This window comes from Notolepis coatsorum (assembly GCF_963971535.1).
Source record: "Notolepis coatsorum genome assembly, chromosome: 15".
NCBI classification, from domain to species: domain Eukaryota; kingdom Metazoa; phylum Chordata; class Actinopteri; order Aulopiformes; family Paralepididae; genus Notolepis; species Notolepis coatsorum.
In genome coordinates this window covers 106444451-106516539 of record NC_140179.1, presented here as the reverse complement: position 1 = coordinate 106516539, position 72089 = coordinate 106444451, and the positions used below count along the sequence as shown (strand labels likewise).

At 43.6% G+C, this 72089-nt stretch overlaps 1 long non-coding RNA gene across 2 annotated transcripts; it reads right to left on the bottom strand.

Annotated features, from left to right (window-relative positions):
- Nucleotides 1-15793: 15793 nt before the first annotated feature.
- Nucleotides 15794-38152, bottom strand: LOC311242230. 2 transcript variants are annotated; one of them, XR_014620601.1, is made up of 5 exons: nucleotides 37992-38152; nucleotides 35556-35728; nucleotides 32263-32440; nucleotides 25111-25195; nucleotides 15794-20512 (listed from the first exon to the last, which is right to left on the bottom strand). It is a non-coding gene; the product is annotated as an uncharacterized lncRNA (long non-coding RNA). The 2 variants fall into 2 exon arrangements; XR_014620602.1 differs by having other exon boundaries at nucleotides 32263-32435.
- Nucleotides 38153-72089: the final 33937 nt, after the last annotated feature.

The following is a 72089-nucleotide window of genomic DNA, read 5'->3' as shown; positions in this document are numbered from 1 at the left end:
ATGTAACTAGCAGTATGAAAAAGATTGGAGGAATTGTGTAATGTTGAAAGCTTACCGGAGGTTGCTGGCCGCTGGCATCTTCGAAGCATGTTTTCAGCGACACGACGGCCTATGTTGATGTTTCCTCGTCTGATGGCAGCAGACCAAGGCTCAGCTGTGCAAGATTGGCTGTCGGGCCAGCTTGTACCCAGGTAGGCCCTGTGTCTTCAGGCATGGGTATTAGTGTTAGTAATGCTGGTTTGTTACACAACCATGTTGTGTGTTGGCGCCGGGGGCAGGATGGTTTGGTGAACGTTTCACTGCAGTGAGCGGTTTCCAAACGGTCTTGGCCGTGCTGTTAAACAACTAATGCTATGCTACATGCTAACGCTAATGCTACATGCTAACACTACTGCTACATGCTAACTGCTACGCTGTTCTAATGTCTCCGCCGTGAGATGTTGTCACTTCTCCCTCCTCTTGCCCGGTTCATCAATGAAGGTCAGTCGGTAGCTGTTGTGGGGGTTTTGCTGAGTCCTATTTACCTTTTTTACGGGTAAATGGGTTGACAACAGGGTAGGCCGTGGCTAGGTAGCCTAGCCAGGTACGTTACCTTTGTGTTCCGGTGGAGTCTGTGGAATGGTGTCCCCATCTGGGGCCGATGCGTGAGCTCGGCGGTGTAGCAGTAGAGCTATACTACTGCAGGATGGGACTTAACGGCGGGTTATGGCTCAGCTGGCTAGTTCCTATCCACATTGGCGTCGGGTAGTGGGTAAGGCTGAGCCCGAACGTTCGAACGTTCGAACGTTTGTTCGTTAAGCTGACATTCGGACTTTAATTAATGGGTTCGAACGTTCGGTGAAAAAAAATAAAGCAGGCGCAACGACGGTGAGGCGATGTGAAGCGGCGCGTCCCCCGAGTGAGATCGCTCGGCTCAACCAGTATGGTCTCTGCCGGGCTGTTGCTGGATACTCAACCAGAGCTCTTGTCTCAACCAATGCAATAGAACAATTTTGATTGAATGACAGGCGATTCTGCCAATTACGTCACACCGCTTGCACCCGCCTCTGCTGTTACCACCAATCGGCAAGCGTTTATTATTTTTTTTACTTCCGGCAATGCCGCCATTGATCTGCTTGAGAGAAGCATTAACGTAGCGTTAGCTCCCCGCCGAGGAAGTAAAAGTCGTAACAACTTTCCATAGGTCAACCTGCGGAAGGATCATTAATGAATAGTATTGAATACCAGCCTTTTTCGGCCACGGAGCGCGAGCTTCATGGCGGGAGGTGGTTGCGTTGGAAACACTCTGGGCGTGTTGGGAGCCCGGCGGGACCCCCGCGCCGGTGTCTCTCTGTCTCTCTGCCGTCCCCCGTTCCAAGGTGACGGTGGAAGGAGCTGAGGCGCGCGCCTCTCTCCTTCCCGTCGACCAAGAGTGAATACCTGTTATTGAACGTGTAACACTAACTATATAACGTGAATGCCACAAAACGAATGCATTTGTTTATCTAGCCCCTTACGTGACTGCGGTGTGCAAGGGCTATTGTTTATCATAAGTAGGAACTTTATGCAGTACTCAGTAGCTTGTTTATTTTCTTCTGAGTGCTTTGTTTAATTACATGTTTACATGAACAGCCACCACTGTAAACAACATGTTTTTTCACCAATAGATTATGCAATGCCGCCCTCCGTAGGATCTATAATAATAATAAAAAAAATATATATATAAAAAAAAAAAAAAAGTAATAAATTTTTTTTTTATTAAAAAATTTACAAAAAACGAACGTTAGAACGTTCGTTCGATAACCCTGGCGAACGTTCGAACCCTAAAAACAGGGTTCGGGCTCAGCCTTAGTAGTGGGGCTATGGGTCCAGCCGACATGGTAAACATGTTGCGTGTCTGTGTGCAGGCGGTTGTTGATCTGGGTCCCACATCGCCTCACGCTAGGCTGTAGTAGTGTAGGGGGCTACTGTTTCGTTCTGTCACTCTGCTATGAGAAGGTCTGTCTTTGCTATAGCTTTCTCTCCTCTCAACCATTTATGCTGATGGTCAATCGGTGTCTACTGGGGGAGTAGTGCGGGGGGGGGCTTTGTTTACCTTTTTTGGTAAATGGGCTAAGCTAGGGCTGGTGTGCTGTTGTGAATATTTTGAATGAAGGCGGGACTAGTTCGCTCTGGTCCGCCTCCCCTTAACGTTGTGTATATGGGTTTGCTCATTCTACAGTATTTTGTGGTTTAGTTCTTTTATTCATTTAACCCTTTCATGGTGCACACCACAGTGGAGGTTGCTGTTTGCAACCACCACTGGTGCTCCGTGTTAACATCAATCCTTTGTTTTTGACATATTGAAACCATGGGTGGGTCGGCCTGGCGAGTGGCTGGTGGGCTGCTAAAGCCTGTACCGCCACGGTATGGAATTGGCAGCGATTAGAACTGTGTTCGAATTGCTGTTTTTTTCTATTAAAAAAATTGTGTCTGGTGGCGGGGCCTTGAGGGCCAGCCGACGTCGACACATCGCGCGAGGTTGTTGACGTTATTAGCTTTGACCCAGCCACAAGCTATTTTGGTGTGGTAGTAATATTACTGCAGGGCTACGGTGTGTAGGAACCCATGGGGTCCTTACACCTTGCATGTCCGGCTGCAGAACAACTCCTCAGCATGTTCTGGAGGGGTGTTCAGTGGGGGGGCTTTTTTCACCTAGGAAGCCCCCCGTATCAAACCGGCCCTTTCTGTCGGGGTCCCCCCTTGGGTGCGATTGCCTCGTGGGTGGTGTCAGGGTCAGATGTCCCGACACGGAACGCTCTGCTCGCACGGTTGCAGGGTTGGCTACACACAGCGGGGGGACCGGGCCAACTATCTACAGTTCCTGGCGGACCTGCGCCACATGGCGGCGGGTGCGTTGGGAGTGTCATCACATATGACTACGGCAGTACCATATGTCGAGGTGGATGGAGAGAACGCTGAGGCGGGGACTTGTGTTTACACAACCCCACCCGTTTTCAGGTTTGGTACAGACCCTATTGTCAGGGTCTCCAGCATTGACAGCTCTGGTCAACGAGATCCAATCTCTGTGGACGAAGCAAGCCATCGTCGTGGCGTTCTCCTCCCGGTGTTCTCTGCCTGAGAAATCGGGAGGGGGGGTGTCAGAACCAGGCTGGACCTGTCCCATGGGAAGGTTCAGCATTTTTTGGATCGTCTCCTACCTGTTGAACACTGTCAGGTGGGGGTCTGGTTCTCCTCCATAGACCTGTAGGATGCGTATGCGCATCTCCGATCTTCCATCCTAGGGCTTACCTACGCTTCCTTTGCAGGGTTAGCGTATGAGTACCAGAGGCTGCCGTTCGGTTTTCTCTGGCTCCCCACATCTTCACCAAGTGCGTGGAGGCCGCACTGGGGCCTCTGCGTCGTCAGGGGTTACGGAGTGTTCTGCCCTGACGACGTTCTGGTCCTTCGCGGTCAAGGTGGATCGTCAGGTCTCGTACCAGGCAGGTCTCTACCAGCCTGGGGTTGCTGCAGACTGGAAGTAGAGTACTCCTCTTCCCAGTCAACGGTTGGAGGGCTATGGGCATCCCTCTCAGAGCGTGTTGTCAACACGCTCGGGAGGTTCCGTCCTAGGACGGTTGCGGCGCTGTCTCACGTCACGTTTTTCACCGACGCCTCCCTCACTGGTGACGCGTCGGGCCAACGCAGTAGGGGGCAGCTGGCAAACCATGCTGCCCGGTTTGCGCTACGTTCAATGTGTTGGTGTTAAAAGCGGTCCTTCTGGTCCACAAATGGTGTTGATCAGGACTGACGATACGATGTCAGTGTCGTGTATCGACAGACGGGGAGGAGTACGCTCCCCCCGTCTGCACCAGGCGGCGGGCGGCTGGCTATGGGTGTCCTCCATCTGCGCGGCCTGAGGGCTCCCCAAATCCCCGGCAGGGTGAATGTGGGTACAGGTGTACTGTCGCGGGCGGTCCTCATCCTGATGGGTGGGGATTACGTCCGGACATAGCCAGGCAGGTCTGGGACCGATGCCGTGCCGCCTGGGATTCTTCCCCATACATCTGTTAGGTCAGTTGTTGGGACGGGTACGTTGAGGGGCGCAGGTTCTTGATCCTGATGGTGTTACCATCCGGAATGCGCATGCTCCCTCCACTGTCGCGCTTACGCGGGCAGATGACGTATGTTCCAAGTGTGGTGTAAGGCGGGGGGCTGGGACTCAGTCTCCTGCCCCCTGGATGCTGTCCTTAGTTACCTCCAGTCTCTCCTTGATAGACTGTCGGCTTCGACGATGAGGGTATATGCAGCAGCTATATCCTCCTATCATGAGGGGTTTGAGGGGATGTCTTGTTTAGCCACCCTCTTGTGAAGCGTTTCCTGCTTGGCGCTCGACGCGTTAAGCCGGTGCAACGCTCCTGGGCTCCGACTTGGGATCTTCAACTGGTCCTCGGTCGGTTGTCCTTGGCCCCGTTTGAGCCGCTCGAGCAGGCGCCGTTGGAACAGCTGTCGTTCAAGACCGCGTTCTCGCTGGCCGTCACCTCCGCTGACGCGTGGGTGTGCTTTGTGCTCTCTCGGTACGACCAGAGTGCCTGTCTTTCGTTCCGATTGCGGTGCCACTCTGCGGCCTAATCCTGCCTTCGTGCCTGTAAATATCCGGAGTTCTTCCGCTCCAGGGATATTGTGGTTCAGGCGTTTCATCCGCCTCCTCACGGTCATGTCCGGTCCGTGCTTTGGGAATTGCCTCAGCCGTACTCAGGACCTCGGGGTCACCGTTCAGCTTTTTGTCTGTCACGGTGGTTCTCATGCCGGTAAGGCACTATCGAACAACGCCTGTCCCATTGGTTGTGCGAGGGCATTGCCCTCTGCTACACGTTGGCTGGGCAGGATCCCCCTGGGGGCGTCAGGGCGTACTCCACTCGTGGGGTGGCTGCCTCTGCCGCTCTCCTGGGTGGGGCTTCGGTGGAGGACATCTGTGCTGCAGCTTCATGGTCCTCCCCGGGCCCCTTTGTAAGGTTTTACCTCATGGACATGACCGGGGGTTCTGTCTCCCAGGCGGTTCTGGGGTCTGTGGCCTTTCCTGCTTCCCGTCCTTTGGTAGGGTAGCAGGAGTGTGTGGGTATGGGCCACAGTGTGTTAAGTCACACGTGGTTCCGCCTGTGCGGTGTGTTCAAGGGGTTCTAGTTCCCTCTTGTTCGCATTCAGGTGGAGTTGACTGCGCCCCCCCTTCGTTAGGGAGGATGGGGTGACAGGGCTCCCCGCACCCCTTGATGTGGGCTTACGGGTCCTCAGGGGGTACATCTGTCGGGTCTCGCGTCCGCTCTAACCCATATCTCATTAGACTAGAGCGGGACGCGATAGCCATACGATATATAACGATAGGTTATGTATATAACCTAGTTATATTAGTATTGGCTGAGCGTCCCGCTCTAAGCGGCCCTGAGTTCCCTTTTGAGGGATCTTTTACTGGAACGGGATTTTGGCGAGGACCAGGACCATGGTCTTATAGGCTATGCCTCCATAGGGGCGGGACCCGGTCAGGTGTGGGTGTATTTAATTGTGTTCGTGGTGGTGTACAGTAGGTACTATGAGATAAGGGGTATCTCATTAGGCTAGAGCGGGACGCTCAGCCAATACTAATATAACTAGGTTATATACATAACCTATCGTTACTGTATCATCATTCCCTGTCTCTTATGTCTTACTGTACTGTCTGTTGTGTAGTCCTACTGCCATAACATATCATCTAGTCTCTTATGTCTTACTGTACTGTATGTTGTGTAGTCCTACTGCCATAACATATCATCTAGTCTCTTATGTCTTACTGTACTGTCTGTTGTGTAGTCCTACTGCCATAACGTATCGTCTAGTCTCTTATGTCTTACTGTACTGTCTGTTGTGTAGTCCTACTGCCATAACATATCAGCTAGTATCTTATGTCTCACTGTATTGTTGGCTGTATAGTATGTGTCATAACATATTGTATACTGTACTATGTCAGTGTCTTGTGGTCCTACTGTATTGACTGTCTTTTGTCATGTTGTATTGTCCTCTGTTACACTGTGTGACTGTGTCTATAGTTTTTAATTCTGTAGTTACTGTACAGCACTTTGGTCGGCTCTTTGAGCTTTTAAATGCGCTATATAAATAAATGACTCGACATTAACACATGTTAAAGAGTGTGGAAATATGATCACATCACACCCATACTCCATTCCCTACACTGGCTCCCTGTCTCCTCCAGGCTTGAATACAAGGTCTCCCTCCTCACCCATCAGTGCATCCACAGCAACGCCCCCTCCTCCTATCTAAAGGAGCTCATCGCTCCCCCGACCTCCACCTGCTCCCTCCTCTCTGGACACTCAAACACACTCCAACCCAAACACAGGACACACCTCTGCACCATGGGTGACCGGGCCTTCTGCTCAGCTGCTCCTCGGCTGTGGAATGCCCTCCCCGACCATCTGAGAGCACCACAGTCCGTTGAGGTTTTTAAAAGGGGCCTAAAAACATTTCTTTTTAACAAGGCATTTGCCTGAATTATTATTTTACTTTTATTTTTACTTCTATTCATTTTATTATTATTGTTATTTTATTTTTATGTTCTTCCATTTCATTGGTTGTTTTATTCATTTTAATTGTTTTTATTCATTTAACTTTTTACCTTTATCTCCTGTAGCACTTTGAGATTTTCACAAATATAAAGTGTGGTACAAATTTAATTTATTATTATTATTAGTATTAGTATTAGTATTAGTATTAGTATTATTATTATTATTATTATTATTATTATTATTATTATTATTATTATTATTTGACCGCTTTTCCGCCGTCCCTGCTACACTCGGGACCACTACACTAACGTTAGCCTAGCCCTCGGTGCATAACAGTCACGAAATGGGCTAACGTTAGCCTATAGCTCCGCCGTCCTGCTACAGTCGGGACCACTACACTAACGTTAGCCTATAGCTCCGACGTCCTGCTACAGTCGGGACCACTACACTAACGTTAGCCTATAGCTCCGACGTCCTGCTACAGTCGGGACCACTACACTAACGTTAGCCTATAGCTCCGACGTCCTGCTACAGTCAGGACCACTACACTAACGTTAGCCTATAGCTCCGACGTCCTGCTACAGTCGGGACCACTACACTAACGTTAGCCTATAGCTCCGACGTCCTGCTACAGTCGGGACCACTACACTAACGTTAGCCTATAGCTCCGACGTCCTGCTACCCAGATTCGGCTCAAATAAGGGACTAAACACGTTTCGCAATTATGCCACATCAATGTGGAACGCCCTACCCAAAGCTGTAAAGGAATGTGGATCACTACCCACTTTCAAAACCTCTCTCAAGAGACACCTACGGGAGACTGCAATTCAACACTGGCCCCTGTAAATATCCTAACCCAACCCCCTCCAATGTACAGTCATTTACCTAGTATGGTTTTGTCAATAGTCCAATGTACAATTTTGTTTGTTTGTACAGAGTCTCCCCCCCCTCAATGTACAGTTTTGCTTGCTTATACAGTGTGCCCCCCCCCCCCCCCCCCAACCACCTCCAATGTAAATTACCCAGTATGGTTGTCAATATCCCAGTGTACCCAACCCCCCCCACCCAACCTCCTCCAATGTACAGTTTCTACGTCAAATGTATATACTCCCTTTTCTTGACTCCTTCTGTATCACAAACAGTACTGTATTTGCAAATCTGGTATGTCATAAATGTATAGATGTAGCAGTACTGACTATCTGTATGTCATGTATGTCATATATGTCCTGATGAATTGAAAATGGGGGACCCTGGTGTAAACAAGACGAAAGTCTTTCTCTGGTCTGCATCCCCTTAACAATTGTGTGTATTGAGCTGTACTGTATTGTACCCATTCTGCAATCTGTTAATAAAGTTTTCAATCAATTCAATCAATCAAAACCACTACACTAACGTTAGCCTATAGCTCCGCCGTCCTGCTACAGTCGGGACCACTACACTAACGTTAGCCTATAGCTCCGCCGTCCTGCTACAGTCAGGACCACTACACTAACGTTAGCCTATAGCTCCGACGTCCTGCTACAGTCAGGACCACTACACTAACGTTAGCCTATAGCTCCGCCGTCCCTGCTACAGTCGGGACCACTACACTAACGTTAGCCTATAGCTCCGCCGTCCTGCTACAGTCGGGACCACTACACTAACGTTAGCCTATAGCTCCGCCGTCCTGCTACAGTCGGGACCACTACACTAACGTTAGCCTATAGCTCCGCCGTCCTGCTACAGTCAGGACCACTACACTAACGTTAGCCTATAGCTCCGCCGTCCCTGCTACAGTCGGGACCACTACACTAACGTTAGCCTATAGCTCCGCCGTCCTGCTACAGTCGGGACCACTACACTAACGTTAGCCTATAGCTCAAATATGAAGCAATACTACTAACTTTACTTTTCTTCATAGCTAAATCAGACAGTCAGCCAGTCTATCAGAGTGAGTGCTCAGTCGATTTTCCCCGCTGATCATACCTGAGTGCTCAGCTCGCGTGAGTGGCGTCATCACATGCCTTGGATAATTTAGGAGTGAAATGCGAATGCAAGGGTTGCAATCACTACTCGCAAGCCCGCCCCCAAATATTATTTACCAATCGCAACGACCAAATTAAGGGGCAATTTGCGATCATCTCGTCGCAGTGTACAGCCCTGAGACTACAGGAGAGGGGGAGAGAAGCTGGTCATAGACTACAGGAGAGGGGGAGAGAAGCTGGTCATAGACTACGGGAGAGGGGGAGAGAAGCTGGTCATAGACTACAGGAGAGGGGGAGAGAAGCTGGTCATAGACTACAGGAGAGGGGGAGAGAAGCTGGTCATAGACTACAGGAGAGGGGGAGAGAAGCTGGTCATAGACTACAGGAGAGGGGGAGAGAAGCTGGTCATAGACTACAGGAGAGGAGGAGAGAAGCTGGTCATAGACTACAGGAGAGGGGGAGAGAAGCTGGTCATAGACTACAGGAGAGGAGGAGAGAAGCTGGTCATAGACTACAGGAGAGGGGGAGAGAAGCTGGTCATAGACTACAGGAGAGGGGGAGAGAAGCTGGTCATAGACTACAGGAGAGGGGGAGAGAAGCTGGTCATAGACTACAGGAGAGGGGGAGAGAAGCTGGTCATAGACTACAGGAGAGGGGGAGAGAAGCTGGTCATAGACTACAGGAGAGGGGGAGAGAAGCTGGTCATAGACTACAGGAGAGGAGGAGAGAAGCTGGACCCCATCACCATCGACGGGGCTGCAGTGGAGAGAGTCAGCAGCTTTAAGTTCCTCTGTGTCCACATCACCAACAAACTCACCTGGGACATCCACATAATAATGTGGTAAAGAAGGCCCAATAACGCCTCTACCACCTCAGGAGGCTGAAGAAGTTCGGCATGACACCCAAGATCTTGAAGGCGTTCTACAGAGGGACAACAGAGAGCGTCCTGACGGGGTGCATCACCGCCTGGAGGGGGAACTGCACCGACCTCAACCTCAGAGCGGAGCAGAGTCATGAGGACAGCACAAAAGATCCGTGGATGTGAGCTTCCCCCCCATCCAGGAAATCTGAGAGCCAGTGCATTAAAAAAGCCCAGAAAATTATCAAGGACCTTAATCACCCCAACCATGGACTGTTCCAGCTGATGCGGTCTGCGATCCCATTTTATTTAGGATTCTTTTCGGCGACCCCACACTTAATGTATTACGTAATTTCAACGTGGAATATCAAAATAAAAGCACACCTTGTTGAACTTGATCATGCATATTTATTTGAAAATGAAATTACAGCACTGTTATCAATGAATATCAACAAAAGCAACAGAATTGTTTCTGTATACACATTTATAAAACAAGGCCTATTTAGCCAAAAAAGTTTAAAAAAAAAAGAAAAAAATACGTAATGGGAAGGGTGTGCTTGTACAGTTGAACGGTTCCAAGATACGCTGCAACAGATTTTCAAAAAATTATCATTGTTGCACATAGATGAAGCCTTTCATACAAAGTAGGTTAAAAGGTAATATTACATTTTCATACTTCTGAGTTAGTTACTCCTAAGAGATCAATTCACACCATCCCACTTATCTTGACGCTTACAATTCATCCATATTATTAAATGGTCAATGGTAAATGGTTGCATTTATATAGCGCTTTTATCCAAATCGCTTTACAATTTGTTCCTCACATTTTTACCGATTCACTCACATTCACACACCAACGGCGGAGGCAACCATGCAAGGTGCCAATTATTTACATCTAAGACCATTTATATAAAAACTCTTGGGTGCCTTTTTTTGCACAGTGTTTTCTATCCACTTTAGCCAAACACACACATATATATATATATACACACACACTACTGTGAGAAAATAATAATCACACACAACGGGATAATGGCTTATAGCAGACTTAATGATTTTAGAATATTTCAGATAATGAAATTAAATGTTTATATCATCAACTATCCAGTTAATATTTATACTGTCTGTAACGTTTGGCTACTTTAAATCATTGAATGTAGAGAGAGAGCGAGAGAGAGAGAGGGGGCGAGAACGAACGAGAGAGCCAGCCCCCCCCCCCTCGCGTTTTGATCGTCTAAGCTGCCGTAGGTGATGACGTCACACTCGAATGTAAACAGGAAGAGTCTAACACACGGAGATGGAAAGTGGATGATATACAGAAACGAATAACCAATAAATATGAAGTTATGTTTAAACTTCTGTTGCCAAGCGTTGTCAATATAACCCACCCCCTTTCCTCACAAATGGAACTAGTGTTGTGGAGTCCGCTTTGACCGCTTTTCCGCCGTCCCTGCTACACTCGGGACCACTACACTAACGTTAGCCTAGCCCTCGGTGCATAACAGTCACGAAATGGGCTAACGTTAGCCTATAGCTCCGCCGTCCTGCTACAGTCGGGACCACTACACTAACGTTAGCCTATAGCTCCGACGTCCTGCTACAGTCGGGACCACTACACTAACGTTAGCCTATAGCTCCGACGTCCTGCTACAGTCGGGACCACTACACTAACGTTAGCCTATAGCTCCGACGTCCTGCTACAGTCAGGACCACTACACTAACGTTAGCCTATAGCTCCGACGTCCTGCTACAGTCGGGACCACTACACTAACGTTAGCCTATAGCTCCGACGTCCTGCTACAGTCGGGACCACTACACTAACGTTAGCCTATAGCTCCGACGTCCTGCTACCCAGATTCGGCTCAAATAAGGGACTAAACACGTTTCGCAATTATGCCACATCAATGTGGAACGCCCTACCCAAAGCTGTAAAGGAATGTGGATCACTACCCACTTTCAAAACCTCTCTCAAGAGACACCTACGGGAGACTGCAATTCAACACTGGCCCCTGTAAATATCCTAACCCAACCCCCTCCAATGTACAGTCATTTACCTAGTATGGTTGTCAATAGTCCAATGTACAATTTTGTTTGTTTGTACAGAGTCTCCCCCCCCTCAATGTACAGTTTTGCTTGCTTATACAGTGTGCCCCCCCCCCCCCCCCAACCACCTCCAATGTAAATTACCCAGTATGGTTGTCAATATCCCAGTGTACCCAACCCCCCCCACCCAACCTCCTCCAATGTACAGTTTCTACGTCAAATGTATATACTCCCTTTTCTTGACTCCTTCTGTATCACAAACAGTACTGTATTTGCAAATCTGGTATGTCATAAATGTATAGATGTAGCAGTACTGACTATCTGTATGTCATGTATGTCATATATGTCCTGATGAATTGAAAATGGGGGACCCTGGTGTAAACAAGACGAAAGTCTTTCTCTGGTCTGCATCCCCTTAACAATTGTGTGTATTGAGCTGTACTGTATTGTACCCATTCTGCAATCTGTTAATAAAGTTTTCAATCAATTCAATCAATCAAAACCACTACACTAACGTTAGCCTATAGCTCCGCCGTCCTGCTACAGTCGGGACCACTACACTAACGTTAGCCTATAGCTCCGCCGTCCTGCTACAGTCAGGACCACTACACTAACGTTAGCCTATAGCTCCGACGTCCTGCTACAGTCAGGACCACTACACTAACGTTAGCCTATAGCTCCGCCGTCCTGCTACAGTCAGGACCAGTACACTAATGTTAGCCTATAGCTCCGACGTCCTGCTACAGTCGGGACCACTACACTAACGTTAGCCTATAGCTCCGCCGTCCTGCTACAGTCGGGACCACTACACTAACGTTAGCCTATAGCTCCGCCGTCCTGCTACAGTCGGGACCACTACACTAACGTTAGCCTATAGCTCCGCCGTCCTGCTACAGTCAGGACCACTACACTAACGTTAGCCTATAGCTCCGCCGTCCCTGCTACAGTCGGGACCAGTACACTAATGTTAGCCTATAGCTCCGCCGTCCTGCTACAGTCGGGACCACTACACTAACGTTAGCCTATAGCTCCGCCGTCCTGCTACAGTCGGGACCACTACACTAACGTTAGCCTATAGCTCAAATATGAAGCAATACTACTAACTTTACTTTTCTTCATAGCTAAATCAGACAGTCAGCCAGTCTATCAGAGTGAGTGCTCAGTCGATTTTCCCCGCTGATCATACCTGAGTGCTCAGCTCGCGTGAGTGGCGTCATCACATGCCTTGGATAATTTAGGAGTGAAATGCGAATGCAAGGGTTGCAATCACTACTCGCAAGCCCGCCCCCAAATATTATTTACCAATCGCAACGACCAAATTAAGGGGCAATTTGCGATCATCTCGTCGCAGTGTACAGCCCTGAGACTACAGGAGAGGGGGAGAGAAGCTGGTCATAGACTACAGGAGAGGGGGAGAGAAGCTGGTCATAGACTACGGGAGAGGGGGAGAGAAGCTGGTCATAGACTACAGGAGAGGGGGAGAGAAGCTGGTCATAGACTACAGGAGAGGGGGAGAGAAGCTGGTCATAGACTACAGGAGAGGGGGAGAGAAGCTGGTCATAGACTACAGGAGAGGGGGAGAGAAGCTGGTCATAGACTACAGGAGAGGAGGAGAGAAGCTGGTCATAGACTACAGGAGAGGGGGAGAGAAGCTGGTCATAGACTACAGGAGAGGAGAAGAGAAGCTGGTCATAGACTACAGGAGAGGGGGAGAGAAGCTGGTCATAGACTACAGGAGAGGGGGAGAGAAGCTGGTCATAGACTGATTGATTGATTGATTGAAAAGTTTATTAACAGATTGCAGAATGGGTACAGTACAGTACATCTCAATACATACAATTGTTAAGGGGATGCAGACCAGAGAAAGACTTTCGTCTTGTTTCCACCAGGGTCCCCCATTTTCAATTCATCATAACATATATGACATACATGACATACAGATAGACAGTACTGCTACATCTATACATTTATGACATATCAGATTTGCAAATACAGTACTGTTTGTGATACAAAAGTGTCCAGAAAAGGAGTGTATATACATTTGGCGTAGAAACTGTACATTGGAGGAGGTTGGTGGGGTGGGGTTGGGTGAGGGCTGTACATTGGAGGTGGGGGGGGGGGGGGGTTGGGTAGGGGACACACACACATTTTACACTGTACATTGGAATATTGACAAAGCCTTACTTGGTCATTTACTGTACAACTAGGTTAGGACATTTGTAGGGGCCAGTTTCGAATTGCAGTCTCACGTAGGTGTTTTTTGAGAGTGTTTTTGAAGGTGGGTAGTGATTCACATTCCTTTACAGCTTTAGGCAGGGCGTTCCACATTGATGTGGCATAATTGCGAAACGTGTTTAGTCCCTTGTTTGAGCCGAATCTGGGTTTTACATGATTTGTGGAGCTCCCTCTGGTGTTGTGATCGTGGTATTCACTGACCTTTGGGAAGTATTTTGACATGTACATGGGTACCTTGGTCGCGTAGTGTATCTTGTAGACCAGGCCCATTGCAAGTTGCTGTACTCTGTCGTCTACTCTAAGCCATCCTAGGTTGTCAAAGTGGGCAGGGGTGAGGTGGGTTCTAGGAGTCAGGTCAAGTAGTAGTCTGACTAGCTTGTTTTGAGATGTTTGTAATTTGTTTTTTAGTGCCTTTGAGGTGCTTTGGTACCATGAGGTGCAAGCATAGTCGTAGTACCCTTGAATGAGTGCTCCTGCTAGAGTCTTCAGGGTATTCTTGTTTACCAGAGAGGAGATCCGGTACAAGAATCGCGTTCGTTGGTTGACTTTTTTTATTACATTGGATGCCATTTTGTCACAGGAAAGATTAGCCTCTAGGATGGAACCCAGGTAGGTAATTTCATCTTTCCTTGTGATAATATTGTCACCCACTGTAACCGAGAAGCCGTCGGTCTTGCTGAGTTTGTTATTTGAACCGAAGAGAATGGACTCTGTTTTGCCCATGTGTAATGATAGTTTGTTGTCGGCGAGCCATATGCAGATTTTGCCTAGTTCCGAGCTGAGGGCTTTTTCAACCTGTAACTTGTTCTTGTCAGAGACCAGCAGGGCTGAGTCGTCCGCAAACAGGAACAAGTTGCAGTCACAAGCTGACGACATGTCATTTGCATAAATTAGGAATAGTAGCGGTCCTAGTATGCTTCCTTGTGGAACACCACAGCTCACTGTGAGGGGGGGGGATAGGGTACCGTTTACTTCCACCATCTGTTCCCTCCCCTCCAGGTAGGATTGTATCCAGCTCACTGATAAACTATCAAAACCAATTGCTTTTAGCTTGTCAATCAGAATGGTGTGATTGACAGTGTCGAAGGCCTTTTGTAGGTCCAGCATGACCATGCCGCAGTATTTGCCCGCGTCCACCTCTTGTTTGATGTGGTCGTTCAAGTAGAGAAGGCATGTGTCAGTGGAGTGGGATGTTCTGAAGCCAGATTGGAATTCGTAGATTCGATTTTTTTCCGCGAGGTACTTTTCGATCTGTTCGTATACTATTTTTTCCATGACTTTCGAGATGGATGTAAGGATAGAAACAGGGCGGTAGTTACCCGGGTCTAATTTGCTGCCCTTTTTGTGCAGGGGTGTTACTCTCGCAATTTTGAAGTCCTTGGGGACGTGTCCCTGTTTTATGGAGAGGTTTATTATGTGTGTGATGACTGGGGTGATGGCTGCTGCTGAGTCTCTGGAGACTACAGGAGAGGGGGAGAGAAGCTGGTCATAGACTACAGGAGAGGGGGAGAGAAGCTGGTCATAGACTACAGGAGAGGGGGAGAGAAGCTGGTCATAGACTACAGGAGAGGGGGAGAGAAGCTGGTCATAGACTACAGGAGAGGAGGAGAGAAGCTGGTCATAGACTACAGGAGAGGAGGAGAGAAGCTGGACCCCATCACCATCGACGGGGCTGCAGTGGAGAGAGTCAGCAGCTTTAAGTTCCTCTGTGTCCACATCACCAACAAACTCACCTGGGACATCCACATAATAATGTGGTAAAGAAGGCCCAATAACGCCTCTACCACCTCAGGAGGCTGAAGAAGTTCGGCATGACACCCAAGATCTTGAAGGCGTTCTACAGAGGGACAACAGAGAGCGTCCTGACGGGGTGCATCACCGCCTGGAGGGGGAACTGCACCGACCTCAACCTCAGAGCGGAGCAGAGTCATGAGGACAGCACAAAAGATCCGTGGATGTGAGCTTCCCCCCCATCCAGGAAATCTGAGAGCCAGTGCATTAAAAAAGCCCAGAAAATTATCAAGGACCTTAATCACCCCAACCATGGACTGTTCCAGCTGATGCGGTCTGCGATCCCATTTTATTTAGGATTCTTTTCGGCGACCCCACACTTAATGTATTACGTAATTTCAACGTGGAATATCAAAATAAAAGCACACCTTGTTGAACTTGATCATGCATATTTATTTGAAAATGAAATTACAGCACTGTTATCAATGAATATCAACAAAAGCAACAGAATTGTTTCTGTATACACATTTATAAAACAAGGCCTATTTAGCCAAAAAAGTTTAAAAAAAAAAGAAAAAAATACGTAATGGGAAGGGTGTGCTTGTACAGTTGAACGGTTCCAAGATACGCTGCAACAGATTTTCAAAAAATTATCATTGTTGCACATAGATGAAGCCTTTCATACAAAGTAGGTTAAAAGGTAATATTACATTTTCATACTTCTGAGTTAGTTACTCCTAAGAGATCAATTCACACCATCCCACTTATCTTGACGCTTACAATTCATCCATATTATTAAATGGTCAATGGTAAATGGTTGCAATTATATAGCGCTTTTATCCAAATCGCTTTACAATTTGTTCCTCACATTTTTACCGATTCACTCACATTCACACACCAACGGCGGAGGCAACCATGCAAGGTGCCAACCTGCTCATCGGGAGCAATTAGGGGATAAGTGTCTTGCTCAAGGACATTTCGACACGCTGCCCGGAAGGAGCGGAATCGAACCTGGAACCTCCGGATTACCAGACGACTGCTCTACCTCCCGAGCCAATATTATTAGCATATCATACATTCTAATGAGAATGTTTCAGTTTGGATCAATTCACTTTTTAATTCAAGATGTAGATTTTATTTCAAATATTGTTCCATCATGAAAAGGTTTTGCTATCAAACCTAATGACAAGAAAATGTGAATGGATGTTCTATCATCATAAAGTAAACAACTTGTTTTGATTTTTAATTGATTGAATTTAAAGTGAATTGATTCCAACCCTATACCGTTCTGATAGAAAAACCACTAAAGATGATAAATTCATATAAAGGAACATACATTACTTTAAAAGAATACCAATGAAGACAATACATGGAACATTACTCTAAAATAAACACTTATTGTGTAGTACTAGGAATGTTGACAATGTGTGTGACATTAGATTAAAAAAAATCACTAGTATCCACATTAAAATATAAAAATCCATACGAGAAGCAGTTTCCCCCTCCAGTGTGTACAAAGTGTTTGTTAACCATCTTGGCTTTTGGCTGGTCACCCCATACTGAGGTCAGAAAGTTCCTATGATCCCAGTACTTAAAACACCAGAACAATGTGGTGTTATATTTTATATTTATTAACTTGACCTTCTCTCCCCAGCAACCTCCTGCAAAGCCTCACCGTCCCTCCTCTTTCTACCTTTTTACCCTACCCTCCAATCTCCCCCCAATCCCATTCAATCTTGTTTGCTGCAGCTCAAATGTATCCCCTTGCCCCACTTTGCCTTTTATGTCTTTGTCCGTGTTTGTCTATGTTTGTTTTTGTTTTGCTGCCATTTTGGCCAAGACCCTATTCCCCGTACCTGGCTAACTGAGTTAGCCGGATCATTTTCAGCATAGCTTGACTTAAGCCAGACATTTCCGTTCCCCGACGTTGGATTTTCTAAGTCGCTATGGCAACAGATCGAAAAGTTTGAACCTACTCCAGAGCAGGTTTAGTTGAGTTAGCTGGATATAAGCTGGCCACTCCCTCGGAACAAAATGGCAGCTCCCTTCCTCAGAGATTGATTGATTGATTGATTGGACACTTTATTAACAGATTGCAGAATGGGGTACAATACAGTACGGCCCAATACACACAATTGTTAAGGGGATGCAGACCCAGAGAAAGACTTTCGTCTTGTTTACATCAGGGTCCCCCATTTTCAATTCATAATGACATTTATGACATACAGATATAGATATATATCATGACATTTATGACATACATGACATACAGATATACAATACTGTTACATTTGTGACATACAAGATATGCAAATATACAGTACTGTTAAACAGAGATCCTAACAGAAAATATATATACAAGGGGGAGGAAACTGTACATTGGGAGGGGGTGGGTGGGTGGGAGGGGGTGTTTGGACATTTACGGGGGCCAGTTTCTAATTGCAGCCTCCCGTAGGTGCTCTTTGATCCCATTATACCATTCTGAATAATGTTTTCGCGAGATGATTTCCAGAATGTATTGATTTCATAGAACGTGTGAAATAGGCCTATAATTAAAAACAATTAAAATACATTAAACTGGTAAAAGAAATGCTTTTGAAATGTAAAAGAATAGACCTAGATCGCTGCCCACCTCCGATGCCGACTAGATATCAATTGAGGGGGAATAGGCACAGCTATACCTACCTATTCGAAAAAACATTATCTGCACTGACTTATATAAAAAATAAGTACAGATCGCGTCTGAATGAATGTGGAGGATGATCTCCGAGTCGCTGTCTCCTAAATTAAACCCAGACTATATGCCCATCCATCTCATTAGGTGAGTTGAACATTATAGCCTTCTAAATGAAACACGCTATATGTATTCATTTTATGGTTGTTTGATTATTGTGTTATTTTGTGTAGTTATTGTGCATGTTGGATCTTCTCTCCCAAGTGAATTTTCTCATGTTTACTCAAATATGCTAATGTTCTGAATCTCTTATCACACAAACCACAATGATGTGGCTTCTCTCCTGTGTGAATTATCTGGTGTGATTTCAGATGATCAAGTCGACTAAAGCTAGTCTCACACTGGTGACAGGAGTAGGGCTTCTCTCCTGTGTGAATCATCTGGTGTGTTTTCAGATTCTGCAGATGACTAAAGCTCTTCCCACACTGGTCACAGGAGTAGGGCTTCTCTCCTGTGTGAATCATCTGGTGTGTTTTCAGACTAGACAGTTGACTAAAGCTCTTCTCACACTGGTCACAGGAGTAGGGCTTCTCTCCTGTGTGAATCATCTGGTGTGTTTTCAGATTAGACAGTTGACTAAAGCTCTTCTCACACTGGTCACAGGAGTAGGGCTTTTGTCCTGTGTGAATTCTCTGGTGTGTTTTCAGACTAGACAGTTGACTAAAGCTCTTTCCACACTGGTCACAGGAGCAGGGCTTCCATCCTGTGTGAATCATCTGGTGCGTTTTCAGATCACGTGGCTGACGAAAGCTCTTCTCACACTGGTCACAGGAGTAGGGCTTCTCTCCTGTGTGAATCATCTGGTGTGTTTTCAGATTAGACAGTTGACTAAAGCTCTTTCTACACTGGTCACAGGAGTAGGGCTTCTCTCCTGTGTGAATTCTCTGGTGTGTTTTCAGATTAGGCAGATGACTAAAGCTCTTCCCACACTGGTCACAGGAGTAGGGCTTCTCTCCTGTGTGAATCATCTGGTGTGATTTCAGACTATCCAGTCGATTAAAGCTCTTCCCACACTGGTCACAGGAATAGTTTCTTTCAGGGTTAGAAATTAACATTTTTTTTCAAGGGCTTTTTTTGCCCCCCTTAATTGATTTTCGGGGGCTTTTTTTTGTATTTCGGGGGCACTGAATTTTTATGATAAACGGTAGGGGTGGGACGGTTCACAAAATGGACGGTTTGGTTCGTATCACGATTTTGGGGTCACGGTTTTCAGTTCGATATACGTTAATCTTTATTAAAAAAAATTTAACACTCAAATCTAAACATGCTTCTCATTTATTAAAAATAAAAGGTTTACAGTGTTTACAGCCTTAAATAATGTTTGGCACACAAAGACCGAACCGACTGAAAAATATAGGCTACATTTGTCAAAGTATTAACTTAGTGCAAACAAACAATATGCTCAGCCAGCACTAGACTTTCCTTTCTTTAATTAATATAAACACACAAAAACAATGTCAACCATGTTTAAATTACCTGATTGTCAGTTCTTAATGGAAAGATTCGTTTTCTGCTTGAAATTATTATGTTTCTGTCTACATTTATTTAGACTAACATTATTTAAATATTGAGTGCATCTGTGGTGGATTACGCAATTCGGTGAGTTGGAACTATCTATGGGTTGGCGCCGGGTCCCCACGGACATTTTAGTGTCACGCACCTTCAGCAATGTTATTATCAGCTCCGGTAACGTTAGGAGGTGATGGCATGCAGTGGGAAAGCGGCAATAGTCCCGGTTGGAGTTAATAAAACACAGTTGTATGTTAGCCTTCTTGGATGTTGAATAAACGCCTATCATTGTCTTTAAACACCCCGCCTCTCAGACTCCCATTTCCTCCTCTGCTACAGTAGCTACGGTGACATTTCATTGACTGTACAGTATTAGCTTGCGGGCTGCGTCGGGCTACCATAGTTAAAACGTGCGTTGTGTTTACGAACTGCTATGGCAAGATGTGTGTAGGCCTATGTAATGTTAATGGCTATGTTTTTAAAGTCGTAATGAAGATTGGTTTATATTGTGCGTGCCATTTTTACACAAACTGACTAGCACCTGGCTGGCTACAGTGCTGCTGCTGCTGCCTGCAGCCAGTGCAGAACACCGGCTCCGCCAAATGATTTTTTTTTATTTGCGCGTCATCTGAACCGTACGATACAGACGCTCCATTACCGGATAAATATATATATATAATTAGTAAACTGTCGGGGGCATTAAGTGCCCCCTTTAACTGATTTTCGAGGGCATTTTGTCCATTTTCAAGGGCATTATGCCCCAAGCCCCCGTTAATTTCGAACCCTGGTTTCTTTCCTGTGTGAATGCGCTGGTGTTTATTGAGATTCATCTTTGAACTGAAGTTTTTTCCACACTGGTCACAGCAGAGACCTTTTCTTCCATCCAAGCCTCTTGGTTTCGTCCCAGGCCTGACAGGACGGCTATCTGGATGGAGATAGTGATGGAGAAGAGTGTCAGAGGAAGGAGATTTGGTGATTTTATTCAGCTTAATTTCCATGTAAGAGGTTTATAATGGTATGTAGCTGGGTTTTATAGTTTAAAAACAGTGTAGTCCAGAGTCGTCTACAGTTCTAGACTCAACGCCCACTTTGAAGTCCCCAACACCAACCAACCGAGAGAGGTTCTGACCACGGAGCGCACGCAGGACTCGCCACTCACTGTGACAACGGCAGAGGTACGTACGGTTCTGAGCAGAACAAACCCACGGAAGGCAGCCGGCCCAGACAACACCCCCGGCCGTGCCCTCAGGGTCTGTTCATCAGAGCTGGCTGACGTACTTGCTGACATTTACAACTTGTCACTAGCACAAGCTATTGTGCCCACCTGCTTCAAGACCACCACCCTCGTGCCCCTGCCAAAGAAAAACACTGTAACCTGACTCAATGACTATCGTCCCGTTGCACTCACCCCAATAGTGATGAAGTGTTTCGAGAGGATAGTCATGTTGCACATCAAGGAGACCATCCCAGACACACTGGACCCTCTGCAGTTTGCGTACCGTCAGAACCGGTCCACTGAGGATTAGGGCTGCACGGTTTTGGGAAATAATCTAATTGCGATTTTTCGGACAGATATTGCAATTGCGATAAAATATTCGCAAAATTATTATATATTTCTTTTTTAAAGCAGCCCAAAATGTTTCTTTTTACCTGGGAATTGATACCGGTACCCAACGGTACCTTTTTTTCTGTACTTTACTCTCTCTCTCTCTGAAGTCTAAACTTCACAACACACAATCTAAAATGCCTCCCTACAACAACTTTAACGTTTAAATATCAACATTATCTGTCAATCCTCAGTAAATACTATCAAACTCCTCTGATGTCATCTGGTCTTTCAGAAGACCAGGTGTGTGTGTGTGTGTGTGAGTGAGTGAGTGAGTGAGTGAGTGAGTGAGTGAGTGAGTGAGTGAGTGAGTGAGTGAGTGAGTGAGTGAGTGAGTGAGTGAGACACACACAGAAAGAATCCCAGCATCGAAGGCTGAGAAAATGCCACCCAAAATTCTCAGCAACTTCTACAGAAGTACGATTGAGAGTGTCCTTACCAGCTCAATCACGGTCTGGTATGGAAATGCACTGCTAAGGACAGGAAGGCACTCCAGCGAGTGATTAAAACTGCTCAGTACATCTCTGAAGCAGCCTTCCCCTCACTACAGGACATTTACTCTACCAGGGCCACCAGGAGAGCACATAACATAATTAAGGACAGTATACACCCCCAGCACAGACTCATCAACCTCCTGCCATCTGCTGAAATCCAGGACTAAACTGTGATCCCCCTTTTTTTGTATATACAAAATATATATGTTTACCTTATTTTTTGCAATCACTTGTATTTAAATAAAAATTATTTAAGTATTGTGTGATTTTGTGTGAAGGGCGCACTAGCAAAGTAGGATTTGCATTGTACAGCAAACTGTCTGTTCTTGACTCTTTAAGCTCGGGTACAACATTTATTTCAGATTATTCTGATTATTAATCTGATATTCAATATACAATATTCGTTAATTTCCTATTCCCAGTTTCACCCTCACCATAGACAACTCCTTGGTTTCCCCTTCCCCCCAGGTCAAGAGTCTGGGTGTCGTCCTCGACAGCACCCTATCATTCCATTCCCACATCAATAACATCATCCGGTCTGCCTACTTCCACCTTTGCAACATCAACCGCCTCCGCCCTTCACTCACTCCCAACAGCGCCGCAATCCTGGTCCACTCCCTCGTCATTTCCCACTTAGATTACTGCAACTCCCTTCTCTTTGGTTGCGGGTCTCATTTCCGCCTAAGCGCAGCTCCAGCTATAATAACTATGGCTCCGGCAGCTAGCACCGCTCAGTTCATATCGATACTCTTATTTTGAAAATCCGTGGTGTCGTGACTCATATCCGCTCTACAGCACACAGCAGTACTCGTCTCGCAGTAGCAGCAGTAGCGTCTGGAATACGCACATTGCAACATAGGCTAGTGTGCTTATTTCGCGACCCAAAACAAATCCCTGCTGTTTTATTCCGCAACGGGTCAAATGCATATAACATGCTTTGCAATCCTCGCCATTCCTTTATGACCACGTCGTGTTTAAGACCGGAATTAACATTAACGTTAGCATAAGCTAACAACAAGCTAAAGCCCTGTTCAGAGCGATAGAGAACAGCAGAGTGGGGACTGGGAAGGAAGGGGGGGGGCATTCTCCCTTCTGTGTGTGTGTGTGTGTGTGCGTTTGAAAAGATATGATGAAGTCAGATGAGTATATTATATTGATAGTAAATGTACTGAGGGTAGACAGATGATGTTGATATTTAAACATAAAAAATACAATACATAATAAATGTATGCATGATCATCATGCAACATAAAACAATTGCAGGAACGGTTTGGGAGAGGAAGGGGTTTTAGGTTGTGTGTTCCAAAAAAAATGTACTTAAAGTTTAAAGCTCAATATATCAAAACGTGGCAATTTAGGAGGTCTATTTGTATTAAAAACCATAAATAGTTTTTCATTTAAATGTCTGGAAGAGATAAAAAAATATTCAAATTATATTTGTTACCTTTTGAGTTGATCTAAATGGGTCTCATTCCCGAAAAATGTTCAAAGTTATATTCTGGAAGACTTATCTTGGAACCACTGAGACATAATCTATGACAAGTACACTCTGAGTCCTGAACGTGGCTGAAACGGTCGCAGAAATGATATGATCTGATATCTGCTTGGAGAATGGCATTCTGTCGTAAACTCCAACGCGCGTTCCCGTTCAGGTCATTTGCATACAAACCACGCCCCCGACAGTCCTTATAAAGCAACTGGTGACGCAGCTGTGTGAAATGGAATGGCGGAAGTGCTTTGAGAGCCACGTGATTACGAAACCTAGCGTCAGTCAGTGCCAATCAGAGAGCGCCTCCGAGAAATGCGGCTAGGTTTCATAATCACGCTTGCGCCCATCAAAAAGATTAGATTAATGTATTGGCATCATATACAGCTTGCGGTACACACCTGCCGCAGCGCGCGCGCACACACACACACACGCGCGCGCAGTACTGTATATGAATGAATGACATAATATATATAGCCTACGGGCCGGCGGGCGTAATGAATGAACGCAGTATGGCTTATTATTCCATAATTAAGCCTATAGGCTACTGTTCATTCGTAGGCGCACACAAGACTTGTTATGGAATATTAATGCAGTCTATTTCCACCGATTAGCTTTAGTTCTTATTTATTTATCCACTGTCATTTCAGTGTTGGTGTATAGGCTATAGTGTATTTCAATATGTTTAATTGATTAATGATATATTCGAAGGAATGCAGGTTTATAGCTATATCAACCCCCTCCAATGTACAGTAAATGACCAAGTATGGTTGTCAATATTCCAATGTACAGTTTTGCTTGTACAGTGTAAGTCTACCACCCCTCCTACCCAACCTCCTCCAACAGTTTCTACGTCAAATGTACTCTCTTTTCTGGACTCTTTTTGTATCACAAACAGTACTGTATTTGCAAATCTGGTATGTCATAAATGTATAGATGTAGCAGTACTGTCTATCTGTGTCGTGTGTGTCATATATGTTATGATGAATTGAAAATGGGGGACCCTGATGTAAACAAGACGAAATTCTTTCTCTGGTCTGCATCCCCTTATGTAATTGAGCTGTACTGTACTGTACCCATTCTGCAATCTGTTAAGTTTTCAATCAATCAAACAAAGGTCTGTCCCATTGTATACCAATCAATGGGATACATTGCATGTTGACCTGCATTCTTTCAAATGTATATAATTAATCATTAAAACAGATGTGTAACAAATAAGAAATGCAAATTCCACAGAAGGCATTCAATTATTATTATTTTCAATCATTTCACAATAATTGCATAATTGTGTTTGAATATCTGAGTAATTAAAGTAATTATACTTTTGTCCAAAATAGCTGGTTCAGATATGGTTAAGCAGCTGCCCTGTGATCAGATGAATCCATATTATTTATTTTTCCGACATCAAATGCGTAATTTCTTATCGTACAAATATTGTCATATTTATTTTAATTATGATCAAGTAATTAATTCCAAGGAGGCCTGTAGCGTTAACATGAAGGAATCACTATGAGAACACAGTCTGTCAAGTTATAATAACATTTTAAATTAGTCAATCAATCATGAGATTTGATCGTGGGCTGAGAGCATATTTAAGTGTGCTCCTCAGCACTCTTAGATCTGCTCTCAAATAAGATCTCAGGAAAATTCTCCCACTCCCAGCCCTAATATGTCTTAAATAGGCCGAAATCTGGCTAAGACGAAATATTTTGTCGTAACTTCGTTCGAGAATGAGACCCAATGTTACTGATTGTGTTAAATGGGCTTATGATATCATCTCATATCGATTGCAGGCACCTGCATTGTATCGTATCGTGGCAGATATCGGCAAATATTGTATCGTTGTCCAAAGAATCGATATCGTATCGTGATGAAACTGGTGATTCCCACCCCTAGTTGAGTCCATACACCCAACACCAAATCCCATAATTCCTTACACGTAATGTGTCTGGCTGTGTGACGTCAACTTGTCAGCATGAAAATGACAGCCAAACATCTTTCTCCTCTGTCCCTGCCATCATTCTGTTAGAAAAACAGACACAATATTATTTGTTTATTGGCATCATCATCACATCAAAGCTTCACACACCAAAGCCATGGTATTATTATAATCACGCTAATCACATTTATTGTCCACTTAATGGCACAGTAGAGCAAATGAAACACCATCGAGCTTCAACCAGTATGAATATTACTAGTATGACATGTACCAAAATGTACACATCAAAATAAAACAAATAAAGAACTGGGAACTCATCCTATGGATTATTTAATTATTACCACTTCACTGCACCAGATCCCCAGTGGTGCTTAGCAGTGTTAATCTTGTCAACGAAAATTATGACGAAAGATGTTCGTCAACGAAGGTTTTTTTTCATGACAACAACGAGACGTGATGTCACGTTATTAAAGAGCATGTGACGCTAACGTGACTAAATCACTATGTATCTGCACTTGCATATTTCTTATTTGATTTGTACCTATTGTAGGGCTGGGCGATATATCGAGTATACTCGATGTATCGCGGCTTGTTCTACATGAGATGTAGTAGGGGTGGACGGTATAAACGGTATACGGTATAAACGGTATTAATTTGCTCTACGGTATGGATTTTGACTATACCGTGTAACCGGTAGAGTAGCTCTAAAATAGCAATGACGTCATGTAACCACAGCGCGACTATTTCAATCGCATTTGCCCCTAAAAATAGATAGAATTAGTCATAGATAATAGATATGTGCAAACTGGAAAAAGTTATTTAGGAGGCTTCGCGCAGTGGGCGTGTCAACACGCAATTGTCATTTCATAATAAACACACAGCCAGTTTCAATTTCAGTTCCTGGCATTTTTAACCAGTGGAAAAAGGTAAGAGATGTCCCTATCGTTTTTTGATATGAATTATTCTACGTTAATAAAACATACCTGGTGATCAACTACAGTTTGCTGTAAACATTATGATATGCGTGTAGTGTTATGATAACGACGGCTGCAGCGGGAGCCGGGAGGACGGCGGCAGCAGTGGATTTGCGAATAGCATGCAGCTGCAGACAGGGACCGAAACTAAAGCCCGCCGCCCGCCAGGGGCGGGCTGTTTTTACCTTTGGCGCATGACACTTAGAGGGCTGCCCACCGTGTGGCGTGTAGACGTGTAGTTCATAACGATACTCTTGTGCGAGTACAGATTATATCCGCTCGTCTTTTTTTTCTCCGCCGCGAGATCGTTAAAAAACTACAAGTCCCACATCGCACTAGGTCCAATCACAGTAGAGTGACGTGACTGGTTTCATGAGAAAAAAAGCAAATGACCAATCGGAAGCTATCATTCATTTGGCTTGTTTACTTCCATCTGCTCTAGTCTATATCGGACCTCCAAGAGTCTAACGTTACTGTTTAAACAATGACCAGGTCAACTATTCACTTTTAGTTTAATACATGACGAGGCATTGTCTACCGGTATCTAGCTGGCTAGCTACTGATAGCTGCTGATATCAACAAATGCTCCAGCAATAGTCTACTCGAGTGCATAATACCTCCGGTCCCTCGTTAGCTAGCTTAGCTAGCTCACGTTGATCCATATGTCCCAGTCAACTAAATTGTCTTAACGTTATCTACCGGGCTAGCAGTAGCTACAGATAGCTCCTGATATCAATGTCTTATAACATTGATTGAATGCGTATTCTAGCTGAGGGCATGTTGAATGTGATTTGACAAAAGAACGGTAACGTTATAAATAGGTCCAGCTGCATCGCCGGAGAATCCTTGCATGCTGAATGTAGGGTCTAGCTGAATATAGGGTCTAGCTGCAGGGCCGGAGAATCCTTGCTCGAGCTGGAGGCTACTCAAGTATACACACAGACAGTGGAGCTGTTTGCAGATAGCAAGCATTTTGACTTATTGCGTGGTGGCGATGTCTCGCAGATAATACAACTACAAGTATGATTATATAATATATATTTTATTAAAAAAAAAATTTATATAAAATATATATATATATTTTTTTAATCAAAAAAAATTTGGCAGGTAAGAAATATGCTTGGCGGGTAGACTCTTCCCATCTACCCGCCACTGGCCGGTGAGTCAAAAAGTTAATTTCGCTCCCTGGCTGCAGAGCCGCAGAGCCAGCGGCGCTTTCAGGTCAGGTCCGCTCAACAGCGCCCCCCCCCCCCCCCCCCCCACCCAACGGCTGAAAGCTGTGACCAGACCTGAAAGCGCCGCTGGCTCTGCGGCTCTGCAGCTACATATGCTTATAGCAAAATCCAGCATCCAGCCCGGCTGTTTGCAATGGGAGCAGCACGGACTCTGGACTTATTTTATTTGGAATATAATGACTTTATACGCAAAAGTAGCCTAGTTTTAAGTTAAAATATTATAAATCTACATGCCTTGAGGATGTCATTCTTTATATAGCCTGCCTATCAGGCAAAAAAAATTATTCGAACGGAAACACTGATACCGTGATATATACCGTTACCGTCTATGCTTCAAATTATACCGTGATATAAATTTTAGACCATACCGTCCACCCCTAAGATGTAGTATATTATTATATCGTGAACATCGAGTATATGTTGTCGAGTATATGTTGTCGCGGCTGAGATCAGGCTTTAGCGCAGAGCGGTCCTCTCATTTCATTATAGACACATGACCAGCGCGGATCTTAAATGACATGCAATTGTAATTTCATTAGACAGACCAGCGCGGACCTTCAATGACATGCAATTTAATTAACGCAAGCATTGGGCTAACGTTAGCTGCTAACCAAGTTATCCCATGACTAGGCTAAGCTAACTAGCTAGTGTTAGCTGCTAACCCTGGAAAACGCTCAAAGCGGACTCCACAACACTAGTTCCATTCGTGAGGAAAGGGGGTGGGTTATATTGACAACGCTTGACAACAGAGGTTTAAAACATAACTTCATATTTATTGGTTATTCGTTTCCTTATATCAGCATCCAGTTTCCATCTCCGTGTCTTAAACTCTTCCTGTTTACATTAGAGTGTGACGTCATCGCCTACGGCAGCTTAGACGCTCAAAACGCAAACCTAAAACAAAACCCGAGGGGGGGGGGGGGGGGCTGGCTCTCTTGCGCGTTCTCGCCCTCTCTCTCTCTCTCTCTCGCTCTCTCTCTACATTCAATGATTTAAAGTAGCCAAACGTTACAGTATAAATACTAACTGGATAGTTGATGATAAACATTTAATTTCATTATCTGAAATATTCTAAAATCATTAAGTCTGCTATAAGCCATTATCCCTATCCCAAATGGGGGACCCTTATGTAAACAAGACAAACTTCTTTCTCTGGTCTGCATCCCCTTAACAATTGTGTGTATTGAGCCGTACTGTATTGTACCCGTTCTGCAATCTGTTAAATAAAGTTTTCATTCATTCATGCATTCATTCCCTTTGTGTGTGATTATTATTTTCTCACAGTAGTGTGTATATACATATATATGTGTGTGTGTGTGTGTTTGGCTAAAGTGGATAGAAAACGCAGTACTGTGCAAAAGTCTTAGGCACCCAATAGTTTTTATATAAATTGTCTTAGATGTAAATACATTTTTTGTTAGTGTGTCAGTAGACTACTCGTAGTACATTTTCATTTTTTTCTTTTTTTTTTTAGCATCTTTATGGTTTAATAATGCAAACATATGATGCAGGGACTTATTATTAGGGATGGGAATTGATAGGATTTTATCGATACGATTCCATTATCGATTCTGCTTATCGATTCGATTCCCTTATCGATACCTGATCAATTTATAATTTAAATAAATAAATTGGAAATGCAACAGAACTAAGCTGGTTAGAATAACAACATGCAACTTGACATTTCTGATTGTCATTTATTGTTGAGCCCCCATGTCAGAAAAATACAAAAACTGTAAAAAATAAAACATTAACTATAGCCTACACTTAAATAAAATAATGTATTTGAGATTCTCTTAAAATGTATTTATTTTTTTATTCTTAAACTAATTTAATCTATTGAACCGTAGTTGAATTCAACAGGTCGTTATTCCTCTGACTTCTGTCTCACACACACACAGCAACTAATATTACCTTACCCTGAACTAAATCAATGACTAGATTCTAAAGCATTCAAGTAGTTTTCACTGCACATAGAAGTAGCCAAACAGCGGGATCATTTCGGGAGCATATGACCAAAACCTAGGCAATTTCGAGCCCTTAAGGAATCAAATAAGTCTGCCATGGCTTAAGGCTGAGCCCGAACGTTCGAACGTTCGTTCGTTACGCTGACATTCGGACTTTAATTAATAGGTTCGAACGTTCGGTGAATGCGCACGGGGTTGAGGTGATGTGAATGCGAGGCGCTCGGCTCAACCAGTATGGTCTGCCGGGCTGCAGCGGGATACTATTTCTCAACCAGAGCTCTATTTTGATTGACAGGCGATTCTGCCAATTACGTCACACCGCTTGCACCCGCCTCTGCTGTTACCACCAATCGGCAAGCCTCAACAGACTTACCGTAGCTACCGGGGAGCCGTAGTTAGCTCCCCGCCAAGGAAGTAATCGGTAACAAGGTTTCCGTAGGTGAACCTGCAGAAGGATCATTAATGAATACCATCCTTTTTCGGCCACGGAGCGCGAGCTTCATGGCGGGAGGTGGTTGCGTTGGAAACAACAGCAGGCGCACGGTGGACAGACCCGTCCACCGTCTACCTCGGAACGGTGGTAGGGCGGACGGGCGGCAGGCGTGTTGGGAGCCCGGCCGTTCCGAGGTAGACGGTGGACGGGTCTGTTGAGCCGAGGCGTGCGCCTCTCCTCCCGGCTCCCCTCCCCGTCGACCAAGAGTGAATACCTGTTATTGAACGTGTAACACTAACTATATAACGTTCGGTTAATGCCACAAAACGAATGCATTTGTTTATCTAGCCCCTTACGTGACTGCAAGGGCTATTGTTTATCATACTTTGATTCAGTAGCTTGTTTATTTTCTTCTGAGTGCTTTGTTTAATTACATGTTTACATGAACAGCCACCACTGTAAACAACATGTTTTTTACCAATAGACTATGCAATGCCGCCCTCCGTAGGATCTATAATAATACAATAAAAAAAAAATTATTATTAAAAAAAAATGAAAAAAAAATGTATTAAAACATTTTTTTATTAAAAAATTTAAAAAAACGAACGTTCAAACGTTCGTTCGATAAACCCTGGCGAACGTTCGAACCCTAAAAACAGGGTTCGGGCTCAGCCTTACCATGGCTACATGCTAACGCTAACGTTATTGTTTTGAAAAACTGGCAGCGATAAGGGAATCGAAAGTCACGGGAGGCACGCGATTCCAGGCATCGGACAATTAGGAACCGATTCCCATCCCTACTTATTATAATCATCATATTGGTGTGACTGTATGCAGCAAAGGGTTAAATCAAGCATTTTTAAGTGCTTTAGAGGAAATGTCAATATCGCGATATATATCGTGTATCGTGATATGGCCAAAAAATATCGCGATATCATTTAGAGGCCATGTAACTGCCCCCCGGCTTGGTGGTGAAATAAAGATGCGCTTATGTTTCGTACAGGTGCTTTTATTTATTTTCTCTTTTTTCTTTTGCATTTTAGCATAGCAGCACTGTAGCCTTTCTTTGGTAGTTGTCGTTGCACCGTAGTTGTACAGGTAGTGACGGTTGCATCGTTTGCTACGTTTGCACCGTGAAAACTGTGACGGTCAAAAACACAAACATATACAATTAGTTATATTGTTCACAGTTCAATATTGTTCACAACAAAGCACCTAACGTGTTCAAACAAACATTTGAATTTAATGATATTATTGAGGGTGAACTCGTCTTCCATAATAAAGGCATTTAAGGAAAATAATGATAAATAGTAATGTTACTTGTTCGGCAGCAGGTGCCTTTGATTAGAACCTAATCAGTGAGTGCACCACTTTACATGTTTACCACACATAAATATAGACCTCTTCAACAACAGTAATAATAATAATAACAATAATACATTTTAGTGTTCGACATACCTTATTCCGCTTTACCAAGGGGTGTTATTTACTGAAGTAAGGTCCTTATATTCTACATAATTCGCTGTCTGCTCCGTCGTTGTCTCTGAGTTACTTCCTGCCTTGGTCACAAACAGGATGCTGTGACCTTTATACTATAGGAAAGACGAGCTCTGCCCCCATGTGGACACGAAATGAAAATGCACAAGCGGCTCTGAAATATTCTTTTCTTAAATAGAAAGCTCAGTATTCTGAGCTAATAAAGAGAAGTCGATCATCTAGACCAATGTAAATTAAAGTTTACTGACAATAAAGATGATAGGCATCTTTACCCTTGGCGGTCAGTTACAGGCCATATCGCCCAGCCCTAACCTATTGTACTTTAATTATTTAAATCCTCTCTCTTAAAACATACAAGGTTATCACTTAACCCAATTCGTTTTTTTAAATATTGAAAATAGAATGAAGTTGCCATATTTCAGGTTCCAAATCCTCAGTGGGACTTTTAATTATGCGTCTTTATGAATGTATTGATTTTATTTATCCCATGGTATTTGTTAAACATTGAGTCTCAGAATAAAAATGAAATCAAAGAGACTAGTGCTCAAGTTTAACGTGGGAAACAAGAATCAACATTGACCATCAGTTAGCTGGTGACTGAAACTGGGACTCTAGGTGTGAAAGAAAGGACTCTACTCTGGTGTTTCTCCAGACCTCTCTTGACAGAGCCTGAGGTGTGGCCAGACAATAACAACCCCTTCAACTCCCATTCAATTCTAACCCACACATCTGAGAAAAGTGCATTACCAAGCAGGGCTATTTTGCCTAGAGGTAGCCGTTTACAACATTACAGATACTTCTAAAAGTGAATCTGCTACAAGATTGTTATTAAAATCTGGTCAACGTTAGGTAAAATACTGGGCAGTTGCCTGCAATGTCATTGTGGTGGTATCTGACTGTCGTTGTACAAATACACTTACATTTAATGAAGACAAAAAAACAACAGACATTCAGGCATGTTTAAATTGGTTTTCTTGGAAACACAGAAAATAAGAGAGGCTCTGCAATGCCACAAAAAACAATCTAATAAATAATTGTACTTACAGATGGTGTCCACAGTCTGATCTGTCTTCAGAAGCAGGTTTTGATCCAGATGGTTTCCAGTAGAAAGTCTTGGTCCAGTAGACAATGTGTTCTGCCACAGAGAGGCGTTCAAGTCAACCAGCAGACTATCCCGTCTTTATGGTTGAATGAGTACTTCAGTCTGGAAAACAGCCCTGTTCTTATACCAGAGAGACAATAGTTGAGCATTTAGCTGCTTGGAACTGATTGGCCAATCAGAACAACAATAGACACCTCCTCCATCAAACTGATATTTCCCCTCTGATCATCTTGGAAGACATCACTTTGTACAATCACTATGTATCTGTGCAGTATCTGCACTTGCATATTTTTTATTTGATTGTACTTTAATTATTTAAATCCCCTCTCTCTTAAAACATACTGGGTTATCACTTAACCAAATTCGTTTTTTTAAATATTGAAAATAGAATGAAGTTGCCATATTTCAGGTTCCAAATCAGACATAATCCTCAGTGGGACTTTTAATTATGTGTCTTTATGAATGTATTGATTTTATTTATTCCATGGTATTTGTTAAACATTGAGTCTCAGAATAAAATGAAATCAAAGAGACTAGTGCTCAAGTTTAACAGGGGAAACAAGAATCAACATTGTATTATTGACCATCAGCTGGTGACTGAAACTGTGATTCTTGGATTATGCCACCAGATTACAAAAACAATTGTCAGGTCAGGATATTGTTTTACAGCTGTGATTTCAAGATTTGCAAAACATAAAATGCTGACATGGCGTATTTTATATTGGTTAATGTAATTCACAATACATTTCAAAATATATTTCTAATGACTCTGCACCCCAGTGCCCCTCCCTTCCTACCCCAAACCATTTAGACATGAAACTATACAGTGACAATGGAAATACCAGAGCCAATGGCCCAGTCATAGTAATAAGCATTCAGGGTTTCCGCTAGAATTTTTTTTTGTCGGTCTGAGTGTCCGGTAGATTTCAATCTACCGGACAAATGGGATCAATTCCGGTCAGAGTTTATTGAGCTTAAAAAACAATTGATAGGCCTATATAAAGAATGACATCCTCAAGGCATTTATAATATTTTAACTTAAAACTAGGCTACTTTTGCGTATATACAGTCATTAATATATTCCAAATAAAATAAGTCCCTCGAGACTTCGTGCTGCTGCCGACTTGAGGTCTCGGTGGGCAGTCTGCCCGACATTAATAAACAGCAGTCTGTTATAATCACATTTTTATGAGCTAACGAATTCAGTTATATTGGACATTTGTATTAATTATATCAAGCGAAGAACCGAGAAATTTGGCAGAGAGAGACGGCAACATTATCGTGGGTTTGCGTGATGTATATCTCCACTTCCCAAAGACTTGGTGCTGGTCATAATGTCCGGTGAAAATAATTCCCTCTAAGCATAATTTGATTATTTGAATTGTATTAAAATAGGCTAAAATTAAATAGCCTATGCGATGAACAAATCAATCATGACATTTGTTTCATCGCTGCTTCACCAAGCAGGTCTGTCTAATAATGACAACAACGTGTCAGCGTGAGCTTGCTGCTAGATTTATGAGAAGCATGGAGCTGCAGACCCACAGAGCAGCAGTGTTTTCAGGTCCGGTCGGGGGACCGCTCAGCAGCGCCCCCCACCCAACAGCTGAATTGCCAATGGCTGAATTGGAGTACTGCACTGTGCCGGCAAAGCTGGTGGGTTCTGTGGGTCTGCAGCTCCATGCTTCTCGTAAATCTAGCAGCAAGCTCGCGCTGACAGGTCGTTGTCATTATTAGACAGACCTGCTTGGTGAAGCAACGATGAAACAAATGTAATGATTGTTTCGTTCATCGCATCATAGGCTATTTAATTTTAGCCTATTTTAATACAATTCAAATAATCAAATTGTGCTTAGAGGGATTTTTTTTCACCGGACTTTATGAATGTATTGATTTTATTTATTCCATGGTATTTGATAAACATTGAGTCTCAGAATAAAAATGAAATCAAAGAGACTAGTACTCAAGTTTAACAGGGGAAACAAGAATCAACATTGTATTATTGACCATCAGCTGGTGACTGAAACTGTGATTCTTGGATTATGCCACCAGATTACAAAAACAATTGTCAGGTCAGGATATTGTTTTACAGATGTGATTTCAAGATTTGCAAAACATAAAATGTTGACATGGCATATTTTATATTGGTTAATGTAATTCACAATACATTTCAAAATATATTTCTAATGACTCTGCACCCCAGTGCCCCTCCCTTCCTACCCCCAAACCATTTAGACATGAAACTATACAGTGACAATAGAAATACCAGAGCCAATGGCCCAGTCATAGTAATAAGCATTTGTATAGCAAGTGAGATACAGTGGCCACATCCACCTCATGATAGATTTGCAATTGAAAAGTAAATATGATGAGCCTGAAGTACCCTATAAACATGTACATAGCAGGGAACAATTAGGGTACCAACTACCAAGGCTGAATGGGGGTAGTTAGTGTGACCAATACAGTAGCATTATAGCATTATTCATGCTGAATACCTCCGATAGGCCTCCCATCTTCAATGTCTGGTATTCTGCTATATATCCATAGAACCCATGCCTTATTTCTTACTTATCAATGATGATGTTGAATCAGTATAGTGAGTTATTTCTTTCTTGTTTCTCATGTCAATGGGGTCAAGCTACTTTCGATACAAGCTGACTGAAGACCACTGAAACATATTCCACAGTGTACCCAAAGTAGATTTCTGTGAGCTTAAGTCAGCCTGTACAGACAGGAACTTGACCCCATTGAATTTACATTGTTTTTTGGCTAACTAGCCAGAGCTACAATGAGAAACTGTAGGATTTGTGCTAAGAAAGGACTCTACTCTGGTGTTTCTCCAGACCTCTATTGACAGAGCGTGAGGTGTGGCCAGATAATAACAACCCCTTCAACTCCCATTCAATTCTAACCCACACATCTGAGAAAAGTGCATTACCAAGCAGGGCTCTTTTGCCTAGAGGTAGCTGTTTACAACATTACAGATACTTCTAAAAGTGAATCTGCTACAAGATTGTTATTCAAATCTGGTCAACGTTAGGTAAAATACTGGGCAGTTGCCTGCAATGTCATTGTGGTGGTATCTGACTGTCGTTGTACAAATACACTTACATTTAATGAAGACAAATAAACAACAGACATTCAGGCATGTTTAAATTGGTTTTCTTGGAAACACAGAAAATAAGAGAGGCTCTGGAATGCCACAAAAAACAATCTAATAAATAATTGTACTTACAGATGGTGTCCACAGTCTGATCTGTCTTCAGAAGCAGGTTTTGATCCAGATGGTTTCCAGTAGAAAGTCTTGGTCCAGTAGACAATGTGTTCTGCCACAGAGAGGCGTTCAAGTCAACCAGCAGACTATCCCGTCTTTATGGTTGAATGAGTACTTCAGTCTGGAAAACAGCCCTGTTTTTATACCAGAGAGACAAGCGTTGAGCATTTAGCTGCTTGGAACTGATTGGCCAATCAGAACAACAATAAACACCTCAAACTGATATTTCCCCTCTGATCATCTTGGAAGACATCACTTTGTACAATCACTATGTATCTGTGCAGTATCTGCACTTGCATATTTGTATTTGATTGTACTTTAATTATTTAAATCCCCTCTCTCTTAAAACATACTGGGTTATCACTTAACCCAATTCGTTTTTTAAATATTGAAAATAGAATGAAGTTGCCATATTTCAGGTTCCAAATCAGACATAATCCTCAGTGGGACTTTTAATTATGTGTCTTTATGAATGTATTGATTTTATTTATTCCATGGTATTTGATAAACATTGAGTCTCAGAATAAAAATGAAATCAAAGAGACTAGTGCTCAAGTTTAACAGGGGAAACAATAATCAACATTGTATTATTGACCATCAGCTGGTGACTGAAACTGTGATTATTGGATTATGCCACCAGATTACAAAAACAATTGTCAGGTCAGGATATTGTTTTACAGATGTGATTTCAAGATTTGCAAAACATAAAATGTTGACATGGCATATTTTATATTGGTTAATGTAATTCACAATACATTTCAAAATATATTTCTAATGACTCTGCACCCCAGTGCCCCTCCCTTCCTACCCCAAACCATTTAGACATGAAACTATACAGTGACAATGGAAATACCAGAGCCAATGGCCCAGTCATAGTAATAAGCATTTGTATAGCAAGTGAGATACAGTGGCCACATCCACCTCATGATAGATTTGCAATTGAAAAGTAAATATGATGAGCCTGAAGTACCCTATAAACATGTACATAGCAGGGAACAATTAGGGTACCAAGGCTGAATGGGGTAGTTAGTGTGACCAATACAGTAGCATTATAGCATTATTCATGCTGAATACCTCCGATAGGCCTCCCATCTTCAATGTCTGGTATTCTGCTATATACCCATTAGGGATGCACCGAATATTCGGCCGCCGATAACGTTAGCGTTAAGCTAGCCAACGCTTCCTTTCCTCTTTGACCAGTCTCTCGTAAGCTACGTCATCCCCCGCTAAGAGTCATGGGAGATGTAGTAAATACAACAGTCCTGTGTGTGTGTCTTTATGCAGATCGTTATGCAGTTTTAAAGCACCTTGGCTTTGTTCTGAATGCACTTTGTTGTAGTTATCCTACAGAGAAAATAAAATGCACTTGACTTTAATGCACATTTTGTTGTATGCAAAGAGAAAATGTTTAAATTGTACAATCTTTCAGCAGTCAGTCTGGAATTAATGTATGCATTCAAAAGTGCTGAATAAATGTTTTATGGGCCCATAATAGTGATTATTAATATTATTTAAGTAAAGTTTTGCCATAATCATGTATTTTGCCATAATCCGGTAGCAAAAAAAAAAAAAAAAAATATATATATTTTATATATATTTATATTAATCATTTTCGGCATTTCGGCATTCGGCCAACTGTTTTCTATTTTCGGTATCGGTTTTGGCCAAGAATTTCCAATTCGGTGCATCCCTAATATCCATAGAACCCACGCCTTATTTCTTACTTATCAATGATGATGTTGAATCAGTATAGTGAGTTATTTCTTTCTTGTTTCTCATGTCAATGGGGTCAAGCACAAGCTACTTTCGATACAAGCTGACTGAAGACCACTGAAACATATTCCACAGTGTACCCAAAGTAGATTTCTGTGAGCTTAAGTCAGCCTGTACAGACAGGAACTTGACCCCATTGAATTTACATTGTTTTTTGGCTAACTAGCCAGAGCTACAATGATAAACTGTAGGATTTGTGCTAAGAAAGGACTCTACTCTGGTGTTTCTCCAGACCTCTCTTGACAGAGCGTGAGGTGTGGCCAGATAATAACAACCCCTTCAACTCCCATTCAATTCTAACCCACACATCTGAGAAAAGTGCATTACCAAGCAGGGCTCTTTTGCCTAGAGGTAGCTGTTTACAACATTACAGATACTTCTAAAAGTGAATCTGCTACAAGATTGTTATTCAAATCTGGTCAACGTTAGGTAAAATACTGGGCAGTTGCCTGCAATGTCATTGTGGTGGTATCTGACTGTCGTTGTACAAATACACTTACATTTAATGAAGACAAATAAACAACAGACATTCAGGCATGTTTAAATTGGTTTTCTTGGAAACACAGAAAATAAGAGAGGCTCTGGAATGCCACAAAAAACAATCTAATAAATAATTGTACTTACAGATGGTGTCCACAGTCTGATCTGTCTTCAGAAGCAGGTTTTGATCCAGATGGTTTCCAGTAGAAAGTCTTGGTCCAGTAGACAATGTGTTCTGCCACAGAGAGGCGTTCAAGTCAACCAGCAGACTATCCCGTCTTTATGGTTGAATGAGTACTTCAGTCTGGAAAACAGCCCTGTTTTTATACCAGAGAGACAAGAGTTGAGCATTTAGCTGCTTGGAACTGATTGGCCAATCAGAACAACAATAAACACCTCAAACTGATATTTCCCCTCTGATCATCTTGGAAGACATCACTTTGTACAATCACTATGTATCTGTGCAGTATCTGCACTTGCATATTTGTATTTGATTGTACTTTAATTATTTAAATCCCCTCTCTCTTAAAACATACTGGGTTATCACTTAACCCAATTCGTTTTTTAAATATTGAAAATAGAATGAAGTTGCCATATTTCAGGTTCCAAATCAGACATAATCCTCAGTGGGACTTTTAATTATGTGTCTTTATGAATGTATTGATTTTATTTATTCCATGGTATTTGTTAAACATTGAGTCTCAGAATAAAATGAAATCAAAGAGACTAGTGCTCAAGTTTAACAGGGGAAACAAGAATCAACATTGTATTATTGACCATCAGCTGGTGACTGAAACTGTGATTATTGGATTATGCCACCAGATTACAAAAACAATTGTCAGGTCAGGATATTGTTTTACAGATGTGATTTCAAGATTTGCAAAACATAAAATGTTGACATGGCATATTTTATATTGGTTAATGTAATTCACAATACATTTCAAAATATATTTCTAATGACTCTGCACCCCAGTGCCCCTCCCTTCCTACCCCAAACCATTTAGACATGAAACTATACAGTGACAATGGAAATACCAGAGCCAATGGCCCAGTCATAGTAATAAGCATTTGTATAGCAAGTGAGATACAGTGGCCACATCCACCTCATGATAGATTTGCAATTGAAAAGTCAATGGGCCTCATTCAACAATACTATTTTTCTTATATTCTTGCTTACCTGTCTGTTAACACTTTCAGTGCCACAGATGACATTACTCGTTTTATCAGCCCAATGCCTGAGTGCCGACGACGACAAATATCGTTTTATTTGTTTATTAGCGATCTGATTTCATATTTCATTAACAGAGTCTCCCGTTGGTACATCAGCTCCTCCAGGAGCTCAGACTGGGAAAAAAGTGCCCCCTATCGTCTATCCCTGTGTAACTGCAGGTCAGTCGCTTAGACTGACCTGGGATCTGTAGATATGTAGAGGCGGAGCCAGCTGGTTCCTTGTGCTGGCAAGAAGTCTGATCAACATGGAAGTCATCGCGGGACGGGAATCAGCCTGGAATATATATTCACAGCAGCCAATACTCAATCAATAAGCGTGATCGATATTTGGAATGGCGATCAGGAATTGGAATGATCTTTTTGGAGAACATCTGATCTGAGGTAAGGAATCTATTTTACCAGTCTTGGGATAATCAGAGTTGTATTCGCTGAGATCTCAGCGTTTGCCCTGTGTGATGCGTCTGTGATCGCTGATGAGGAAATAAGATAATCGATTTTTCAGCTTGCGTCTCTAGCGTGCATACGTACACATATATTATCGATAATCTAGCGTTTATTTGAAAACAATTCATGAATAGGCCGAAAAATGACAACGTTTTAGTGTATTCTAGAATATTCCAGTAAATGTCTTTTATCATGGAACATTTATATTTTCCTTGAAAACGAGGGCTTTTCAAAATGCTATAAAACGAAAATGAACCGATAAAAGCAATTTGCATACAGAGACACGCCTCGCAGGCTCATTATTATACGAGAGCCGTGGGTCTGCATTGTATATGAGCGGATCCCCCGGCCGTATTCCCAACCCTTCTTCCCCAGAGCCCCACGATTCCTTGGAGACATGAATGATATGATAAAGGCTACTGGTCCATCAGCGAGGAGATAGCCCACAGCGGATAGCCATTTGAGAATAGGCTATTATTTATGGGCAAACGAGGGCCTATAGCCTATACATATTATTTAATGTTTTCATAAGCGTAAAGATACAAGGACAACAGTTAGATTAACAATCAAGTTTGTTTACTGTATGCAGGCTTCGCAGGGCTCCTGTGTCTGTGCCATGTGTTATATGCACAAGTTACTGTTCCATAATAGGCTATGCTATTATATATAATTTATATAGGCTACCTAATACCAACATCAAAATAGATTGTATGCCTCTACAAATCATATTATACCAGGTAGCCAATCAAACTTTAAAAGAACGAAACGAAAAAAGGCATTCATATTCCAGCATAAGCATAGTTATTATGACACCAATGGTTGGATCCACTACACTCCGGTTACTTACTACTGAACGGACGTGTTTTTGCGGACCTCCCAAACTTTCAAACTTTAGACTGTTTTCTTTCTTTTTACCATCTTTTAACCAGTGATCTTAACTGATCACTGTGACTTTTGCTCTTATCGTTTATACTGTTGGATTTATTGGTCTTATGTGACTTCTTACTGGACGTGACCTAAAGCTATCGGCGCTGTTGTTGCCATAGCTACAGCTACACGCTACAGTACTCACAGTGCTGAGCTCCCCCGAGGAAATGGCTCCAACATCAGATGTCGCAGAGATGCGAACGGAACTGAAGAACATCGAGATACTAGTAGTGGATCTTCTCAAGCGTCAAACGGAGCTAATGTCCAAGCTGGCTAGCATGGAAAAAGCGGACGCAGGCCGCACCGGTAGTCCCTCCTGGGCGACAGTGGTGAGGGGCCGACGGAAGCTCTCCCTTCCTCTATATGATCCCTTTGAATCACCTCAACTATCAAACCGATTCAATCCTCTTTGTAGTGATTCCAGCCTCCTTGGCTCTCCTTCGCTTCCGTCTCCTGCTGCTAGTAGTGTAGCTTTGCTCAAAGACTATCCGATGATAGCTACTAGCCTAGCTACTAGCCAGGCTCCAAGCGAAGCTACCAGGACGGCGGCCCTCTCCAGCTCACAACTCAACCATGGAAGTATATCTGCGCCCCGGAGCAGAAAGCGCTCTGCCCTGTTTGCTCTCGCATCGCCAAGCTCCCCAGACTCACGCGATGGGTCCGACTCCCCAAAGTTTAAACGCCCTCGTCTGCGGTGCTCTGCAGCCCATACCAGGATGATCATTCAAACGGCGAGTGTCATCGATGGAAATGCCGCTGTGAATGAGCCCCTCCTCACGGCGCTGCTGCCCGACCAACCGTCTAACTCCGCCAGCAATGCAGACGCTACTCCTGCGGCTTTTCACCATAGAAACCTGGACATCTACGACGGGGAATGCATCCAGGAACAGCCAGAGATCCTACTCATCGGAGATTCCATCACCAGGTTTTTGCAAATACCACACGGCATTACGTATTGTTTTTCCGGTTTAAAAGTTACTGACTTACTGGAGTGTACTCCCGAAATCATCGAGAGATATCCGTCCGCCCACACCGTTATTATTCATATCGGAGCAAATGACGTAATGGCTAGACAATCCGTTAAACTCCAATCTGACTTTGAATCACTAATACTCACTATTGAAAGCCTGGGTAAAATATGCATTGTGTCTGGCCCCATTCCATCCATAGGTCGTGGATCTGAGCGATTTAGCCGTCTGTTCTGGTTGCACAAATGGCTACAGACCCACTGTACTACTATAGGACTTTGCTATATAAATAACTTTGATCTGCTCTGGTCCAGGAAAGACCATTACAGACCCGATGGCATCCATCCAAACATATCAGGGGTAAATGTGCTGATACATAACGTCATACAAAGTATAGCATCACTGGCCTGACAACCAACCATATCTAGCTCTGTAGACTATATACAGAAGCAGCCTAAACTACAAAAAAACACGTTGAGTGTCATCCCGATTCTGATCACCAAAAGACTAATCAATTACTCATTATCACGTCCCATATGTAAATCTAACCTTATCAATATCAGTGTTCAACCACAGACTATCTCACACCCCACTACAGAACCCGTACAGCTAAAACTAGCACTGTTCAACGTTAGAGCGCTGAAACAAAAATCATTTCTGATAAATGAACTCATAGTAAAACATGGTGTACATTGTATGTTTTTAGTAGAGACATGGTTAGACAATATCACTGGTGTAGCAACACTGATTGAGACCTGCCCTTCCAATTTTAAATTCTATCAATCAAACAGACAGAGTGGGAGGGGAGGAGGAATAGCAGCAATCATCTCCACTCAATTTGTGTGCAATGATATTGACCTGGGAACATTTTTATCATTTGAATACCTTGCTATTGTATTGAAAACAGAAATGCCAGTAATATGTGTGACATTGTATCGACCACCAAGGTACTCGCCACTCTTCATACAGGAATTTTCAGAACTCATATCGATCTGCATTACCAGGTATGATAGAATCATTCTTAATGGAGATCTAAATATTCATATCAACAAAAAGGATGACCCCAGGGGTTGTGAGTTTCTGAACCTACTGGACAGTTTTGGACTGATGCAACATGTTCACGAGGCCACCCACCAACATGGCAACACTCTGGACCTACTAATAACAACAGGGCTAAACATTGAGAATATATCAGTAAAACAAATTCCAATTTCTGACCATTATTGTGTGTTCTATGGTACAAGCCTAATATTACATAAGACCAGAAGCGAATTCCTAGTTCACAGAAGGCTTCTGGACGCTAGAGCTGAAGCAAAATTCTCTAGTATGATGAAATCATACGACCAATGCAGTGAATCCTCCTTAAATCAGCAAGTGCAAAACTTCCACAGCACCTTGTCAACTGTGTTAGATACTGTTGCCCCTCTAAAGGTTAAAAAGGTAAAAACTGATAGAATCTCTCCATGGCTAAATAAAACCAATGTTAAAGATAACAAGAGAAAATGCAGGATAGCCGAGCGAAAATGGAGGAAACTCAAACTCACAGCTCACTTTAATTTATACAAAGACGCCATGGGCGCATACAATAAGGCAATACAACTTGCGAGAAAGGAATATTTTTCCAAAATGATCTCAGAAAATATGGGTAACTCGAGGGTACTTTTTTCCACCATTGACCGGCTGATTAACATACCACCCCCCCATATACCGCAGCAATCAGCCACAAAATGTGAAGAGTTCGCAGTTTTCTTTAATGAAAAAATATCATTGATTAGAGCAAGCATTACCGCTGATATGGATCTGGCTATGAGTGAAACCCCACCTGAGATAACTATGGGGGAATTCACATGTATTACATTACCTGACCTCTGTAAGATTGTCTCTGAGTGTAATTCCGCCACCTCCTGCCTCGATCCTATACCAACAGCATTTCTCAAGCGGGTGTTTGATAGTGTCTCAAATCATGTCCTTGAAATCATAAATATGTCTCTTCAAACAGGCACTTTTCCAGATGCATTTAAAACAGCTGTAGTAAAACCACTACTAAAGAAAACAAACTTAGATGTAAACGAACTAAAAAGCTATAGGCCAATATCGAACCTTCCATTTATCAGCAAGATATTAGAAAAGATAGTCTCAGTACAAATAAACTCCTTTCTCAAAGATAATAACATCATGGATGAACTACAATCAGGTTTCAGAACAAATCACAGCACTGAAACTGCCCTTACCAAAATAGTTAGCGACCTCAGGCTAAACTCCGATGCTGGCAAAGTCTCAATTCTTGTCCTATTGGACCTTAGTGCAGCGTTCGATACGATTGACCATAATATCTTGATCAGTCGTCTAGAAAGACTGGTTGGCTTTTCCGATCATGTACTAAATTGGCTCATAACATACATTAAGGGGAGAAGGTTCTATGTTAAGCTTGGAGACAATGTATCCGAGGAACATAACAGCAATTTTGGAGTCGCACAAGGAAGCTGCCTTGGTCCATTACTCTTCTCACTATATATGCTGCCCCTCGGGGACATCATTCGAGACCACAATGTATGCTTCCATAGTTATGCTGATGATACACAACTATATATCTCCGCAGAACCAAATAACACTACAGCCATACAGTCCATTACAAATTGTCTGTTAGCAATAAACAAGTGGATGAACAATAACTTCCTAAAATTAAACGAAAGCAAGACCGAAATCCTATTGATCGGCCCAAAAGCGAAAAGGGAAGTGCTTTGTAAAAACCTGGGGAGTCTGTCATCCTATGTAAAGACTGAGGTTACAAGCCTAGGTGTCATCTTGGACTCAGACCTGACCTTTAAGTCTCATATAAATAAGGCCATGAAAACGTCATTCTTCCACCTAAGAAACATAGCGAAAGTAAGACCTTTCGTAAATAAAAAGGATGCAGAGAAACTTATTCATGCTTTTGTATCAAGTCGGCTTGACTATTGTAATGCACTGTTCACTGGTCTTCCCAAAGCAACCATTGGGAAGCTTCAGCTTATCCAAAACTCTGCAGCTCGATTACTAACTCATACAAGGAGAAGAGAACATATCACTCCAGTCCTGGCCACTCTGCACTGGCTTCCAATAACTCATAGAATTGATTTTAAGGTCCTTTTCCTAACATATAAAGCTCTTAATGAGCAAGGCCCAAAATACATAGCAAATTCCCTAGTTAGTTATCTGCCCTCAAGAACGCTACGGTCATCCACTACAGGTTTACTAGACACGCCCAGAAACCAAAAAAGGATAGGAAGTATGGCATTTGCCAACTATGCCCCAAAACTATGGAACACACTACCAACACACATCAGAAACGCCAGCTCTATACACATTTTTAAAGGAAAATTAAAAACGTACCTATACAGTCTAGCTTACAAATAGTTATGGCTTGGAAAAACCTGATGGATCCATGAGGCTAGGATAAACCTTGTGGACCCAACTTTTTAGATGAAGGAACGGGTACATAGGAGACACGCCTCCAGTTTTTCAAAAGTTTTTGACACGCCTCAGCTTCTGAGCTGAAGGCGTGTTTTTGCGGACCTCCCAAACTTTCAAACTTTTTAGATGAAGGAATGGATACAATAGGAGACACGCCTCCAGTTTTTCAAACGTTTTTGACACGCCTCAGCTTCTGAGCTGAAGGCGTGTTTTTGCGGACCTCCCAAACTTTCAAACTTTTTAGATGAAGGAATGGGTACAATAGGAGACACGCCTCCAGTTTTTCAAAAGTTTTTGACACGCCTCAGCTTCTGAGCTGAAGGCGTGTTTTTGCGGACCTCCCAAACTTTCAAACTTCTTAGATGAAGGAATGGGTACAATAGGAGACACGCCTCCAGTTTTTCAAAAGTTTTTGACACGCCTCAGCTTCTGAGCTGAAGGCGTGTTTTTGCGGACCTCCCAAACTTTCAAACTTTAGACTGTTTTCTTTATACGTTTTTCTTTTTCTTTCTTTCTACCACAAGACGCGGCCACTGATGGGTCCATGGGACTTGGATAAGTCCTGTGGACCCAACTCTGGCCACTGACCACATGAGCGAACGGGTACATACGCACACAATACACGGCCACTGATGGATCCGTGGGACTTGGTAAAGCACTATGGACCCAACTATGACCACTGATAAAAACGTAACTACACTAGCATTATAAGACCTAAACATTGCTACCTACCATACAAGTGCATTGGTTTAGTGCACTTCCGGTTGCCACTGAGCGGAAATGTTTGTGCGGACCTGTTCTCCCAAACTGGTAAGCAAATGACTGTTTTTACGTTATTTTCATTTTTACGTTACTATTATTATTATTATTATTTCTTTTTTTAACATTGATCTTAACTGATCACTATGACTTTATTGCTTTTATCGTTATATATGCCTATAATTGTGTACAGCACTTTGAGCTACATGACATGTATGAAAGGTGCTTTATAAATACTTACTTACTTACTTACTTACTTACCAATGCCAAACAGGTTAACGGTCTTTATTAGTATTTTACGCTGTCCAGTGCCCAGGCAACAATGGTCTTTAGGGAGTCGTTGATATCCAACATCACCGTGTACAAGTCCGTCAGCCTGTCGCATATTTCTCCCATAACACGCGTTGTGTCTTCTTGGTTCGACAGTGCGTTAAATTAGTTGGTTTTAGACCTCTGTGAACAATCTCGCTCGTGAAGTTTCTCAGAGTTCGCTCGGCTTGGTCCATTTTTCCACATCCCATGGGTGTGTTTCATTACCATATATGGATAATCATGCACGAGCATAGACGGTAAGAACAATGGTATTTATGCACGGTTGATAAATCCAGATTTTTCTGTGCGTAGAGACATTCTAAATTCCTTGTGTAGGAACGTAAATAGAACACTTTCTACGCATTATTGATAAATGAGGGCCCAGGTTCATAATTCCAAGCCGCCGTCACTTTGCAGAAGAGTGTTTACAAGCCAAGTATGATGAGATCGCCTTACTCCTTCATACTCTGATAGACAATGATGCACGGCACATAAGTTTCACCACGGACATATGGACCTGTGATGTTAACCCTGTCAGCATGCTAGGTCTGACGGCGCAGTGGCTGGACAAAGATTTCAAACTGTACAGAGTGGTGTTGCATTCTCACAAACTACCAGGTTCACACACTGCCGATATGATCCGTTTGGCTTTTGTAGCTAATGGAACATAACGAAATAGATGGTCCATGTTAGGGGTGTACGGTATAAATGGTATGAATTTGCGCCCTGCGTTGAGACAATAGTATCTAGCTGCAGCCCAGCAGGTAGACCATGCTGGGAGAACTAGTATCTAGCTGCAGCCCTGCAGAACATACTGGGAGAGAGATAGTGCTATTTCTTGATGTTTCCTATTTCTTGATGTTTCCTTTTTTTAAGTAAGTAAAGAGGCCTATGTTCATATCGGTGAGCACAATTTGTAAGACAAATATACAGTAGTTTCATAATAAAAATATATATATATATATTACCAAAAAAAATATTAAAAAAAAAATGTTGCCACAAATATCGGTATCGGCCGATTGTGTTAGTTGAACAATCGGTATCGGTATCTGTGGCAAATTTTCATATCGGTGCATCTCTAGTTGTGAAGCACTTTGAACTGCAACCTCTGTATGAAAAGTGCTATACAAATAAAGTTATTATTTATTATTATTATTATTATTATACACAGTCACACACATATCTTTCAATAAATGTTATGTTTATTTTATTTTTTATTTTTCTCCCATCCCAATGTTAGTCGTTATGCCAATTCCCAATCCCCTTCCTGGTTGCTGCGCACTCTACCCCCTACAGTCGGTCTGGGAGAGTGGAGGCTATCACATGCTTCCTCCGACACATGTGTAGCCAATCAACCGCTTCTTTTCACCTGGCAGCGCGGACTCTCACTGAGAGGGTGTAACGTGTGGAAGGATCACACTACCCCCCTTAGATCCTTTCCTCGCTGAGCAGGCGCCCCGACCGAACTGTAGGAGCAGGGCTGTACTCTAAGCTTTTTCACTAGGGGCACACTTGCCCCTAAATGAGAAATTTAGGGGCAAAGAATATTTTTTAGGGGCACATTTTTAAATAACTATTTTACCATTATAGTAGGGCTGGGCGATATGGCCTCTAAATATATCGCGATATTTTGACATTTCCTCTAAAGCACGTAAAAATGCTTGATTGAACCCTTTGATGCATACAGTCACGCCAATATGATGATTATAATAAGTCCCTGCAACATATGTTTGCATTATTAAACCATGAAGATGCTTTAAAAAATTATTTAATGAAAATGTACTAAGAGTAGTCTACTGACACACTAATAAAAAAAATTATTTACATCTAAGACAATTTATATAAAAACTCTTGGGTGCCTTTTACGCAGTACTGTGTTTTCTATCCACTTTAGCCAAACACACACACACACACATATATATATTAGTGCTGTCAAACGATTAAAATATTTAACTCGATTAATCGCATGATTGTCCATAGTTAACTCGCGATTAATCGCAAATTAATCGCATTTTTTATTTTAATTTTTTTTTACCTTAAACAGATCTTTTTCAAGTTCCAAGTTTTAATACTCTTATCAACATGCGAGTCAACAAATGCTTGCTTTGTGCAGCCATTTAACACAAAAGGATGACCCTCATGCATTGCAAATTTGCATCAAATTCAAAATAGAGTGATGCACAAAATAACTTAAAAGAAAATAATAATTTAAAACAATGAATAAAGTGTGCATGAAATAATAGGGGAAAGAAAACGTTAGGAACTTGTTACATTTACACACACAAGGGCTGATTAATCACACACCCCCCTCTCTCCCTCACACACACACTCTCCCAGCTCTTTTTCTCTTTTGCCCCTTCCTCATCTCTCTCACCCCCCTCTCTCTATATCTCACACACACACACACACACACACACACTTCAGAAACAAACATAGTATCAATGAGAGCATCAATAATACACCCGAGTGAAGTCTAGTAAAAAAAATAAAAAATAAATAAAAATTAGTTAATCTTGAGTTAAAAAAATTAGTGGCATTAATAGAATCGGGAGTTAACGCGATATTAACGCGATATATTTGACAGCCTTAATATATATATATATATATACACACACTACTGTGAGAAAATAATAATCACACAGACTTAATGATTTTAGAATATTTCAGATAATGAAATTAAATGTTTATATCATCAACTATCCAGTTAGTATTTATACTGTGTGTAACATTTGGCTACTTTAAATCATTGAATGTAGAGAGAGAGAGAGAGAAAGAGAGAGAGATAGAGATAGAGATAGAGATAGAGAGAGAGAGAGAGAGAGAGAGAGAGAGAGAGATAGAGAGAGAGAGAGAGAGAGAGAGAGAGAGAGAGAGAGAGAGAGCCCCCCTTCGGGTTTTGATCGTCTAAGCTGCCGTAGGTGATGACGTCACACTCAAATGTAAACAGGAAGAGATGGAGACACACGGAGATGGGAATTGAATGATATACAGAAACGAATAACCAATAAATATGAAGTTATGTTTAAACTTCTGTTGTCAAGCGTTGTCAATATAACCCACCCCCTTTCCTCACGAATGGAACTAGTCTTGTGGAGTCCGCTTTGACCGTTTTCCAGGGTTAGCAGAGATCGCTAGTTAGCTTAGCATAATCCTAATGGAGACCTTGGTTAGAAGCTACCGTTAGCTCATTGCTCGTGTCAATTAAATTGCATGTTATTAAAGGTCCGCGCTGGTCTGTCTAATGAAATTACAACCGCAACATTATATTGCACTGTACAGCCCTGGTTGTAGGCTAATGTTTTACTACAATTTGTATGGATTAATTTAGGAGTGAAATGCGAATGAAGGGTTGAAATCACCACTCGCAAGCTTGCCCCCAGATATTATTTTAAACTCGCACGGACCAAATTAGGGGGCAATTTGCGATCATATCATCGCAGTGTACAGGCCTGAGGAGTCGCCGTTTACAACGACCAGGACCCACCCACCGGCTTTCCCACCCTCTAACACTCCCAATTGTGTTAGTACGACGGCTGGCCAAGCCGGAAGCAACGCCGAGAGCTGGGCTTGATAACAGTATCTCCTGCGTTGGTGGCGAGTGCCTTACCCACTGCGCCACCCAGCCGCCCCAATGTTATGTTTATTAAAGAAATATGTTTATTTAACAAATTAACTAAAAAAGGTACACATCTATATATTAGTGCTGTCAATAGATTAAAAAAATTAACTAATTAATATCACAATTTTCTGTAATTAATCTAGATTAAAAATAGCATTTTTCTACTTAAGACGGAAGCTTGTAAGAGATATTTACTTGAGTAAAATCATGAAATTAATGTAAAATCAACACAAAGAAAGTATCAAAGACTATTTTAATAGCTTTCTTTGAATACAGTTTCTCTCGCAAAAAAAAGAACAAGCAAATATACTGCTGAAAGTTCAGAACATTGAAGATTTTTCACTCCATAGATTAATCTAGATTATATTATTTTAATGCTTTAAATTATTTTAATTAATCTCAAGTTAAAGCATTAATTTTGACAGCCCTAATATATTTAAATACAAAATAAATAAAGGTATTGTATTTTACAAAATAACAAGTATAAAACAAGGGTAAACAAACCACTCTAGCAGCAATTAACTATGCTGCTGATCAAAAAATAGGAAGGACTACTTAAAAAAGTGGAGAAGGACCTAGATAGATGGATGCAGCTACCTCTCTCGCTAATCGGAAGTGTGAACTGCATTAAGATGAACGTCCTTCCTAAATGTCTCTACCTTTTTCAAACCTTATGCATCTATACATAAGAACTTTTTCAAGAAATTACAAAGGATAATATCTGCATTCATATGGAGGAGGAAGGTCCCTAGAAGTCAAATTAAAACCCTATATAATTCCCCCCAGTGTGGTGGACTGAAACTCCCGGACTTCCAACGTTACTACTGGGCTGCACAGACAAGGGCTCTGTGGATTTGGCAGAATGAGTCGACTAATTCCCCTGCCTGGAGACAAATAGAACAATGCCATACGATGGACGTACCGCTGGCCGGAATTCCTTTTATCAGGAAGTACCACACCCTGAAGAATAGAATAAAACCCATTTATTAAACACACGGCACGAACATGGTTTGAGATTCAGCCACATCTTGGTAGCTTTATTGCATTTCACAGGAATACTCCCTTCCACAACAGTCCAGCTTTACCAGAATCACTTAGGGATGGCATCACCAAGAAGTGGTACACTCAGGGAATTAAAACTTTTGGGGACCTATATGATAAATAATAACTTAATTTTATATAGCGCCTTTCAAGGGACCCAAGGTTGCTTTACATAGGGGGGGGGGATAACAAAGTAACAGACAGTGGACAGACACAACATATATATATATACATATATATGATAACATACTTATGTCCTTTGAACAGTTACGCGGCACCTTCCACCTTCTAATTTCTTCAAATATCTACAGGTCAGACACTTCATAGGTACAGGTCAGGGAGGAAACTCCACTCTTCCAAAACCACTCCTCATAGATGATATTCTAAAAGGAGTTATTCACACTAGAGGCATCCTATCATTAACATATAATAGATTTCTGACCTTTACAGAAATAATACCCCTAAACGCCAAGAACAAATGGGAGCGGGACCTGGACTGTACCTTTGAAGAAGATGAATGGGAATCACTATGTGAGTCCGCACTATCTTTTTCATATAACACTCGACATAAACGTATGCAATTTAACATTCTCCATAGAACCTATTTTACGCCGGAAAGACTTCACAGGATGAATGACACTATCTCTGACCTTTGCCCTAGGTGCTCAACTGAAACAGGTAGCCCGCTCCACATGTTCTGGGAATGTAACAAACTAAGACCTTACTGGGGCTCAATTTGGGAGATTCTCAAAGAGATCACAGGGTTTGAGATCCCATGTACACCTAAATTAGAATTATTAGGAGACATGTCTGACATCTCTCCTGATAAGAGAAGCAAGGTGCGGATCATTAAATTGGCCATGATTGCTGGGAACAAGTGTATTGCCATGCTGTGGAAAAGTGCTGAATCCCCCCCCCATGTCTATGTGGCTTAGTGAAATCTCTTCGTACATGGCATCAGAGAGAAAATAATGTTCAATCTTAAGAAAAAACCACATCTCTTTGATAAATGCTGGGCTGGGTTTAGGCAATACTTAGAAAAGATTACATAGTAGGTTGACGATGTAGGCTATTAATGATGCTCGCTTTTGTCTTTCTGATGGGTATATATTGCAATGAATGATACTGTAAATGTTATTATTTGCTCTTTGTAAATACACCTCCAATGTACAGCCCCACCCACCCAACCCCACCCCCAGGGAACAAAATTAACTTTTTGACTTACCAGCCCATTTGGCTGATAGATTTAAAAAAAACTACCAGCCAGGCAGATCTTTTACCAGCCAAAAATTATAAATAGCTTTTTAGTATATCGCCATGTGTTATTATTACTATATAATACTCTCATATGCTATTTTCAATTAATATCATAAACAACATAAGGAATATTAGCATAATTTTGAGTTGACTGAAGGAATGAGTCAGCGTTAATAGTTTTAAATGCAAATAATTTATTGAAACATAGAAGTGGGGTCGGGACACACACGCACACTGTTTCAACTCACCACCCCGCATCATATTGTAGTCTAGTCTGTCTTCAAACGTCCACTCCTCTCGAAACGTTCTTTTTTGTCTGAGAAAGGCGCGGTGGGTTTTCTTTTTAGCGGCAGGCTTACTCCTTCCATATGGTTCCACTTCCACATATTTGTAATTGTAACCCATTTAATAATAATAATATTTACATTTATATATTTAATTACCGCATATATATATATATATATATATATATATATATATATATATATTATAGGGCAACCAACCTTTTTACACTGCCATACACTGAGGCATCAGGGCATGTATAAACCCCTTCCTCTCCCAAACCGTTTCTACAATTGTTTTATGTTGCATGATGATCATGAATTAATTTATTATAATTTTTTTTATATTTGAATATCAACATTATCTGTCCATCCTCAGTAATCCTCAATTTACTATAATATACTCCTGACTTCATCGTCTTTCCAAACGCGCACACACACAGAGAAAGGTAGAGTGCCCCCCCCCCCCCCCCCCCATTTCCCTTTCCCCAGTCCACACTTTCTGCTGTTCTCTATGGCTCTGCCTCTGGTCAGGATTAGCTTGCTAACGTAACGTTAATTTCGGGCGATGTGGGCATAAAGGAATGGCGACGATGCAAAGCATGTTAGATGCATTTGACCCGTTGTGAGAAAGAAAAAAAAAACAGACTTATTTCGGGTCGCAAAATAGGCGCACTGCTGTGTAGCCCTGCTCTGCTTAATGCCAGCAGAAGCACGGACTGGGCGGATATGACGCCGAGTTGCCACGGGATTTTCAAAATAAGAGTATCGATATGAACCGAACGTTGCTAGCTGCCGGAGCCATAGATATTATAGCTGGAGCTGCGCTTGGGGCGGAAATGAGACCCGCCACAGGATTTTCAAAATAAGAGTATTGTAACTGAGGGGTACAATTCCCTGACTGTATTGATAAGTATGGTATTATTAAACCACTACCGCTTGTACTTTAACTTCTGGCCATCCAGTACATGATATAGATATGATGAACACTTTCCCACCTGATGAAACGAAGTCCACACAAATGTACAAATCGAATATTTTATATAGCAAAGGGTATATACAACGTTCACTTGATGACATTTATGATTTGAAATGCACTTGTATGGCAAATGAGTATTCGTAGGTAAATCAACATTGAATGTCCAATCTCTGGCTACGCAGGGAGTAAGTATACAACCTGGTTCTTTAGGGAACTATAGCGATGGTACTTAAATGATTATAGCTGGATACACTAAGGGGGGGGGGGGTCCCGCTGGTTGTAAGACAGTAGGAGGGGGGGTTAGAAGAGCCGCTGGCGGTATCCCATCTGGCCGACGATTTCTTGGGAGAATTCAGAGTCCTGAACACGAAGCCCACAGAACCTCGGTCCGCAGATGAATACAGCTGGACCCTCTGGTGGACGGTAGCTGCCGGTCCACAACGGAGAGACGTGAGGCGACCTCACTGGTGTAGAGCGCCGTCTCACCTGGACTCCTCTCCGGGGGGTAGTTCCAACACTCAGCAGTGTTGGCCGTTATCCATGGAATAATCAAAGCACCCAAAGCATGTAGATAATCCAAGCCGTGGAAGGCTCGCCGTCGTCCGGGTAAAGTAATCCAATGTACAGGTCCACTCGTCCTGGCCCGGAGCTCCTCGGATGCAAGCACCACAAGTGGTCTGCCCAGCCTGGTTAAGACTCCAGATAACGTCAGGAACGATGGGGGTGCTGCTCACTTTATAACTCTAACCGAACGATGCACCATACATAATAGACTATTATTAGCTTAATAGAAATACGTCCAACTCGACGGTATAGTGCCAAACTATGACAATTCAACTATTAATCCACACGATGTCTCAATGCCATTCTGAGGCCAAGTAGGCCTTACTGCACCACACGTGCGTCGTGGGTGAGGCTTCGCGTCTGTTACTAGGTTGGAGGGTAAAGAACTAATGGACTAAAAGAAAGTTCTACTTTACTTGCGCCATATATATATGCGCTGTGAACAAATAGTACCATTCGTATTTCGCCAGACGTATTCCTACGCGGAACCGGGCTTGCCACGACATGTTGGTCGGCACGATTGAACTTGAACCTAGGGGTATGGCTGCTGGCGCCAGGTTCTCGTCCAATGGTAGAATGAAACTATTATGGGCTGTTTAGTAGACTAAAGGGATATTCAGTGCATATTGTACAAGGAATATACAGGGGATATCAAACGATATACAAATACTATTAAATATATATCCATAAATAAATATATATATTCGGTTTAATCTGATCCTTCACAACAAGTATCGATATGAACTATTTTGTTACCGGCCAGGTGGCGGGCAGACCTCTCATTGTTACTCGCCAAACCTTAAATCTGCCCGCCATTGGCGCTTGGCGGGTACTTATTTTGTTCCCTGCCCACCCCACCTACCGAACCTCCTCCAATGTACAGTTTCTACGTCAAATGTATATAACTCTTTTTCTGGACACTTTTTGTATCACAAACAGTACTGTATTTGCAAATCTGGTATGTCATAATTAAATGTATAGATGTAGCAGTACTGTCTATCTGTATGTCGTGTGTGTCATATGATGAATTGAAAATGGGGGACCCTGATGTAAACAAGACGAAAGTCTTTCTCTGGTCTGCATCCCCTTAACAATTGTATGTATTGAGCTGTACTGTACTGTACCCATTCTGCAATCTGTTAATAAACTTTTCAATCAATCAATCATCTTCTATTTACTGTGTTGTGTCATTTGTACTGTGTGTAATTGTTTCTTGTTTGTGTATTTGTATTCGCTCTGGTGGCAAACCATGTTTCCCCTCTGGGATTAAGAATAAAACCAGACCATGAATCAGGCAGGAGGCAGTACTGGGTATCAGGCTCATTGACTGGAGGTCTCTGTGTGACACACATCAGATGCACAATCATTAGGTTTGGTGTGCAGTTGCTTGGTTTCACCTCATAGGCATCCCAAAATACTGTGTTACAAATTACACTAATATACTGTATATATTCTGTTTGGCAAAAAACTAAATTAAATTCCATAAACAATCAAAAATATTAAATGACCCATATTCACTTCAATAACAAATATGAAAATAAAACACATTATAATCACACAGTATCATTCTTAACATTCAAATAGGGCTTTAGTGTCCTTAGAACATGTTCTGAACTCAAACTGCAAAGAAACAGACTAAGAAATGATGTAAACTCCATGATCAAAACAGCAAAGAAAAAATTCATCAATGACAAAACCGAGGAAAACAAAAACAAACCGCGTGAACTTTGGAAATTACTCAATAACCAACTAGGCTGCAGTAAAAAACTTAAAACCAGATTCTCAAACATAAACATAAAGACGGACAACACGCTCATCACAGAAAAGCTGGATGTAGCCAATTACTTAAATAGTTTCTTCACAAACATAGCCACAACACTGGTAAACAAACTACCCTCCCACTCAGGGCATTATGGGGTAGAACACATAGTAGCTTACTACAAAAACCTAGGGGTCCACAAAGACGACTTCAAACTGGAAATGGTAACAACAGATGAGGTACTCAAAAAACTGAGCGCCCTCCAACCTAACAAGGCCACTGGCCATGACAACATCCCCTCCAAATTCCTCAGAGACTCAGCAGCCGCCATCACCCCAGTCATCACACACATAATAAACCTCTCTATAAAACAGGGACACGTCCCCAAGGACTTCAAAATTGCGAGAGTGACCCCTCTGCACAAAAAAGGCAGTAAATTAGACCCAGGCAACTACCGCCCTGTTTCTATCCTTACCTCCATCTCGAAAGTCATGGAAAAAATTTTATACGAACAGGTCGAAAAATACCTTGCGGAAAAAAATCTAATCTACGAATTCCAATCTGGCTTCAGAACATCCCACTCCACTGACACATGCCTTCTCTATTTAAACGACCACATCAAACAAGAGGTGGACGCGGGCAAATACTGCGGCATGGTCATGCTGGACCTACAAAAGGCCTTCGACACTGTCAATCACACCATTCTGATTGACAAGCTAAAAGCAATTGGTTTTGATAGTCTATCAGTGAGCTGGATGCAATCCTACCTGGAGGGGAGAGAGCAGATGGTGGAGGTAAACGGTACCCTATCCCCCCCCCTCACAGTAAACTGTGGTGTTCCACAAGGAAGCATACTAGGTCCGCTACTGTTCCTAATTTATGCAAATGACATGTCGTCAGCTTGTGACTGCAACTTGTTCCTGTTTGCGGACGACTCAGCCCTGCTGGTCTCTGACAAGAACAAATTACAGGTTGAAAAAACCCTCAGCTCAGAACTAAGCAAAATCTGCATATGGCTCGCTGATAACAAACTATCATTACACATGGGCAAAACAGAGTCCATTCTCTTCGGTTCAAATAACAAACTCAGCAAGACCGACGGCTTCTCAGTTACAGTGGGTGACAATATTGTCACAAGGAAAGAAGATATTACCTACCTGGGTTCCATCCTAGAGGCAAATCTTTCCTGTGACAAAATGGCATCCAATGTAATAAAAAAAGTCAACCAACGAACTCGTTTCTTGTACCGGATCTCCTCACTGGTAAACAAGAATACCCTGAAGACTCTAGCAGGAGCACTCATTCAAGGGTACTACGACTATGCTTGCACCTCATGGTACCAAAGCACCTCAAAGGCGCTAAAAACAAAATTACAAACATCTCAAAACAAACTGGTCAGACTACTGCTTGACCTTACTCCTAGAACCCACCTCACCCCTGCCCACTTTGACAACCTAGGATGGCTTAGAGTAGACGACAGAGTACAGCAACTTGCAATGGGCCTGGTCTACAAGATACACTACACGACCAAGGTACCCATGTACATGACTAAATACTTCCCAAAGGTCAGTGAATACCACGATCACAACACCAGAGGGAGCTCCACAAATCATGTTAAACCCAGATTCGGCTCAAACAAGGGACTAAACACGTTTCGCAATTATGCCACATCAATGTGGAACGCCCTACCCAAAGCTGTAAAGGAATGTGAATCACTACCCACTTTCAAAAACACTCTCAAAAAACACCTAAGGGAGACTGCAACTCGAAACTGGCCCCTGTAAATGTCCGAACACAACCCCCGCCAATGTACAGTAAATTACCAAGTATGGTCTTGTCAATAATCCAATGTACAGTGTTGTTTGTACAGTTGTACAGTGTCCCCCACCCACCCCTCCTACCCACCCCCCCCCCCCCCCACCCACCCAACCACCTCCAATGTACAGTCCAATGTACAGTCCCATAATCCAATGTACAGTGTTGTTTGTACAGTTATACAGTGTCCCCCACCCACCCCTCCTACCCAACCCCCCCCCCCCCCCCACTCCTACCCAACACCCCCCCCCCCCCCACTCCTACCCCCCCCCCCCCCCAACCACCTCCAATGTACAGTCCCACCCCCACCTACCCAATCCAATGTACAGTTTCTACGCCTAATGTATATACTCTTTTCTTTCTGGACTCTTTTTGTATCACAAATACAGTACTGTAATTGCAAATCTGGTATGTCATAAATGTATAGATGTAGCAGTACTGTCTATCTGTATGTCATGTATGTCATATATGTTACGATGAATTGGAAATGGGGGACCCTGGTGTAAACAAGACGAAAGTCTTTCTCTGGTCTGCATCCCCTTAACAATTGTATGTATTGAGCTGTACTGCACTGTACCCATTCTGCAATCTGTTAATAAAGTTTTCATTCATTCATTCATTCATGTAACTGTGTTTTGTTATTATAATAACAATCACACCAGCCAGACTCACCTTATATAGCTGAACTGGTGTGGATTAGCTAGAAGGCTACTAGGCCTACAGCCTTTCATTCCACATAGAACAATGAAAAGAAACAGACACAAACATCTCCATACCTGTGTTCCACACATCAGATGCACATCACTGGGTTTGGTGTGAAGCAGCTTGGTTCCAGCTGATCAACAGAACAGAACTTGACTGCAGTCAGCTGGAGCTCTGGAGCTGAGAGGAGAGAGAGCTAACAGGAGCTAGTAGCTAGCTGTACAGGAGCTAGCATTAGCCTACTTTCTCCCAGACTAAACTAATACAAAGTGGGTTAGTGGTCTTGGATCCGAACACAATGTACACAGGATGAGTGGAATGTTTTGCGGAACATGTAGCAACAAGTAGATAACGTTTAAAACACGAATGACAACTTTTATAAGCGTTTATCAGGCGGAGTTTCAGCTCACGTCACGTTCAGACACGAGTAGGGTATAATTCTGCAGAGCCGCACAACGGCTTCGGGCCTTGTACCTACTGCGCATGCGGCTGAGGGGGGGGGGCTCTCTCGCTCTCTTTCGCTCTCTCGCTCTCTCTCTCTTCTTCTTCTTCTTCTTCCATGAGTTAATGGCAGATCGCGACCACTGAAGGTGCATACCGCCACATACTATACAATCCATTAAACCCCATAATACCCAAAACAAAAACCCCTTCCCTAACATCACCACCCTATCCAATCCTAATCTACGAGTCATTCATTGCCTCCTGTGGGCTGACTCTGGCTTTTTCTACACTCACCACCACCTTCCCTAACTCTCTTACTTGATCACTCACAACCACCTTCTTCCCTAACTTCCCTAACTCCTTTGTTACTTGCCCCATTGTCAACCCCTTCATACCCATGTCTAGTACTGCTGCTTCAACTACTAACTTTAACCTCTCTGTCCTACTGCTAACCATCACTATTGTATTCACTACTCTTGTCACAAATGCCACTATCTCCAACTTCTCCCCCCACACCCTCTCTTTCTCCTCCTGTACTTCCTCTACTGACAAATGCCCTTTTCTAAACCCCTGATCCTCACCTTGCTTCCCCTGATCCTCCTGCACTACCCTTACTGCCAAATGCCCTTCTCCTTCCTTACCTTGCTTTCCCTGTCCTACCTTCCTAACTGCCTCTGCATACGAAATCCTATCATCCCTTCTCACCTGCTGGACCACTACCTCTCGCTTCATCGCCTCACAACCCCAATACCCTACACTATGCTTCCCACCACAACTACAACACCTCGGCTCCACTCCCATGTCACACTCCCCATACTCATGCTCCCCACTACATCTACCACATCTCTGTCCCTTCCTACATGACCTAGCTATATGACCAAACTCCTGGCACCTGTAACATCTCAACGGTTTTGGCACAAACTCCCTAACCCTATATGCCAAAAACCCTAAAAATACTCTCTGACTAACCTCACCCTCAAACTGAATAACTATCGTCCCTGTCTCCTCCTTCTCTACACCTCTCTTCATCCTAACTACACTCTTAACTTTCCCATTACGTTTGTCACTCCTCAACTCTTCTAACAGCTGCTCCATACTGACCTTAATTGGAATTCCACTAATCACCCCCTTGCACCCACCATCCCTTTTCTCCCCTACTATCCCTACTCCACAGACCTTCACTTTGCCAATGCTCTTCATTTCCCTAGCCTTCTCTACCTGCACTACACTTACACACCCTATAAATAAGTTCCCATCATCTAACACCTTTCCGTACCTCACCCCTCCTAACTGTGCTCTAATGAGGTTTGACAGCTGACTCGGCTCTATGTTCCTAACTCCGTCTACTCCCTCGAATCGCACCACTACATTCAAACCTACAAACTCTTTCTCTCTACCCTCATCCTCTGACCCACTCAAGCTATCTCCCCCCTCTTTCTTCCTCTTACTCCCCTTCCCCCCACTTTCCCTGCTCTTTTTCCCCACCTTTTCCCACCCCTCTCCCCCGTTTTCCTCATCTACTCTACACTCCATATCCCTATCAACAACACCCTCTCCTTCATCACGGCCACCACTTGCTCCACCGCCCCTGGCTCCCGACGACGAACCCTGGGGGGAACTAGGGCCCGAAACCGGCGACATGATTCGTTCACTCCTACTCCTACTCCTACTTCTAGCTCCCGACCTCAAACCCTTGGGGGAAACAGGGCTCCGATACGGCAAATCCCATACCATCAACTCGTCAACATGTGAACACAAGTCGCAAATCTCACAACCATCGTCGCCCAAACTCCAATCGTCAACACTACCACCACAACACATCCGATATCTCGGCATTCCCAACCTCCTCCTTCCCTTCTTCCCCATCGCCGTCTCCTATCGACCACACAAATCCGACCTGACTCCGCTCTCTCTCTCTCTCTCTCTCTCCTTGTTTACGACATACACAACATCGTCTTGTGTTACATTTGTGATTAATTGATTGATTGATTGATTGAAAACTTTATTAACAGATTGCAGAATAGGTACAATACAGTACGGCTCAATACACACAATTGTTAAGGGGATGCAGACCAGAGAAAGACTTTCGTCTTGTTTACATCAGGGTCCCCCATTTTCAATTCATCATAACATATGACATATACTACATGACATACAGATAGACAGTACTGTTACATCTAGACATTTATGACATACCAGATTTACAAATATATAGCACTGTTTGTGATACAAAAATAGTCTAAAAAGAGAGTATATACATTTGAGTGGGAAGAAACTGTACATTGGAGGAGGTGGGGTAGGTGGGGAAAACTGTAGCTACATTGGAGGTGGTTGGGTGGAGGGGACTTCTTCTTCTTCTTCGTTTAAGTTTCCGGCGGACTACGCATCTAGGCGTATTGCCGCCCTCCACATGACAGTGAGATCACTGTAAAAACAAAATTATGGCGGGTCGCGACTACAAAAGCCGCACACCGTCACCTACTGCACATAGGGTGCCAATATAGGGTGACAATATTGTCACAAGGAAAGAAGATATTACCTACCTGGGTTCCATCCTAGAGGCAAATCTTTCCTGTGACAAAATGGCATCCAATGTAATAAAAAAAGTCAACCAACGAACTCGATTCTTGTACCGGATCTCCTCACTGGTAAACAAGAATACCCTGAAGACTCTGGCAGGAGCACTCATTCAAGGGTACTACGACTATGCTTGCACCTCATGGTACCAAAGCACCTCAAAGGCGCTAAAAACAAAATTACAAACATCTCAAAACAAACTGGTCAGACTACTGCTTGACCTTACTCCTAGAACCCACCTCACCCCTGCCCACTTTGACAACCTAGGATGGCTTAGAGTAGACGACAGAGTACAGCAACTTGCAATGGGCCTGGTCTACAAGATACACTACACGACCAAGGTACCCATGTACATGACAAAATACTTCCCAAAGGTCAGTGAATACCACGATCACAACACCAGAGGGAGCTCCACAAATCATGTTAAACCCAGATTCGGCTCAAACAAGGGACTAAACACGTTTCGCAATTATGCCACATCAATGTGGAACGCCCTACCCAAAGCTGTACTACCCACTTTCAAAAACACTCTAAAAAAACACCTAAGGGAGACTGCAACCCGAAACTGGCCCCTGTAAATGTCCGAACACAACCCCCTCCAATGTACAGTAAATTACCAAGTATGGTCTTGTCAATAATCCAATGTACAGTGTTGTTTGTACAGTTGTACAGTGTCCCCCACCCACCCACCCCTCCTACCCAACCCCCCCCCCCCCCCCCCCCCACCCAACCACCTCCAATGTACAGTCCCCACCTACCCAATCCGATGTACAGTTTCCACGCCTAATGTATATACTCTTTTCTTTCTGGACTCTTTTTGTATCACAAACAGTACTGTAATTGCAAATCTGGTATGTCATAAATGTATAGATGGAGCAGTACTGTCTATCTGTATGTCATGTATGTCATATATGTTACGATGAATTGAAAATGGGGGACCCTGATGTAAACAAGACGAAAGTCTTTCTCTGGTCTGCATCCCCTTAACAATTGTATGTATTGAGCTGTACTGTACTGTACCCATTCTGCAATCTGTTAATAAAGTTTTCATTCATTCATTCATTCATTCATAGATATAAATCTATGCTACTGCACACACCATTCCACAATAACCTTCCTCTTCACTGGGTATAGTGGCAGATTGCGACCACAAAAGCTGCATACCGCCACCTACTGTACACTCCATTCAACCCCATAACACACAAAACAACAAACCCATCCCTAACATCACCACCCTATCCAAAGCTAATCTATGAGTCCCCCCTTGCCTCCTGTGGGCTGACTCTGACCTACTCGCTCACTAACACCCCCCTTCTCTAACGCTACTTGACCAGCCACCCTGTTTAACTCCGTCAAAACATCCTCCACTGTCAACCCCTCCATACCCAAGTGTCCCACTGCTGCTAAAACTATCAACCTAGTCCTCTCTGTCCTACTGCTAACCGTCGCTGTCGTATTCACTACTCCTGCCACAAAGGCCACCATACCTAACTTCTCCCTAAACACCCTCTCTTTCTTCGCCTGAACTTCCTCTACCACCCGATGCCCTATCCTAAAACCCTGCCCCCTATCTTGCTTTCCCTGATCCTCCTGCACTATCCTTACTGCCAACTGCCCTTCCCTAAACCCCTGTCCCTTGTCTTGCTATCCCTGTCCTACCTTCCTAGCTGCCTCCGCATACGAAATTCTACCTTCCCTTCGCACCTGCTGGACCATTACCTCTAGCTTCATCGCCTCACAACCCCAATACGCTACACTATGCTTCCCACCACAACTACAACACTTCGGCTCCACTCCCAGTTCACACTCCCCATACTTATGCTCCCCACTACATCTACCACATCTCTGTCCCTTCCTACACCACTTAGCTACATGTCCAAACTCCTGGCACCTGTAACACCTCAACGGATTTGGCACAAACTCCCTAACCCTATATGCCAAATACCCTAAAAATACCACTCTCGGACTAACCTCACCCTCAAACTGAATAACTATGGTGCCTGTCTCCTCCTTCTCTGCCCCTCTCTTCATCCTCTCTACACTCTTAACTTTCCCATTGCGTTCGTCACTCCTCAAATCCCCTAACTTCTTCTTCTTCTTCTATTTGGTGTTTTACGGCGGACGGGCACCAAAAATTGGGCCATTTACCGCCACCTACCGACCCGAAAATCAGGCCAGTCTTCCATTCTCCCCTCTTCTTTTTCTTATTCAACGGTTCAATGTCAGATCGTGACCAAATCCATTCAACCCCCTAACACACCAAACAAAACAAAACCCATCCCTAACATCACCACCCTATCCAACCTAATCTATGAGTCACTCATTGCCTCCAGCGACTGACTCTGGCCTTCCTGAACACTCACCACCCCCTTCCCTAACTCTCTTACTAGATCACTCACAACAACCTTCTTCCCTGACTTCCCTAACTCCCTCGATACTTGCCCCATTGTCAACCCCTTCATACCCATGTCTAGTACTGCCGCCTCAACTACTAACCTTAACCTCTCTGTCCTACTGCTAACCATCACTATAGTATTCACCACTCTCGTCACAAATGCCACTATCTCCAACTTCACCCCCCACACCCTCTCTTTCTCCTCTTGTACTTCCTCTACCGACAAATGCCCTTTTCTAAACCCCTTATCCACACCTTGCTTCCCCTGATCCTCCTGCACTACCCTTACTGCCAAATGCCCTTCTCCTTCCTCACCTTGCTTTCCCTGACCTAACTTCCTAACTGCCTCCGCATACGAAATCCTATCATCCCTTCTCACTCTCTGAACCTCAACCTCCCTCCTCATCACCTCACAACCCCTAAACGCTACACTATGCTCCCCACCACAACTACAACACTTCATCTTCACTCCCTCTCCACACTTCCCATATTCATGCTCCCCGCCACACCTAGCACACCTCTGTCCCTTCTTACAAGAAACAGCTACATGGCCAAATTCCTGACACCTATAACACCTAAGAGGACTCTGAACAAATTCCCTAACCCTAAACAACCTACACCCTACAAACACTACACTAGGAACAACCTTACCCTCAAACTTAATCACTACCGTCTCCGTCTCTACCCTATCTGCTCCCCTCTTCATCCTTTCTGCACCCTTAACTATGCCATTACGCCCGTCCTTCCCTAACCCTTCCACCAGCTGCTCCACGCTAACCTCGACCGGTACCCCAGCTATCACCCCCTTACATCCCCCCTCCCTCTTCTCCCCTACTCTCACTACCTCCCTTATACCCACGCCACCAATGCTCCTCATCTTCCTAGCCATCTCCACCTGCCCTACACTTACACACCCTACGGCCAGATTCCCATCTCTCAAAACTCTAGCATACTTTACCTCTCCTAACTGCTTACCTACGAGTTTTGGCAGCTCGAACAACCCTAATTTGCTCACTCCCCCCACCCCCTCAAACCTAACCACTACATGAATCACTTCCGCAACAACCTCGTCTCTGCCCTCACCATCTGATCCACTCGAGCTATCCCCCCTACCCTTCTTCCTTTTCACCCCCTTCCCCCCACTATCCCTGCCCCTCTTCTCCACCTTACTCCACCCTTCTCCCCCGCTCTCACCCCCCGAATCACACTCCATACTGTCATCTCCCATCGCCAAACTCACTCCCTCAGGGAGCAGCAATGCGGACATACCCAACGGCTCATTCCCTTCATATCCGTCAAACGTGACCCTGCAGTCTTCACCCTTGATCCAGGAAACAAACCACAGATACACCTTGCCATCCCCGGGGTACACAGCACGACAACGGGAGCCCACCCTCCATGCTAGAGCCGCCTCCATGTCTCCATATCCCATCAAACAGTTCTCTCGACAAGTAACCTTAAGTCTCTCTCGCTTTCGACACCACCGCTCCGGCACACCAGGACCAGACTCAAAACATTCAATCTGCAAAACGCTTCCCTCCCGGCGGAGCGACTCTGCTTCCCCTACCGACATCCTCACGCCACCGACTCGCACAAGTGACATCCCGCTTCCCCCTGTCACACCCAGCCGCCACTTCATGACCACCGGCAATGTCGACCGACCTGTACAGGACCCCTCCATTGTTCGCACACTCCCTACTGACTTCCAGCTACGACTAATGAATCCAAATCCCCTAACAGCTGATCCATACTAACCTTAATTGGAATTCCACCAATCACCCCCTTGCACCCACTATCCCTTTTCTCCCCTACTATCCCTACTCCACAGACCTTCACTTTTCCAATGCTCTTCATTTCCCTTGCCCTCTCTACCTGCACTACACTTACACACCCTATAAACAAGTTCCCATCCCCCAACACCTTTCCGTACCTTACCTCTCCTAACTGTGCTTTAATGAGCTTTGACAGCTGTTTCGGCTCTATATCCCTAACTCCACCTTCTCCCTCAAATCGCACCACTACATTCAACCCTACAGAACCCTTTCCTCTACCCTCATCCTCTGACCCACTCAAGCTATCCCCCCTCTCTTTCTTCCTCTTACTCCCCTTCCCCTCACTTTCCCTACTCTTCTTCCCCACCTCTTTCCACTCTTCTCCCCCACTCTCTTCCCCACTACACTCCATACTGGCCCCACCCGTCCCCTTCCCGTCATCATGGCCTTTCCCATCCCTATCGCTATCTTCCTCGCCCTTCTCACACCATTTACTTCCATCACGATCCTCCCAATACCCTGGACAGCCCCTCACAGGCCGAGGCCACCAATCGCGAGTTTTCCGCTGTCCCTGCTCTTTCACAGCTACATCTTCCGCCCTCCACCACCGACTACTACTCCCACACGCAGACGCCGCCACTCGGCGCACCTCTCAACATCCACCCTCCCACATGCACAAACCGCACTTCTGTCTTCCTCCCCAAACAACAGCCGACCCCATGAACACGCACCATGGCCTGCCTCAGCACAGACTGTCGTTCCGTCGCCCTCCTTCGAGCTAACTACTGTAGCTGTCTCCTTCAAACCTAGTGGGCGCTCTGCTCTCCGGTGGAGGGGACTGCATTGGGTTTGGACATTTAAAGGAAAACTCCAACATTTTGGGAAATTAGCTTATTTAACATCTTCCCTGGAGTTAGACAAGAAGATACATACCTTTTTTGTCTCTGTGCGTGCATTTAGCTTAGGGAACAGTCGCTCCGTTAGCATAGCTTAGCTTCATCACTGGAAGTGAGGCGGATCCGGAGCCTTACAGTGTATAGTTTGATTGATTGATTGAAAAGTTTATTAACAGATTGCAGAATACACTCCAAATACAACTCCAAAACGTTCATGTAAACATGTTGTGACCTGTGTATTCACCACGTGGAGAAATAAAAAATAATTGAATTAGACAATTACGTTTTATAAGCAAATATACTCTGAACTATTTTTTTGCCCAACCACTCCTCTCTGAGCGCAGTCAGTGATTTCAACGTGAAGCCGTGTTTGTTTACATTCTCATTCATTCAAAAGATCCGAACCGATTGAAGTTTATGGATACCATGACTTGAAATCCTCTTACCTTGACGATTAAAAGCCTCCCCAATTTAGAAAACAGTAATCCAATGGCTGGTATATTGTTATACCGGACGCTCTGAGCTAACCGGAGCTAACGCAGAACAGGAGGATGGTAAAGCATATATAATGACTTCCTTTCTGGGGTTGTCAAAATAAAAGTGCAACGTTTATAGCAGCGGAAACGTTTATTTTGTACATTATCTAACGTTAACATGAACCTAAACTAACGTTACAACTAACCTAAAGTTAGTTTAGGTTCGTGTTAATGTTAGATAATGTACAAAATAAACGTTTTCCGCTGCTATAAACGTTGCACTTTTATTTTGACAACCACAGAAGTCATTATATATGCTTTACCATCCTCCTGTTCTGCGTTAGCTCCGGTTAGCTCAGAGCGTCCGGTATAACAATATACCAGCCATTGGATTACTGTTTTCTAAATTGGGGAGGCTTTTAATCATCAAGGTAAGAGGATTTCAAGTCATGGTATCCATAAACTTCAATCGGTTCGGATCTTTTGAATGAATGAGAATGTAAACAAACACGGCGTCACGTTGAAATCACTGGCTGCGCTCAGAGAGGAGTGGTTGGGCAAAAAAATAGTTCCGAGTATATTTGCTTATAAAACGTAATTGTCTAATTCAATTATTTTTTATTTCTCCACGTGGTGAATACACAGGTCACAACATGTTTACATTTACATTTACGTTTTGGAGTTGTATTTGGAGTGTATTCTGCAATCTGTTAATAAACTTTTCAATCAATCAATCAAACTATACACTGTAAGGCTCCGGATCCGCCTCACTTCCAGTGATGAAGCTAAGCTATGCTAACGGAGCGACTGTTCCCTAAGCTAAATGCACGCACAGAGACAAAAAAGGTATGTATCTTCTTGTCTAACTCCAGGGAAGATGTTAAATAAGCTAATTTCCCAAAATGTTGGAGTTTTCCTTTAAGTTTGTGACATACAAGATATGCAAATATGGTTAGAGTTACATAGATGGAGAGACTGTTAATTAACTGGTTAGAGTTACATCAGAATCAGTAAATAAGTTTCAAGTTCAAGTTTCTTTATTAGTTGTCATACAGAAGTACAGAATACTTTAATACAAAATGCTTCTTTCTGTTACACTCCAGAGACTGTGCTAAACACAAAATAGATAAGTATAAAATAAAATACGTATAGCAAGTATAAAATAGAAGTCACATACGTAGGTACAAGTGTTCAGTATGTACATATGTACAATGTTCAATGCAGAGTAGAAGTAACTGAGTTACTATACAATATACTAATATACAATATACTATATAGTGCAAAGCAGAAATGGGATGAGGTACAATTTAGGTACAATTTACAGTAAGGTGTAATGAGGTATGGGTTGTAGTGCAAATTCTTTACCAATAAATATAAAGTGTGTTTAGGTGTTCTAAAGTGTGTAAAGTGGGTGCTGCAGTGAGTTGTTTGTTTAAAGTGAGTGTGTGCGTGTGGATGTGTGTGCTGTGGGTGCATTTGATGGTTGTTACATAGTGTTATTGTTCGTTGAGCATCCTGATGGCCTGGGGATAGAAGCTTCTTCTGAGTCTTTCTGTGCTTGCCATGAGACTCCGTTATTGCTTGCCTGACCACAGCAGTTCAAAGAGGCAGTTGTTTGGGTGGCTGGAGTGTTTGATAATTCTCTTAGCCTTACCCCTGCACCGCTTGTTGTAAATGTTCTGGAGAGTGGGAAGCCCCCCTCCAATTGTGCGTTCGGCTGAACGGGCCACTCTCTGTAGTCTGCTACGGTCTTGTGCGGTGCTATTCCCAAACCAGGAGGTGATATTGCCAGTCAGGATGCTCTCTATTGTACATGAGTAGAAGTTCTTAAGGATCTTCTGACTGACTTGGAACTTCCTTAGGCGCCTGAGGAAGTAGAGGCGTTGTCGTTGTGTGTGGTCCATGTCAAGTCCTTGGATATGTGGACTCCGAGGTACTTAAAACTGTTCACTCTCTCAACCGGTGCCCCGTCGATGCTGAGGGGGCTGTAGTCCCTGACCCCCGACCTCCTAAAGTCCACAATAATCTCCTTTGTTTTGCTGACGTTCAGGGAGAGGCTGTTCTCTTGACACCATCCCGCTAGGACCTTGACCTCTTCCAGGTAGGCCCTCTCGTCGTTTGCAGAGATCAGGCCGACCACTACTTTGTCGTCAGCAAATTTGATGATTGTGTTGTTGTTCCGCTGTGCCACACAGTCATGTGTGTACAGGGAGTAGAGGAGGGTTGAATAAAATTATATGGGATATAAACTAAATTAAATATAGCACATAATATAAAAAATAAAATAGGAATAGGCCAGGGCTGTACAACTGGGCAGATGTGGTCAATTATATACACTAATTAGAATGAGTAAAAATGCAGTGGGCAAGTATATAGTCCAGTAGGGTGTGTTAATGTAACTTGTCACTGAGGCAGAAGTGTGCGCGGATGTGCACGCGCGGACACAAAAATGCGTTCACAATTGTCACTGGACTTGTCGCGGCGGCCGGCACTTATCACCTAGACTTTGCATAATAATAGGATACCGATAGCATAACAACGCACTCCTCTCCTCCACTACCGCCTCTCCACCAGCGTCAATGAGTCCTCGGAGCAGCCGCCCAGCTCCTCTCCTCCACTACCGCCTCTCCACCAGCGTCATGAGTCCTCGGAGCAGCCGCCCAGCTCCTCTCCTCCACTACCGCCTCTCCACCAGCGTCAATGAGTCCTCGGAGCAGCTGCCCAGCTCCTCTCCTCCACTACCGCCTCTGCACCAGCGTCATGAGTCCTCGGAGCAGCCGCCCAGCTCCTCTCCTCCACTACCGCCTCTCCACCAGCGTCATGAGTCCTCGGAGCAGCCGCCCAGCTCCTCTCCTCCACTACCGCCTCTCCACCAGCGTCATGAGTCCTGGAGCAGCCGTCCAGCTCCGGCGGGGAGTCGCTGAAGGAAACTGTCCTTCTGTGAACTAACTCTAAGTTACATTGTTAATTTAGTTTGTATTTACTATTCTAGTTTAAGTTAATTCAATTAAAGAAATTGTAACTACAATTACATTTAAAACATTTATGCATAATAATCATCTGTTCTGTGCGCATATGAGGGAACATGTATGCGCGTGCGCGGGAGCGCGCGTGCACGTGGCGTTTGGGCATTTCCCATATTACGACTGCACCACTGGTCCCGAGCCTTGTTGATGAGGCTCACTGCAGAGGGGAGTAAACTGTTCTTGTGGGGTGAGGTTTTGGCCCTGATGGACCACAGCCTCCTTCCAGAGGGGAGTGACTCAAACAGGTTGTGACCGGGGTGGTAGGGGTTACCTGCACACTTCAGAGTTCTGGAGGCGTACAGGTCCTGGAGAGATGGCAGATTGCAGCCGATCACCTTCTCAGCAGAGTGGATGACACGCTGCAGCCTGCCTTTGTCCTTGGCTGCAGCGTACCATAGTGTGATGGAGGTGAGGATGAACTCAATGTACCTATAAATACTAAATAGATAGTTGATGATAAACATTTAATTTCATTATCTGAAATATTCTAAAATCTAATTGTTTTACCCCCATGCACCCCAGACACAAACTTTGGTTAACATTTTAATACTTTTCTAGAGGTTTAAATTGCTGGGGTGAAATTTACCTCAAGGAAACCAAATGTAATGTAAATTGTAAATTTGAGGATAGCAGGATGTTAAATGCACACAAGATTACTTTAGCCTTTCCTGAGCTAGACATTATCAAACAGATCTATAAGCAGATGTATGGATGTCTGGCATCTTTATGTCATGGCAGCTAAAGCTTCTTTGGGTTTAGTGTCAGTGGCTGTGCAGGGATTCATGGGAAAAGAAACGGGTTGGTACGTAATGGGCTGCTGGAGTTAAAATGACTTGTACCTGAGGCCTGCCTGGACACATCAGTGGTGGTCCACCCGTCACCTCTCACTTTACCATGACTGCACATAAACCTGGCACACAACATACTTGTTCACATATCATTTTTCGTTCACTCTAAGGAATATGTCTCACATACAGTAGACCCCCCCAGTACTTTGTGGAGACGAAGATGGGAGGCCCGTCTGTGGACCTGCTGATGAGTACCAGTCTTCTCCTGACATATAAAATCAGTTATATATCGTATTTGCTTATCGCGTCCCGCTCTGAGCCTTATGAGATACCTCCTATCTCCTATGATACCTATTGTATCCCAACGAACAACCAAATGCACCCATACCTGAAGGGCCCCCGCCCTTATGGAGGCGTAGCCTATATAACCATGACTCTGGTCACCAAACACCCTTCCTCTATTTTCGTTCCATCGTATCGGCTGCGTGCACCGTACGTAACTAGCAGGATGAAAAGTTTAAGGAAGATTCGTAATGTTGAAGGCTTACCGGAGGATTGTTTTTCCCTGGATTCTTCGGAGCTTGTTTCAGCGACACATGAGACCTGTGCTGATGGTTCCTCGGCTGACGACGACGGATCGAGGGGCAGCGTACAAGGTTTGACTAGCAAGTCGGCTTGTACAAAGGTGAGGTCTGTGTCAGTAGGCATCAATGTCGGTGTTGGTCGTGCTGTGGAGTGTGTTTCGGCACCAGGGCCGGGGCGGCTTGGCGATCGTTCCACTGCAGTGGACGATTTCCTGGCGATCCTGGAACATGCTGTTAACGCTAATGCTGCTACTGCTACTTCTGCTAACGCTGATGTTGACGCTGGAATGTCTAATAATCCCCGCCGCGGGATACCGCTTTTCCCTCCTCTTACCAGCTTCATTGATGAAGGTCAGTCGGTGGTGGATGTGGGGGGGTTCGCTGAGTTCTATTTTCCTTTTTTTACAGGTAAAGGGGCTAACAACAGGGTGCAGGCCGGGGGTACCTTGGCTAAGCAGCAAGGTAGCTTCTTTCCTGTGCCCAAGCGGGGATGAACGACATTCCGCCCGGCCGATGCTTGATAGCATATCGGCTCGGAGGGTGGCAGTATGGACGGATGAGTGGTATACTGCTACAGGATGGCATTTAGCGGCGGCCAGTGTTATGGCTCAGCTGGCTACTTTCCTATCCACGATGGCGTCGGGTAGTAGGACTTTGGGTCCGACCGGCATTGTAAACATAATTCATGTTTGTGGTGTTATGGAGATCTTGACTCAGTCGCAAGCTATAACTGCGGGATGCTATCAACTTTGGTTGTTAGGCATGTCTGGTTGGAGCAATCTCCTCTTGGGGAAGAGGATAGGCTTTCTCTCCTCACGACTCCTTTTTCCACAGATAGTCTTTTTGGGCATTCTGTGGAGGCGCAGGCGGTTGTTGATCTGGGTCCTACACCGCCTCACGCTGTGCAGCCAGAGGTGGGAGCACGATCTCGTCAACGACTGTGGCGAGATCCTCGACAGGCGGCCATGTTTCCCCCGCCAGTGGTGCCCTGGTTGGAGAGTCAACAGGGTATTGCGAGGCCGACAGCCTTGGCGGCCGAGGGATCGGTCATTTTGGGTGAATTCGAGTTTGGTAAAACAAGCCGTCGTCATTTTGCCGCGAGCAGCCCGCTCCCCGTTCAATCCTCTCTCTGTTACCCACAGAAGCGGGGCTCTGATCGTTCTCCTTTGGCTGC